General features: G+C 39.1%; 2 long non-coding RNA genes across 3 annotated transcripts; one reads left to right on the forward strand and one right to left on the reverse strand.

Moving 5' to 3' along the window:
- Window positions 1-26,375: 26,375 nt before the first annotated feature.
- On the forward strand, window positions 26,376-31,017 carry LOC130456432 (uncharacterized). Its single transcript, XR_008915279.1, has 2 exons — window positions 26,376-26,792; window positions 30,700-31,017. It is a non-coding gene; the product is annotated as an uncharacterized LOC130456432 (long non-coding RNA).
- Window positions 31,018-31,371: 354 nt separating this feature from the next.
- On the reverse strand, window positions 31,372-57,680 carry LOC103095877 (uncharacterized). Of its 2 annotated transcripts, XR_008915277.1 has the most exons (6): window positions 57,358-57,680; window positions 53,927-54,075; window positions 45,668-45,794; window positions 42,259-42,312; window positions 41,211-41,348; window positions 31,372-31,495 (listed from the first exon to the last, which is right to left on the reverse strand). It is a non-coding gene; the product is annotated as an uncharacterized LOC103095877 (long non-coding RNA). The 2 variants fall into 2 exon arrangements; XR_008915278.1 differs by lacking the exon at window positions 42,259-42,312.
- Window positions 57,681-72,089: the final 14,409 nt, after the last annotated feature.

A 72,089-nucleotide genomic window follows, 5' to 3' on the forward strand; every position in this document is an offset into this window, starting at 1 on the left:
TGTTTTGCATGATAATACATGTATAACCCAGACTGAATTGCTTGTCAGCTCCAGGAGGGGAGAGGGAAGAAAGGAGGGAGACAATAGAACTTTGGAAAACTTTAAAAAAATTTTTTTAATTAAAAAAATTAAAAATCTATACCTAAAGATTTCTATAGGTTACATATTGACTTAGTCTTAAAAATATAGTATTATCTATGCCTTATTGTATTGTATTAAAAAATTTTCCTAATTACATTTCAATCTGGTTCAGGCTGCACTGGAGAGGGTTGTCATGAGACTTGCAACTCATGTGTTTGACTCCTCTGCTGTAGGATATGAGGTTAGAACACAGAATCAAAGGTAAGGCCAGAGATATACATCTTGAGAACTGGCAGAGTTGGGATTAGTACTCTTGGCTCCCTGACACTGCTCTTTTCTACTACATAACATTTCCTATATCATACCACCTACACCATTCTCCCACTCAACAAAGGATCTTACTATGTACTTCTCGTCATAAATTGAGGCTATCAGTCAAGAGTTCTCTCTCTTCACATGTCATATCACTTCAATATCATCCCTCCATTCTCTTTCCTTCCAGTCTTAGAGAAACGGTTGTCCCTTCTCTTGACAATGCTGATCTTACTACTTGTGTGCCGGATCTCAATCCTTCCCATTTCCTCCAGGAGCTTGTCCCTTCACTTGTCTACTTTATCACCCTAATTTTCAACCTTTCCTTAATCTACTTTCTTCCTTATTTCCTAAAAATCTCTCCATCCTTAAAAAAAAAAACCCAAACCCTTATTTGATCTTAAAATAGTTCCTTCAAGCTATCAAGCTGTGTCTTTCCTGAAATGCCTTGCAAAAACTACCTATACTGGTAGCTTCTTTCTTACATCCCACACCTTATACCCCATTGCAATCTGGATTCTGTTCCTACAATTCTCCTGAAATTTCTCCCTTCCAAGGTCACTACTAATCATTTTATTGCTTAATCTAATGGCCTTTTGCCAATCCTCATTCTCTGCAGCATTGGATACCGATGACCATTTTGGGCTATTGTCCTCCTGAGTTTCCATGGCATTCTTTTTCCTGGGTTTCTTCCTACACATTGACCTGACTCTGTAAAGACTTATTTTTAGAGAACCATCATGTAGAATTTGCCCCCAATAACAGAGTAGGGGTGGGAGTGAGGGTGGAGTAGGCTCTGTTCTGAGTTCTGTTTCAATATACACTTTGTCTTTTAGTGGTCTCATCAGCACTTTGTGGATTTAGTGGATTAAACAACCATCTCCCTGTAGATGATCCTCTGATGTATGCATCTATCCTCCTGTACCTTCTTCCTGAGCTATAGTCCTTATTGGACTCCAGCTACCTTCTAGACATTCCAAACTGGATGTCCTATAGATGCTTCCAAATCAACAAGCCCAAACCAGAACTCACTATCTTTCCCCCCAAAACCCACATTCTCCTAACTTCTTTTGTCTTTTGAGGTCCGCACCATTCTTCTCAGATACTAAGATTTGCAATCTCAGAAATGTCTTCATACATTCAACCTCCCTTCATGGTCACACCAGATGAAATCAGTTGAGTTGTGAAATCTTGTCAATTGTACCTTTTTCTAGAGAACATCTCTTGAATCTTAAATCCATTCTCTTTTCTCCACTCAGAACCCTAGTGTCCAAGTCCTTATCACCTCTCAACTAGATTGTTGCAACAACCTTCTAACTGTCCTTCTTACCTCAGGTCTCATTGCTTGTTCATTCTCCACATAACTATCAAATTGATATTCCTAAAACAAAGGTCTGACGGTATCACTACCTTGCTCAAAAGCCTGATTGGCTCCCTATTACTTCTTGAATAAAACACCAACTTCACTGTTTGTTTTTAAAACTCTTGATCCTCCAGCAATCTTTCCAGGTTTATTCCACATCACTCCTCCTCACACACTCTTCATTCCAGACAAACTGACATATTTCCTATGCATGGCATTCCATCTCCTGCTTCCATGCCAAAATGAAAAACAAAAAGATTTTACAAAGGAATATTTACTTCAAAGGCATATCAAGAACAGAAATACACATTCATGAGTCTCCTCCTCTCCCTCCAAAACCTTGGAGCATACTCTCCCTTATACCCACCTTCACCTCTGGAAAAGGTTCTGTATAAAAGTAACCACAATGCTCTCCCCTCTCACCTCTGCCTCTTGGAACTGCTAGCTTCCCTCAAGTCTTTGTCCTAGGACCACTTCCTTCAAAGGTCCTTTCATGATTCTTCCAACTGTTTGTTCATGTCCCATCCTCTGACCAAAATCACCTTTATTTCATTTCATTTTAAATAGAGAGCATCTGGCACTTATTGGTGAACATATCTCCCCAGTAGAATGTTTGTCCCTTGAGGTCAATGACTGTCTCCCTCTGCCTTTGTATCCCTGGCACCTAACAAAGTTCCTGGCCTATATTAAGAACTTAAGGAATATTTCTTAATTGATTGATTGGTTGCCTTGACCAGGGAGTTGGCTACTTATTCTTCCCGAGACCTACTAGCCCAATGAATTATGCCAGGTTTGTGACACTGGTTGGAAAGGAGACTTTGTGACTTTGTTTGTGACTTTGGGATCCAGAGACTATGAGTAGTGATTCCTCTCCTTTGCCTAGGTCTTCCTCTTCTTTTTCCCTGAAGGAGACATTATCTCTTCCCCTCCCCCCCCCATCTTCCCTTGCCACACACACACATAGGTACACACATTTTGAAGGCTGTCTTATAACCATAGTCATTGTTGGAAGTCCAATATCGCTCAGCCCAAGAACAGCCAGTTCATCTTCCTCTAGTTTTCCCAGGGTATAGATTGTTTGGGGACCAGATTTAGAGCTATTAAGGAACCTTAGAGATAATCTACCACAACCTCCACATTTTATAGGGAAGAAAACTTACCTATAGGTAGAGAAAGGAAGCCCTAATAGCCAAAGTGACTCACCAAAGGTCATATATGTGGAAAGTAACAAAATGAGAGATTTGAACCCAAATCCTCTGACTTTAAAAACCAGAGCAATTTTCCACTACACAACATGATACATGCGTCTTTGTGTGACAATGTCCATGCATAATTTAATGTCTGGACAAAGATGTATTTTCCTATGTGCATGTGTATGTTTGCTTGTGCACAAACGTGTGTATGTTTTCTCTGTTTGTTCATATATGCTTACACCTATGTGTGGGCATATTTTGACCCTCCTAGCTCTGACATTCTAAGACTAAGCTCCAAGACTGCAAGCCAGTGTTTCCAGAAAAAGAGATAAGCCTTAGTTCTCCTGCTTACCCTTGGGGCTGCTTGTCATTCCCAGGATCTGGGCGCCCCCTCTTGATAACTTGTAACTAACTCTAGCCCAACTGAGACCTCAAGCTCTGGGACTTTGGTCTGAAGGGGTGGAGCTGAGGCTGAGGCTTCAAAATGCAAGTCCTAGAACCATTCTTCTTACCACTGCCATCCCCCTCTGTCCTTACCACCCCACCCACCCAATCCTTAGCCCTGGCTAAAAGTGACCATGACATATCTGTTCTTTCTTTCAGGTCTAACTCCATATGGAATTTTCTTGGCAAAGATATTCAAGAGGTTTGCCATTTCCTTGCCAGCCCACTTTACAGATGAGGAAACTGAGGCAAACAAGGTTAAGTGACTTGTGCAGGTCATACAGCTAGTAAGTGTGTGAGACCAACCCAATAAACTATCCACCCCCAAGGAATTCTCATCCTTTTCTCCTGTTTCTAAACTCTAAGGTTTGCTCTTCTCCCCACTGCTTCTTTTTTCCTATTATTAGAATTCAGTTCTGGAGGTGACTCTCAAGTCCTGCAGAATCTGTTCACACCTTTGATTGTAGGATTTGAAGCTAAATAGGAATTTAGGGATCATCTAGTCTGTGCCCTTTACCTTGCAACTGAGGAAACAAATGCCCTGAGGGATCAAGTGATTTTGTTAGGATCACAGCAGAGGGAAAGCAGCAGAGCCAAATACTTCTTTCCAGTACAACCTGCTGCTTTGTTCTCTTTTCTGAACCCCATTTGTGAATTCTTGAATGTAGGGAATTACTCATAAGGCAACTCCCTCTACTATTGGATATCTGCAAAAGTTCTGCAACTTGCCATCTAAGAGAGACTGCTTGCTTCTCAAAGGCACTGAGAGGTTAAGTGACTTACTCAGGGTCATATAGTTAGCCTGTGCCAGTCTTTTTTTTTTAACCCTTACTTTCTGTTCTAGTGACTACTTAGGACCAAAAGGCAAGCATGAGGCACTGGGTGGGGTTGAGTAGCTTGCCTGGGTCACATAGCAAGGGAGTGTCTGAGGTCAGATTTGAACTCAGGTCCTCCCAACTCCAGGTCTGGCTCTCTATCTACTGTGCTACCTAACTACCTAACCACCTCTATGTGTTGGTCTTGGAACAGGTCTTCTTGATTTTAGGAAACATGCTGCTCCTTGTCTTTTAGTCATCATAAATAACTTTAACCACTGGGACAGACTCTATGTCTCTACAGGACAGGTAATCCCAGTATAATTGCATATGTCTACTCTCAATCCCTCCTCAGAGATTTAATCTCTAGCTCCCAGCTGGATATCTCCACTTGGTTGCTATATTAAGTCAAAAGTCCAATGCTGAACTCATTCTTCTTTCACCAAATTCTGCCCCTCTTCCAGGACCAACTTTCAGCAAGCCCCTTCCCCTCTTCTGTCTTCAGTTTCCTAATTTACAAAATGAGGAAGCAGGACTAGATGGCCTCCAAGTTTCTTTACTGCCCAAGAGCTGTAATACAGGATCCTATGTTGAAGACATCATCAGCTTCCCTCCCACTTGCCTAAGTTCAAAACTTTAGCATCTTTTCCTGTAAACCTCATAGTCAAGCTTATTGCTTATTGCCAAATCCTACCAACTTTATCTCCACAGTATCTTTTACATCATTTCACACAGCAGCCACCTTGGAACTGAGATTCCTTATTAGGACTTTTGCAATTGTCTTTTTAATTGGTCTTCCAGATTTCATTATTTCTCCTTATCCAATTTCTCCATAGTATTTCCCTTTCTACAGTCTGCTTTCTAACCAAACTTAATGATACACTGTTTTTCAGTGGTGAATCCCATTCTCTGTGGATCTGGAACACATTTTCTCTGCCTTGCCACCTAGTAAAATCCTCTTCCTTTAAGACACAATTCAGGAACCTACCATCTTCTTTAAAAAATCAGACTTAATCCACTCTTTTGTCTAGAATTTCTTTCTCTCTCTCCCCAAATTTCCCAGGCTTTTCTGTTTAACTTCTCTGTTAATTGATTAATGATTTGATTAATCATTATTAATCTGATTAATTATATTCTGATTTAGTTATTTGTTTATATCCCCTTTTCTCTCAAATATGTGAATAGCTCCCATTTTCTCAGGGTGGGTAGGTAGTGAAGTAGATAGAGTTCCAGGCCACGAATCAGGAAGACTCATCTTCCTAAGTTCAAATCTGGCCTCACACACTTAATACCTGTGTGACCCTGGGCAAATCATTTAAGCCCATTTGCCTCAGTTTCCTAATTTTAAAATGATGTGGAGAAGGAAATGGCAAACCATTCTAGTATAGTTACCAAGAAACAGTCAGAAATGATTGAAAATGAGCTCATTCTTTCATCCTCATTAGACTGTAGGCTCCTTGAAGGCAAACATTACATTATAGTTATCTTTGTTATTCTATCATCCCCACAGAGTCCTGCACAGATTAGTTGATTAATCAATATTTTTGAATATAAAAGAATTTAATCAAATAAACATTTTCATTGCCACTGGTTCCTGGAAACCTCAGGGCAAAGCAGGGAGGCTTCAATTTGGTAGAGGGAAAGGTTCTAAATCTTCTAGCATGGCATGAATTTGCCACCAACTTGTGCCAGAACCGTGGGCTTATTATTTCTGCTAATTGTACATCAATTTCCGTCTCTGTACAGTGAGGGGGCCCGTCTAGATCATCTCTATGGTCTCTACCAAATAGAACCTTTAGGAATTTGTAATTTGGGGTAAGACTAAACCTGCAGCTACCCATTGTGACCACCAGATGGCGAATATTACCAATAAGTCAAATTGCTGGCTTTGTCCAGCTATTTAGATAAGTTAAGGCAGGTGTTCTTAACATTTGTGTGTGTGTGTGTGTGTGTGTGTGTGTGTGTGTGTGTGTGTGTGTGTGTGTGTGTGTGTGTTATGGACCCCTTTGGCAGTCTAGTGAAATCCATGAACTCTTTCTCAGAAAAATGTTTTAAATATATAAACCAAAACAAGTTCATGCATTCAAGGTGAAGAGGATGGAAAACTAGCATTTCTTTTTTTTTAAGTCTTATTTTCTGTTCTAATAACAACTCTAAGATAGAAGAGCAGCAAAGGCTAAGCAGTAGGGGTTAAGTGACTTGCCAACATTACTCAGCTAAGTTTTATGTGTAACATAACAAAGGAAACCAATTATATTAACGTAGTTTATCTGTCTTTCAGTCTATCATCGTATCTATCTACATACTCTTTCTGTCCATCTATCTTTCTATCTATCTGTCTCTGTATGTCTATTGATCTATTTATCAAAACAAATTCATGCACCCAAGCAAGATTTAGAGGATGGAAAACTAACATTTCTTTTATTTAACCCTTATTTTCTGTGCTAGTAACAACTTTAAGTCAGAAGAGCAGTAAGGGCTAAGCAGTGGGGGTTAAATGATTTGCCTAGGGTTGCTCAGCTAAGATCAAGGCCAGATTTGAACCCAGGTACTCTCAACTTCAGGCCTGGCCTTTATTCACTGTGCTACCCAGCTGCCCCAAGAAGCTACTGTACATAAGCACTGGAGGGGAGAATTGAACCTAGTTCCACTAACTCTATAGTCAGTTCTCCTCCTACTGCCTTTTATCCATAAATTCAGACTCAGTCAATTCCTTGACTGCACATCTTTGCCTGCCCTGTTTCACTCACCTAGACTATTCTTCTATTCAGGGCCCATCCATTCATTAAGTACTACCCCACTGTGGTGAAATGAACTTGTTTAAGTTTTTTTGTTTTGTTTTGCTTTTAAATAGGGGAAGGGAGGGAAGAGCATCATAACATGCTCTTGTATACCCAGAAAAATGTTTATTATTTTAGATAGATAGAGAAAGAGAGAGAGAGAGAGAGAGAGAGAGAGAGAGAGAGAGAGAGAGAGAGAGAGAGAGAGAGAGAGAGAGATAGGAGAAAGGTAAATAGTATAGATAGAAAGATAGATGGAGAGAGAGAGAGAGATAGGAGAAAGGTAAATAGTATAGATAGAGATGATAGATAGAAAGGTAGATGGATAGATAGATAGATAGATAGATAGATAGATATCTTTACTATTTGTTTTAGTAACAACTCTAAGACAAAAGGACAAGGGCTAGACAAATAGAGTTAAGTGACTTGCCCAGAGTCACAAAGCTATGAAGTATTTGATGCTAGATTTGAACCTGGGTCCTCCCAACTCCAGACTTGGTACTCTGTCCACTCTGCCCCCTAACTGCCCCCATTATTTTAAATGAACAATCAGCAATCATTTATTGGCACCTATAATGTGCCAATTACTGTGTTAGGCATTAAAGATAAAAGTACAAAGAAGGAAACAATGCTTATCACAAGGAATTTATATCCTTTGAAGGGAGACAACATATAGACACATAAGCACATGCAGAATAAATACAAGGTGACTTGGGAAGGAGGGCACTAGTGTTTGAAGGGACCAGGAGAGGCTTGTGTAGAAAATGTTGCTTCAACTGCATTTTGAAGGAAGAGATATATTCCATGAGTTGGCAATGAGAAAGAAGGACAAACAAGGTATGGGACAAAGCCATTCAAAGCCACACAAGTGAATGCTAGTGTGTTGAGGCTGAGGAGGAGAGAGAAGTCTAGTTTGGATGGCTCACAGGGTGAAGGAAGAGAAATAATAGATAATTCAAATGGAAAGATAGATTTGGTACAGGTTGTAAAGGGCTTTAAAAGCCAACAGGCTAGTTTTGGTTGGATCCTAAAAGTAATTTGGAGCTAGCTAGAATTTGTTAAGTAGAGGAGTGACATGGTTACAGCTACAATCAAGGAAAACAGATTTGGCACCTATACAGCGTAGGAACTGGAATGAAGAAGAGACTTGAGACAGATGTATCAATCAGGAGGCCATTGCAATAATTTAGACAAGAAGTAACAAGAGCCCAAATGAACATAGACCTCAGTTTGAGATTCTCTAGTCCTGCTAATGCCTTCAGGCTCTTTTAAAAAAAAAACTTACTTATTCCCAGCTTAGTGCCATTTCCTCGTTCTTTTTTGCTTTTTAAAATAATATTTTATTTTCCCCAGTCACATAGAAAAACAATTTCTAACATTCATTCCTCCAAACTTTGAGTTCCAAATTCTTTCCTGTCTCCCTTCTCTAAATCTACCCTCTCCTCGAGACAGCAAATAATTGAATATGGATTATACATGTGTGATTATGCAAAATTCTTTTTTTTCATTTTTAAGAAAAATGTTTATTAATCACCCAAACACAAACTTTTTTAATATACAAAGATGAACACATTGTATATAAAACCATGGACTTCTACTATATAATGATTACTTGGTCAATAACTACCAAATAACCATGGAATTTAAGATTCTAAACCCCAAAATTTCATCAACTCTCTAATGTAGATGACTGGGCAAAGAAAAGGCACAAAGACAAGCTGAATCCCAAAGTCAATGTTGTTATTTCTTCTCCTTTAGCCACATTCCTGGCCCTTTCATTTGCAGATACCACCAATCCAAAACCTTTTAGGAACTACAAGACACAGTCTTAAATGGAATTTGTAACCAAATAATATCCCTGGAAGCATCTTGGTGTTGGGAGGGGTATGTGGAATAAATAGGTTTTTATGGAATCAAACAGTTTGGAATCACTAGAAACACAATAGTTTTCCCAGTTCAATTCAGCCTACTCCCACCCCCCTATTCAGTTTTACCTGGCTTATTGAGCCTCTACAGTCTAAAAGTTGTTAGTCTAGGTAAATGGTGGAGTCTCAGCAATACCTGTTTTTTTTATCCACTTTGGAGTTTTTTTGTAGGGATGATTAGATGACTGACTCTTTTTCAAAAGCATAAAGGTTTAATGGACAATTACATTTATAAATGCATATACTGATAAGTGTAAATTAATGCTCCTTTAAGGTATTGTCCTTTCATGTGGAACAGATTATCACTGAATTAAGTCTTTTCACAGATCACACATCTGAGTGACAGATTTGCTTGGAAATAGGTACTAAAGTATACTCTAATTCAAAGTTCCATGATTGCTCTTTTAAAATATGAATAGTTATAGTATACCAAAGCAATACAGACACCAGAACAACTGTTCTATGATATAAGATGAATGTAATTTACTCTGATCATAGACAAAAAATGAAAATTTGATTGTTAATAAATTTAAGTGGGGATCATTTGAATAAAGGACCCAAAATCTGAATCCAGGGATAAAAGATGAGGGGGGGGACAGGGAGGGAGAGGGAAAAAGAGGAGAGGAAGGGAAGGGGAGGGAGAGGGAGAGAGAGAGAAGAAGAAGAAGAAGAAGAAGAAGAAGAAGAAGAAGAAGAAGAAGAAGAAGAAGAAGAAGAAGAAGAAGAAGAAGAAGAAGAAGAAGAAGAAGAAGAAGAAGAAGAAGAAGAAGAAGAAGAAGAAGAAGAAGAAGAAGAAGAAGAAGAAGAAGAAGAAGAAGAAGAAGAAGAAAGAAGAAGAAGGAGAAGGAGAAGGAGAAGGAGAAGGAGAAGGAGAAGGAGAAGGAGAAGGAGAAGGAGAAGGAGAAGGAGAAGGAGAAGGAGAAGGAGAAGGAGAAGGAGAAGAAGAAAGAAGAAGAAAGAAGAAGAAAGAAGAAGAAAGAAGAAGAAGGAGGAAGAGAGGGAGAGAGAGAAGGAGAGAGAGAGGGAGGTAGGGAGGGGGAGGGGAGAGAGGAGAGTTTTCAGAACTTCATCAGCCAAGGTTTGAATCAGAGAATAATGAATGCAATACTTTCTGTAGAAAAGTAAGTCCAACTGAGTGGAGGAACCACTTGGAAGCAGAGAATCAGGTAAGTCATTCAGCATATCCACTAAGTTGGGCTGAGACATTGTGATTAATGGGGATGATCAACTCATTTTAGCAGCGAAGCATCTGCTCAACATAGAAGCTATGTTGCTGAAGTAACTTTTATGGACAGTTCCTGAAGCAGAAAAAGGATCCTGAGGTTTCTAGTTTCTGAGTTTTAAATTACCCCAGGCACATGGGTTTTTCTTCATGTATAAGCTGCCCTGTCAGAGCTGTCTGTGCCCATTCTCTCCCACAGATACTGACTGCACTGGTTGGAGAAAGACTATGGTTTATGTATTATAAGATTGTGATGTATTTATTATTTTGGCATTTGCATTATATGTGGGAACCTGTGATGCTATTGTTATTTCTTTTGTCTTTATTGTTAAATAAATTGTTATGTTTAAGGTCTAAAAGTATCATTATTGTGGGTAGGTGGGCTGTAGCCCTAAAGTGGTATTGTATTTCCTCCTAGGACTGTATGGTGGTGGTTCTTCTTTGAGAACCTAGATATGAAGGTATATGGGCAGATTTAAATGAGTACTCCAGCCCAGAGAATGAGTAGGTTTCTCTATATCCAGGTGGTAGACTGGTGGTGCTCTGGCCAGTGTCCATAAATCATGTATCTGTTACATAGGCAACTAGGGCTTTAGCAACCCTTTGCCAAAGAATAGCAGATGAATGAACAAATGAATGAATGAAAAAACACGTTTGTTTTACTATATGCCAGGCATTGTACTAGGTACTAGAGATACATATACCAAATAAAGACAGGATTTTTCCCCCTCTCAAGAGGACTAGATTCTAATCAGAGGAAACAATCTTTAGAAGGAAATGGTAGCCAAGGAAGTGAGTTTTATTCTAGAGAAGTATAGGGACTGTGAGCGGAGCTACGGGCAGTCAATTATGCTCTTTGCAATAAGACAAGACAAATAGTAAGATATTTACCCCAACTCTTATTTGTGTAGTTTTAAAAACCTCAATATAAGGTTTTATATTTATTTCTATTTAACTTAACTTGATTAGATTCAGCCCATTGATCTAGCCCCTTGAAATCCCTTTTAATCCTGACTGTGTTATCCATTGTATTGGATGATACCCAATGCCTTCCCAGCTTCAGGTCATCTGTGAATTTTACAAACATACCATCTCTGCCCCCATCTGAGTCATTGATTAAAATGTTGAACAACACTGGGCCAGGGAGAGCTCCCTGGAAGCTGACATTGACTCATTAGTAACTATTCTTTGGGGCTGGTCATACAACCAGTTTCACATTTGCCCAAATGCATTGCTGTCTAGCTCACGTCTCCATCTCCTCTACAAGGAGAGCTTGAGAATTTTTTTCAAAAATCTAAATTAATTATGTTTATGGCAAACCTCTGAACTCTCAGACTAGTAATGCTGAAAAAATAGGTAAAGAAGTTTGTTTGAAATGACCAGCTCTTGCTGTATTCCACTGATCATTGTTCTATTTCTAAGGGCTCACAAATAATCCTCTTAATAATAGGCTCTAGAATGTTTGCCAGAAACATCAATATCTTGGGTCCCTGGTTTGAAGGTTTTATCGTTTTTGAAAATCAGTTCATTTGTTTATCCTTCACCATACTATGTTCCTTCTATAAATCTTAAAAAACATTTTAAAGTCAGTGTACTAAACTGATTTGCTGTAATTTCTAAGTTCTCAATGTTAAAAAAAAAAGTTACATCCCAGGTTCAGAATTACAGGTTCAGAGAACTGTGTTGGCACCATAAGATTGAGTGACGTGCAGAGTCACACAGGTAGAATATGTCAGAAGCAGAATTTGAACCCCCAGATCCTCCTGACTCTAAGGCTGACCCTCTATCCATTATACTTTGCTATTCTACTGTCTTTTTGTTTATTTATCTCTGTTTTCAAGTTCGCTTCTTCTAATATATCTGACGCCCTTCTTCTTTGAGATCTTGTCCCTGGAGTGAGTTAAGTTAATACTACCTGGCCCCAGAGGTTAGAATCATCTTTAGTTTCAAATTCAGGGAGTTGTTGGCAAATTATCTATAACTATCTCAGCCCTTTAAAAACCCATTGACCCCAAATCTTAGCTCCAGGTATGAAAACCCCAAGACTTGGCAGGGACCTCCTTTCCACCTCCTTCCCCCCATTTTATCCTCCACATTCTCCCAATGGATCTTGGAATTATCCATGTACCTTTCTTTGCCTTAGCTTCTTGGAGGAGAAAGACTCTCCCTTCTCTAACTTTTCAAAGTTGACTACTCCCTCAACCCACCCAAGGCTTCAAGAAGGAAATGTTTACAATCTGTTCCTTTGCCCCTTTCTCTAGCGATCTGGAGCTCTGGCCTTGGGGGCTCCCATCTTCAGCCTAGCTTGGTAGAAATCTGCAGCTGCTTATGATGGTTGGTCTTATCTTTATTCATGAAGTCATTTTCTCAGTCTTTCCCTTCCTTCTTCCCCCTCTCAAGCTGACAGTTGGGAACCTTCTTAGTATCATAGGATTTTAGAGCTGGATAGAACCTTAGAGATAATCTAAATCTAATACTCTTAACCAAGGCCCAGAGAGACACAGTAACTTGGCCACAATATGCCACTAGTTCTTGGCAGAGCTGATATGAATCCTTTCTGGAGGGCATGTGGCCTCAAGAAAAGGTGATGTAACTTCCTGCAGATTCCTTTTCCTAGACCTCCCTTACTCAAGTTCATTGGTGGGGCTAATATAACATTATCCCACGAGACAATGGGAACATTTTCTTGTCCATTGCTTTTTCCTCCATTCACCTCTAAACCCCAGATGACTGTGACATGGTTTTAGTCCCTTCCGGTGAGAATTGGTTAGAAGGGTAGTATTAATGTTTTCTAAACTCTAGGCTTCAAAACAGGAAAAAAACAGATTCACACATTATCATATGAATTAATCTCTCCAATTTCCCCCACTCCAACCTTATATCTTAAAATGAGGGTAGGGTCATGAAAATATCAAAGAACCTCAGCACTACAAGGGATCTTAGGGATTGAGTCCAACAACATTAAATTAATAGATATCCTCTCTTTGACAAATGGCCCTTCAACAACATTGTGACCCCTTACGGCGACTAGGAATATACATTATCATGAGGCAACCCAGTCAACTTTTGGAGTTCTCTAAACTATTTTCCCCCAAAAGATCGAATTTACATTTTATTGCCACTTATAGTCAAATGTTATTTGCAGATATACTCTTATTACATTTGATCTTTTGGGGAAAACAGAAAAACTTAGGCACTCTCCTTCTGAACAGCTGACAGTTGTTCACACTGTTCACCGGGCCCAGAATAACTGCAAGTCATTAATGGTGGATTTAAGCTTTTCCTTATCGTCTCTAGAAAATTCACCCACCTTTTCTCCATTTTTATAAGACCGAAATTTTGGCATGCATCTCACTTCACATGCTGAAGCAGCATCATGATGGCCATCTACATACACTATGAAGATCCTATCTGGGCCTTTTTTCAGCAAGTAAATGAAGGAAAAGCTCTGTCAGTTTGCATGGTCTATACCAGGGAGCTAAGAAAGTGATTATTTACTGTTCATTTTCCTCCAGCTTTTTTCAATTTGGAATCAAAGTTTTCCTCTCCCTCTCTCTTTCCTCTCTTTTGCCATTTTTGCTTATGACAGAGCCATGTGTATCTGGTTGGGAGAAGAGGGGGAGGATCGAATGGGGAGTGTATGACTAGTGAGACAGAAATCTCTCCAGATTCAGTTCTGCCCTAACTGAAGGGAATGCCTTTTGAAGAAGGAGAGGCAAGGCTAGACCAAGCAGACAAGGAAGAGGAACTCAAACTTGAAAACAACAATCATGTTCCCTCCTAAGACTTTCCCTAATCAAGATAAACACCAATCAACCAAGCAAAACAGAGTCAACAAGTACAGGTATCCCTTCCACATCTTGACTTTCCCATTGCAGGTTCAACATATATCAGGTTGGCATAAGAAATTAAATGGGAATTTGGGGGGAGTTTTGTAGAAGCTGCAGATGGCATGCAAAGACCAGCAAATGAAACAAAAGAGATTTAGAAATTATTTAGCCTATGACCAAATACTCAATCCAAATTTTACAATAAGGTGCTGTGAACACCCTAAATAAGAAAAAAATTTAAAATTCAGACTTCTGTGTTATAGATTTTCCAGATTGCAGGGGTGCTGTACCTCTAACTCCCCCTAATGTGGAAAGGATACCTGTATTTCCATTTAGCACCTCCATATGCCATGCTCTGGGCCAGGTGCTTTAGATACAAAGACAAAAAGTTAAATAATACCTGCCCTTTAGTTGCTAACAATCTGGGAAAGAGAACACATAAATATAGGGATATGCAAAATAGATACAACACTATGGGGAGACACTAATGACTTGATCAGAAAAAGATTCACATTGAACATGGCATTTGAGCCAAGCCTTGGGGGGAAAAAACAGGGATTCTTGTCAGTGGAGGTGAGGAAGACTTAATAATAGGTGTTAGGAAGAACGTAAAGCAACAGAGATAGGAGACAGAGAGCTGGGCATGAGAAATGGAAGTCAGTTTGACAGGATGGAAGTGAACATAAAGAAGAATGATGCCTTCAACCAGTCCTTGTTGTTCAGTTGTTTAATCATGTCAGCTCTTTGTGACCCTACGAACCATAGCAGTCCATAAGATTTTCTTGGCAAAGATACTAGAGTGATTTGCCATTTCCTTCTTCAGTGGATCCTTTGGTCAGGCAATTGGAGGTTAAGTGTAATGGCCAGGCTTACACAGCTAGGAAGTATCTGAGGTTGAATTTGAACTCAGTTATTCCTGACTCCAAGCCCAATGCTCTAGTCACTGAGCCTTACAACCAAAACTTAAATACTTGTCTCTTGACTATCTGAGTTTCCTCCTGTGGATTACCACTTGCCCAATATTCTTATTAAAACATGGTACCTAGGAATAAAAACAAAGCTCCAGATATGATTTGATCAAGGCAGAGATGACACATGATGACAACTTCCCTCATTCTGCACAACATGTCTCTATTAATGAAGAGAATATTATTGTGGGCAGCTAGGTGGCTCAGTGAATTGAGAGCCAGGTCTAGAAATGGGAGGTCCTAGGTTCAAATCTGGCCTCAGACACTTCCCAGCTGTGTGACCCTGGGCAAGTTACTTAACTCTCATTGCCTAGCCCTTACCACTCTTCTGCCTTGGAACCAACTCATAGTATTGATTCTAAGATAGAAGGTAAGGATTTATAAAAAAGATATTATTGAATAAGTATCAGAGTATATTAATGAAGATAATTACATAATATGAGACAACTTTTTTGACTACCATGTCACATTATTGAATCATATTGTCTTGAGTACATTAATTACTACCACTCTGAAATGTTTTGTCTAACCACCCTATTACCATCCTACAATTATACAGTAATATTCTGAAACCAATTGTAAGACTTTACATCTATCCTAATTAAATTTCAGTTTAATTTGTTTTTTTCATCCTATCCTGACCAGATCTTTTTGGATCCCAGTTTCATTATCCAACATGTTAATTATTCCTGACAGCTTCGCCCCATCTGCTAATATGATAAACATTCTAGGTTCCCCAGAAAAAAGACAACTGTTCCAAGCTGGGTCTCCAAGGGATGTTCCTGGATAAGCAAGATTACTTGGAAGGATTTGGTTGAACTGTCAATGTTCTGTGAAGAGGGAGCCAGGGATCAGGATATGGTTGCTGCTCCCCAGTGTGGAAGGATGTTAGGGGGTTTCCCTGAAAATATAGCCCAAACAAAGCCCTCACCTCCAGGGCCATGATGGCAAAAACCAGGGCTGGCAAGAGCTTTGACCGGTAAGCTTGTATAACAACAGCAACAGCAATAGTAATCATTCACTCCCATTTTCCTTGTGCTTTAATGTTTATGAAGGATGACTATTGTCTTTGTGCGTTTGGTTACTGAGAGACAATTACTACTAATGTTTATGAAACACTTTCCTTATAACAACCATGTGAGGTACATGGAGAAATTATCATCCTATCTGTTTTACAGATGAAAAATGGAGGCTTAGAGAGGTGGTTTGATGTAGGAGGAAGAGCTCAGAACTTGGAACCAGAGACCTACATTCTCTAGCTCTCATCCTCACCAGCAATGCCACGTTGGAAGAGCCCCTCTGAGGCAGCATGTTGTACTGGAAAGAGAACATGATTTGGAATCCAGTGTAAGGTTGGAGTCCAAGCTTAGATACTCATACCTGTCTGGCCTTGGGCAAATCACTCAGACTGCCTGGGACCCAGACCTCTTTAAAAATGGCAAGTTTTTTCACCCTGAGACTCAGTTTCCACATCTGTAAAATTAGGAGTTGGATGAGATGACTTTTAAAATCCTTTCCAGACCTAAATCTCTGATCCTACATCAATGGTGAGGTTAAACTAAGTAATCTTTATGGTCTTTTTCCAGCTCTAAATATATGATAAAATGATTCAATCAACAGTTGGTCAATAAATAGTATCTACTAGATGCCAGACAACTGTTCTAGGCACTAGAGCTATAAAGTATAAAGAATGGAACAATCCCTGCTTTATATCATCTTATATTCTAATTAGGGAGACAAGAAGTATACATAATATTTATATTTATATATTATATACACATATATAGCTTAAACATAAAGTTAAAAAATAAAAAGTAGTCAAAATACAAGGGAGTTTGGGAGGGATGATACTAGCAGTTGGGGGATCAGGAAAGGTTTCCTGCAAAAGGCGGCGCTTGCACTAAATTTAAAAAAATATTTTTATTATATTAAATATTTCCTAATTACATGTAAAAAAGTATTAAACCTTTGCATTATCTCCCTTTTCCCCTCTCTCCCACTCCTCCCCCATCCTTGGGAAGGCAAGCATTTTCATTTTGATTAAACATGTGAAGTCATGCAAAACATATTTCCATATTAGCCATGTTGCAAAAGGAAACACAAGCAAAATAATTATAAGAAAAATTTTAAACGTATGTTTTGATCTGCATTCAGTATTCATAAGTTCTCTCTCTGGACATGGATAGTATTTTTCATCATGGGTCCTTTGAAATTGTCTTCATAAGAGTCGCTAAATCTATCATAGTTGATCATCTTTATAATGTTGTTACTAGTGTGTAATATTGTGTTCTTTTGGTTCTGCTTATTTTGCTCTGTATCAGTTTATATAAATCTTTCAAGTTTTTTCTGAAACTATCCTGCTTGTCATTTCTGATTGCACAATAGTATTCCATCACAATTGTATGCCATACTTGTACCATATCTTAAAGGAAAAGGATTCCATGTAGTCGAGGAAAGAAGGAAGTGCATTTATTCTGGCCTGAGTGATAGCTGGCATAAAGACCCAGAGAGGAGAGATGAGTGAGGAATGGAGATGGGCCAGTTTGGCAGAATGGCAGGGATGAGGAAAGGGAGGAATGTCCAGTGTGGCTAAAAAGAGAGGTTGGGCCCAGGTGGTATAGGGCTTTAAAGGTTAAACTGAGAAGGCAATAGGAAACCCCTAGACTGGGTCAAGGTCTCATAGCTTGCAAAATGCTCAAACATGGGTCTTCAGACTCCAAGTCTATTGCTCTTTGCATTGTTCTGCACTATTTCTCATAAGAGGAAAACATAAGTGGCTGTGGAGAGGCAGTGAAGAAACAGGGGAGGCTAAAATGCCTCCATGTACTACATTAACATCACGGTTCCCAAAAATGTACGTGGGTTTTATGAGAGAACCTGTTCTAATCCAAATATAGAGAAATCCAGAAGCACAAAAATAAATAAATAAATCAAGGATCCTGGCTTCTTTGTACTGACACTATTTCAAGCGAGCTGTTTCCATGACAACAGATCAAACCTCAGGTCACAGGAAGGAGCTAAGTCAAATGTTCTTGAATTTTTATTTGATGTTTTTGAATCCTTTTCAGAGTTTTTGTTTATGTAAATTATATCTATTGATATTTGCCATGTTATAAATGAAAGTCATTTAAACATATTTACTAATTCATTAAAACTAACAACAAATCCATTATATGTTAATATACATTTTAATGAAAACATTTTAATGAAAAATAACTATTTTCCAAAATAAAAATTGGTGAAAAGGATTAGTGAAAAAGGCAATGTTTTGTATGTTTCTACAAGTCTTTTAATATCTGACTTAATAAAAGATAGATTTTCCTATTGACTTCTATATTCAGTATGTTGCTTTATGTTGTTTTGGCTGAAGCACATAAAGAAAACCTATCTTTACACATATAGGTTGTTGGAAATAGGAGAAATGCTTTAACAGGCATACTTAACATATGGAAATTATTTTGACTCTTGGACCTTCTGAAAGGGTCTCAGGGACCCCTAGGGGTCCAAGGACCACATTTTGAGAACTTCTGCTCTAAGCTCTTCCAGTTTGGTAGTACTTACCAAAGTTTGGACTCTGGTGACATAACCTTGGCCAAGTGATTTACTGTCCCTGAGCCTCATTTATCATAATAGTGCCTATCTTACAGACTTATTGTGAGGCTCAAATGAGATGCTATTGGTAAAGCTCTTAGAACAATATAGCATTGGCACATAGTGTGCTTGTTTCACTCCATTTCCATGTCATTCTATTCCCTTATCTCTTTTTCTGTTTAGTTATTTTCAGTCATCTATGACCCTTTGTGACCTCATTTATCTTAGCAGGGATACTGGATTGGTTTGCCATTTTCCTCTCCAGCTCATTTTATACATGGGGAAACTGAGGCAAACAGGGTAAAGTGACTTGCCCACAGTCACACAGCTAATAAGTGTCTGAGGAAAGATTTGAATTTAGGTCTTCCTAACTCTAGTCCTGGCATTCTAGCCACTATGCCACCCAGTTAGCTGCATTTCCTTATCTAAAATGTGAATTCAGAAGGTGTAGGAATGAAATGAAATCATGTCTGTGAAATGCTTTGTGAATCTTAAGTAATATTGTCAAAGTCAAAAATATTGTCCACTAAGTCTGGGCATTCTACTTAACTAAAAAATTCCAATTACCAGGCATTTTAAAACTCATTGCCTCCACCTCCTCACCTTATTTCTCAACCCTTTGCAATCTTGTTTCCCACCCAATAAGCTGACTGAAATTGCTCTCACCAAGGTTACCAATGATGTCTTTTTTTAAGTTTTAATTTATTTTTTTTTGTTACAGTTTAAGTTCCATCAGTCTCCCTCCCTTTCTCCCCACACTGCACTTGAGAAGGGCTGCATAGCAATGAGCTCTTAATTGCTAAATTCAAGGACTGTTTTGGTTTTATTTTATTTTATCTTATTTTACAAATTGATGTAAAAGAATTAGAAGAGTATATGCATTGACTTTTATATTAGAAAACAATGATCATAGAATTTGATATGAATGCAGATGGAAAAAGACAAATAGATGAGAAGAGAAATATGAAAATATTTTTTAAATATTTATAGGAAAATGCAATTTTTATTGTATGATTATATTGGGTAAGGGTTTGGGTTTGTTTGTTTTTATTATGACTTGTAAAGGTTGGAAGGTAACTTAAGAGATCCTGTCCATTGAGTTTCCTTTGTCAGAGAAGGGGATGAAGGCCTAGGAAGAGGAAGCAACTTGCCAACAATCACATTGCAAGATAACAAAAGCAGACCTTGACCAAAGGTTTCTGATTTAATCTAATGATTTCCCTATCACCTGGATTTCCTTTTGTAGTCCCAGCACTGAGGAACAAGCACAAATTAATCACTTTAAAAACCGAAATCCTCTTCCTTCAAAGCCTAATTCAGGTGCTTCCCCCTCCTGGAAGCCTACTCTGAGTTTCAGATCTACCTTCCACAATTACCTTCTTTTCAAGTCCCTCCCATTCTGTAAAGGTCAGATTGTATGATACTTCCTCCAGGAAACCTTTCTTTGCAAACTACCTCTCCCACAAAACTCCTCATCCTTCCCCCCAAATACCCATTTTGAAAAGAGATCTTTCTCGATTCAAATTTGTTTTTTGCCAGGACTCTCCTTTGTCCTCAGTACATTCAGTTTCATTTCAGTTATTTACCTATATGTCTTGTGCCCCTTTGGATAATGTAAGATCCTTATGATGGCTGGGATTCCATCTTCCTTTATTCCTGTTTACCCATTTCCTGGAACAGGACCTGCCTTGAACATAAGAGCCAAAGCAATAGCTAGGAATTTTTTACCTGGGGGGCAATTGTCACAAAAGGCCCTTTGGTGAGCGTGTGTGTAGGTGTATGCAGAATTGAGGGAGACAAACACTTCAGCAAACCAGAAGAAATCTCAAGAGGTGGCTGCTTCCAGTAATATACACTCTGTGTTTGGCAACTGACTCTCTGGAAGGAAAAAAAAAAAAACTATACATGTAACACACTTTTAAATTAAATCTACACCTTTTAGCTTTTTCTTTAGTCCTTTCTTGAGTTTAGACAATCAACAAAATAATAAATCAAGCCTTGATTTGAAGTGTTTGTTGATTTCCAAGGTGTAGATGCTCACGCTGAAAATTTAACTGGACTCTCATGAGCTTATAGGAGCCAGCTCTAGCACAGATCCCTGATATGTTAGAAGAAGAGTGAGCACTGGACTGTTTGGGGGGTGGGGGCATGACTTCTTGGCTGTTGTTCCATGTCTAACCCCTCTTCTCGCAGCTGTTCTGATAATTTGCTACACACCTCTCCAATCTGTGATTTCAGTGCTCTTGAGATTTTGACTGCTGGCCCTGTAGTGTATATCTGTATCCCTCTGTAAAAGGGTTCCACTGAGAAGGGTCACTTTCTCAAGTTAATATGAATTGGCTCTGGCCCACTCCTGATTCTCTCTCTCCTCCTACCCCAACCAGAGAAAGAGGGCCACTAGACAACTTCCCACTTTAACTGACTTTATTGCCTAATTTTCAAAAATAATCATTGTTTCTTCACAGTTCACATCCAAGAACCCTGATTAGTAGGGAACTGGAAGTGATTCTTACAGAAAACAGATGGATGCTTTTGGGGGGGGGGTAGGAGATGAAGAAAACTTGAAGTCTCAAGGGATCATGTTAGAACTAGAAAAGATTTTAGGATTCACTTATTTTAACTCCATGATTTTACAAGGGAGGAAACTGAGGTACTTCATGGATCACAAAGGCTCGTTCAACATTTACTGAAACTAAGGCTGCGCTGAAGAGTGGAGCCCCAATTTCCTAGACTCACAATGTCAGTGCTTATCCAATACCATTTCATAGAGGAGGAGCCAAGTTTGGGCCCAAAATGATTGTCAAACTAGGATCTAGACTCTTGGGCTCTTGACTCTAGGTCAAAGCTCTTTCAGCCAGGAGACTGGAATTTTGCATCCCCTTAGAAGCACAGCAAGTAAGTACTTGATGGATGGAGTCAGGCAGACTTTGGTTCGCATTATGCCTCTGATTCATAATGGCTTCAGAATTTGGCAAAAATCACTTAATCTTTCAGTGTCCTCAAGCTCCTTTCCCCAAGACTAAAAGATTTAGAGCAGGTCCTAATCTTTATCTATAGAGGAAATTTCATCACCAGGTGGATCCTACACTAATTTGAGTTATTGATCCGGACCCATCCCACCCCCAAATAAATGGCCATGAGGATACTGGGGAGCAAAGAAGGAACTAGAATAAAGGAAGTCCTTACAATCTTCTCTTGGAGGAATTATGCTAGGGAAAAAGAGTACTGACTCAGGAGACTGGGGTTCATCTGTAAAATAGGATAATAACAGCATCTATTTTCCCAAGGTTGTTGCATTGATCAAATTTAATCATAATTATGAAGGGATTTGTAGACCTTAAAGCATTATATAAATGCTAGCTATCCTTATTTATTAACTTCTCTGTGTCTTAGGCTCCTCATCTGTAAAATGAAAAGGTTAGGCTAGATGAATCTTTGAGGTGCCTCCAAATCTATGATACTACAATCTGATCTCTTCATGAGGTCTAAAGGAAGCTAGGAGCAGTGGGGGCAGTTTGATAAGTAAAAGAAGCATCAGTAAGTCTAAATCTTTTGTAAATAATAATGATATTTCTACTTTTCTCACAACAACCTTGTGAAAGTGAATAATGTAACTATTATCATTTCTATTTTGCAGATGAGGATACTGAGGCTCAGCAAGAGAAGGTGATTTCTTCAAGTTAAAGTTAGGATTTGGACCTCAATTTCCCAACTTCAAATCAAGTGCTCTTCCTATGTGATATTCCTGTCACACAGGATAACCAAAACTGTGGTTATGGGGTGTAGAAGGCCGGCTGTCCCACAATAGCAAATTTATCAAATTTACATGTGACAATCACCCTAGGAAAGCAATTTATTATGAAGGATACCAGAATTTAAATCCAGGTAGATTTCAGCAGACTAGAACAGTGGGATGCATTTAAATAAGTCAAATTTAATGGAGGTAAAGATGAAGACCTGATCTCAGGAAAAAGAGGCAACGGTCAACAGTTTTCCTGAAAAATATTTGAGGATTTTGCTGGAGCAATGGGCACAGAAAAGACAAGAATAGGGAATAGAGTGGGACTACAGAGATAATGGTTTTTATTTTTGTAGTAAGAACTTTTTAAAAATTAGAACCATTCAATAATAAGATGGGCTGCCCTGAGCACCCCATCACTGGTGGTGTCTAAGCAGGGACTGGATGATTATTTGTTGATGATGTTAAAAAGAGGATTTCCTCATTGATTGACCAAGTTGGATGTTTTCTAAGTTCCTCTCCAATTCTAAGATGCTATGACTTTAGGTCACAGACTATAGTTTTTCTAGTTAGGCCATGTGGTTTGGAAACAGAACTAAATTCAGTCTGGAGGACTGGGTTAGACTGTGACATAGCAGCTGTGTGAACTTTGTAAGCCATCCATCAAGTAGGACTAGGGTTAGGCTGGACTACCATTTCTTAGGAATAGTAGATAAGGTTTTCTAAGTCAGGTACAGATTGAACTATAGGGCATCTAAGGTCCCTTTCAGAGGTTGGATTCTATAATTGTATGGCTTTTTGGTATAGTAGAGAAAAGTGGGTAAACCCCCCTCCTCTTACCTAAGGCTGAGATTAAGGTATCCCTGATTTCTGTTCATACACATTCAGGCCCTTCTAGGTCCAATAATGTGAACATGTGAACCATCATTTGTTAGGTAATGAGACAGAAACTGTGGGAGATAGTTGTGAACTAATGGTTGAATTAACTACTGGATGAGCAAATGACAGTGGCACCTAATTGCTATAGGAATTAAAGGATTTAGGAACTAATGACGAAGGTAACATGGCTTTGAGAGCTATAGAATATGGGAGCAATAGACTGCTAAAGTTAATGGCTAAGTGAGTGTAGGCACTAAAGGCTTTGGAAGCTAATGACTATAAGAACTAATGGCTATAGGAGCTAATAATTATGAGTCTGATGAACCAGAGTGGCTACTAGAGTTGGATACCACAGGTTTTCCATCTCAGAGATCAGGAGAGTGAGAGTCCAGGGAGCCAATCCTCCCTAGCAACTCAAACAATATCAGAGAAAGAAGAGGTTAGTGTCTCTCTCCAGTTTTAAGATTACTTAGGTGGGTACAGTAGGAACTTGTTTTTAGTAACCAATACAATCTAAGATCCTTTGTGGAAGTTGAAAATTGCACATGATAGGTGGCAAAGAACTGGAAATTGAAGTGATATCAATCAATTAGAGAATAGCTGAACAAATTGGGGTATATGATGGTGATGGAATACCATCATTCTATAAGAAACTATGAGCAAGATGATTTCAGAAAAAAAGCTGGAAAGACCTATGTAAACTGATACGAAGCAAAATAAGCAGAACCAAGAGAACATTGTACACAGGAGCAGCAATACTGTATAATGATCAGTTGTGAAAGACTTAGCTACTCTCAGTAATACCATGATCCAGGGCATTTCTGAAGGCTTTATGACAAAGAATGATATCCATCTCTGGAGTAAGAATTGTTGAAGTCGGAATGCAGATCAAAGCATACCATTTTTCACAATAGTTTATGTTTTCACTTGGGGGTTTTGGTTTTATACAAGTATTCTCTTAAAACAATGACCAACATGGAAGTTTGTTTTACATGATAATACATATATAATCCAGATCAAATTGTTTATCATCTCTGGGAGAGGGCAGGGAAGGGAGAGAGGGAGACAATTTGGATTTTATAATTTTGGAAAACATATGCTGAAAGTTATTACATGTAACTAAGAAAATAAAATATCTTTACAAAAAAAGAAAAGAAAATCACACATAATAGTAAACCCCATTATTTATTAAGTATTTCTTCTATGAATATACCTATGCATTTTACTACCTTTTAGGCTTATCAGAGCTATCAGCATCATTACTCTTGTACTTTGGGGCCATTTTTAATAACTAAATTGCATTAATGAAACAAAGAGAAACACTACTTTGACATGGACATGACTTGTTACAAGTGAGAACTCTGGATAAAGACTGATGTAGGAGCTAATGTTTGGTGCAAAATAATGTAATGACTAACAAATGTTTTCACAGCAACAATGAACGTGATTGGACTAGCTGCTGTAAAACTTTAAACAGTCTAGGAAAATGATGTGGATTTTGCACATGATTTAAAATGTTTATTTTCTGTATTTTTTTTGCTTTTATGTTTTTTAATTGCCAATTATGTATGTTTGAATTTGTGCATGTTGAATTCCAGTAAAATGAGATCCTACTGCATTTGTAGACATGATCAATAATAAGGTCTGTTCACTTTATGGAACCTATATCCTGGATGTGACTGAAGATACATCAAACTTGACAACCATTTCACCTAGCTGGTGATTCACATTGAAACAAATTGAACCTTCAGAAGGGAATTAGAAAACACTATTAGGAACTAAGAAATGTGGGCAAGAAAATGAACTTAGGGGCATAGGTGATATTATTATTGCTAACAACTGAAGGTAGGAGCATCAAAAGAGAAAAGTGGTTTAGGGAAATGAATACTGGAGGAAATTTTATACCATCCACTCTACCTCACCACCAGCCCCATAAAGGAAGAGGGTGAAATCTTGCAATTAGAGAACCTTAAATGAACATTTAGAAAAAGAAGCCACAATAACTAATAGTTTGCAAGGCTCCATGAATAACCGATCACAGCATCCATGACATATATATATATATATTTTTTTTTTGGACAGTATTTCTGATTGGTCTTATGAAATCTCCTGGTCCAAGAATTTATGACTTCATCAAAGATGAACTTCTCCATACTTTAGTAGTTTAGCCCTTAGATGAGCCAATCTACCACTAGAATCCATATTCAAATCTTTTCTAGGTTAGTAGAATCTGTTGAACTCTGCTGACCTGGCCTCTGAGTACTCAGTACCATGTCTGAGGAGAGACATCAGAGGATCTTTGCATCTCTTACATGTAGGGCAGAGCCTGCATAAATGATTTATGAGAGGACATAGACAAGAATCACACATAACAAATTAAATGTTGTCAAGCAAAACAATCAAAACATTGAGCATGTCTGAAAATGTATGTCTCATTGTGCATCTCAGTCCATCACACCTCTTTGAGGAAGTAAGAGGCAGGTTTCATCATAAGTCTTCTGAAGTCATGACTGGTCACAGTATTGACCAGAGTTCATAGGCTAAAGAAGTCATTTTCCTTTATGTTATTGCCCTCATTACATAAACTGATTTCCTGATTCCTGATTCCTGATTTCATATCAGTGTATAAAAGTGTTCCTAGGTTTTGCTGGTTCCTTCATAATTGCCACTTTTCTGAGGAAGGAGAGGAAATAAGCATTTATATGGTCATCTACTATGTGTTAGGTACTGTACTAAATAATTTTTTTACAAATATTTTGTTTGATATCACAAAACCTACCTTTTTTTTTAATCCTTACCTTCCATCTTGGAGTCAATACTGTGTATTGGCTCCAAGGCAGAAGAGTGGTAAGGGCTAGGCAATGGGGGTCAAGTGACTTGCCCAGGGTCACACAGCTAGGAAGTGTCTGAGGCCAGATTTGAACCTAGGACATCCCATCTCTAGGCCTGGCTCTCAAGCCACTGAGACACCCAGTTGCCCCTAGAATATACACTTTAAAGGAAAAAAAATCCTTATCTTATCTTATAATCAATACTGTATATTGGTTCCAAGACAGAAGAATGGTAAGGGCCGGACAGTGGAGATTAAGTGACTCACCCAGGGTCATGGGAAGTGTCTGAGGTCTGATTTGAACCCAGGACCTTCCTCTCTAGGCCTGGCTCTCAATCCAGTAACCCTAACCCAGCTGCCCCCTGGAATATGTACCTAATCGTCCATGTGGCACACCTGCTGCCTGAACAAGAATCTCATTTACAACACTCCTAACGTTTGGAGAGCAACCCGACCTCATTCACTAAGTCCCAAGCCAGCCTGTTCTACGGATATGCATTCTGCCCCCTACCTTAGCCCATTGCTCTTGGCAACATCCTCCATGGCCAAATGAAACAAAGGAATGTTGGCTCTAACGTTCGAGGTCAAGGACAGAAACTTGTGACTCCAATAAAAACCGTTATACAGGTTGACATTAATCCATGAATCACTCCTGATTGGGGGATGGTGAAAGGTTTGAATGAGATCTCGTGTGAGGGAAGTACAGTTTGATCTAGAACACGAATGATTTGTGGGAGAATGGAAGTAACTCGGATCGTGAGGAGGAGAAAGGTCGATCGAGCTAGAGCGGAATGATCTGAAAGACGTGAACTAAGAGGAGGTGAGACTAACTCGAGAAATGGTCGATGAAACAAAAGAAGTGAGATATGCTATGGGGCAGGGATGGGGCCTGGAGCAGACAGAAGGATGCCACCTAGGCTAAACGTAAGAAGGCTGCCCAGTTCGGGTCCCAGTGAGAACTTACCGGGGTTAAAAGCTGCCGCCAACTCCTTCCCATCCCCGCCCTAAGACCTGGCACTTAGCCTGGAGGCACCAAGTGGGGGAGGGAGCTGTCTCCCACCTTCCAATAACCCCAAAGGACTGTGCCCCACGGAAGAACACACAGACTAGGGGTTAAAGCCTCCAGCCAGAAGGTACTTCAGAGTCCTCCCTCCCTCTCTCCAGTTATACCCCTGCAGCCCTTCCCAGCCCAGCCCTGCCCGCCGGCTTCCTGGCTGAGGAGGCGGGCGCAGGCCGCTGGCCAAGGGCAGTAAAATTTAAAGACGTGCGAGAGAAACTTCCCAGAGCAAACTAGCATTGCAGAGAAATGATATAAGGCTTCCCTTCTGGGCACCGCCCTCCCCTCCTCTTCTCCCGTACCTCCGCTGCCACAGCCTGAGCCCCAAGGGGGAAGTGAGGGTAGTCGGAAACAGCCTTCTCTCCCCAGTGACCCCTCACAATCCCCGACCCAAGCCATAGCCCAGTAGCAGAGCCTTGCCTCGCTCTTCAAAGAGGCAAGTGGGAAACCCAGGAATCCAGGGCTGGTTGTTTTTTGGTTTTGTTTTTGTTTTTGTTTTCCTTTAGGGGAGGAAGTATTGACCTTCTTTTCTTTCGAAGGTACTTTCAGGACCCATGAGCACTCCCCCCTCCTCTGGACCTTTACATCCTTCTAAGAAGAAAAAAAGCACCCCTCCCCCATTGTCCGTTCTCTATCGCTCACCCCCCTCCAGGCAACGCAGGGATGATGGATGGAGTCATCAGGGAGCAGGCACATCTCTGGGAAGGGGAGGAAATGAAGAGGATAAGATCAGGGCGCTGGGGTGATGCTATGATATCCGCTCTGAGCTCTGAGCCACCCCCACTGATTGATAGTAGGATATATGGCCTCCCAAGTGTTCTGAGGTCGTAAGCTTCAGCTCAGGCCTCCCAGAGTCATACAGTGACAGAGTTAGAAGGGTCCTTAGAAAATAGAATGTTAGGACTAGAAGAGACCTTAGATAATAAAATATTAGATCATAAAATATCAGAACTATATAAGAGACTTTCTAATATAGAATGTTAAACTATGGAACATGGAATATCACAACATAGAATATTAGAACTAAAAAAGACTATTGGATAAAAAATGTCACAACATGGAATACTTTACTTGAAAAGAGATCACCAGTCCACCCACTTTCTTACTTACAGGTGAGTAAATAGGCTTAAAGAGGAGGAATGACTTGTCTATGTGGTTACAGTTAGATGAGGCAGAACGGTATAATGAAGTGTTAAGACCTAGGTTCAAATCCCCCCCAATTGTTAGGATGCTAAAATGAGATAATGTATTATAATGTCAACAAGAACAGTGATTAACAAAGTATATGGGTAAGACACTTTTTGAATTTTAAATTAATATATAAATGTGAGCTATTATTAAATTATTCTTCCTTCTGAGTTTTCATAACACTATTCTCTCCTGGTTCTCCTATCTGTCTAAATATTCTTTCTCAGTCTCTACTCATTCATTTAAAAATAATTGATACCTTATTTTCATTTTTATAAATTTTTATTGATTTCTTGTTATTAATTCTTCAGTATCATGGTGGTTGTTTTAATTTACATTGTTATAGTTACTATGGACATTGTTTTCTTGACTCTGCTTACTTAATTCTGCATCAGTTCATATAGATCTTCCCATTCTTTGTATTCATCACAAACACACACATCATTTCTTATAGCACAGTATTTCATTACATTCATGTACCACTATTTGCTTATTCATTCCCCATTAAATGGGCATCTACTTTGTTTCCAAATTCTTTGCTATCACGAAAAGTGCTGTAATAAATATTTTAGTGTATGTGGAACTTTCTTATCAATAATTTTCTTGGAGTATAAACCCTATAATAAAGTTGTTAAATTCACTTTTGATTTTTTGGGGGAGGGGATATGTGGTTGTTCTTTCCACTTACATTGTTGTTGTTGTTATGTGTGCTGTTTTCTTGGCTCTGCTTTTTCTCTTCTTAGGTCTTTCTGCTACTTTCTCGAGATACCAAATATTGTAGTATTACAAACTCTCAAGGACAGCTCAGGTTGGGGACCTATAAACTTTATGCGTTCCCAAAGTGGTCCCATCCAGGGAAAAGCATGATCATTGCCCTCTTGGTCTGAATTTTACAAATTCCCGAATTGACTTGGAATCCATGCAACATTCCTGTTGATTTGCCCCTGGTTGGAGGTTCCAGTAGACTGCTACTAGATTCAAACATTATCAGCCAGATGGAAATTTTTACAAGTTCAGAGTGTCAGAACTGCAGACTTCCCTTAGGTATGGGATTCCTGTCCTGGAGGATTCCAAGTCTGAAATGCCCTCCTTCCTCACCCTAGCCTCCTAGAATCTTTGGTTTTCTTCGAGACAAAGATCATATGCCATCTTCCCAAAAGAAACCATTTCTTATTCCTGCCCTCTCTCAGAACCTAGTGCACTCCTTCCCCTAAGCCATCTTGTATGCGTTTTGTATATACCATGCATATACTTAATATGTACATATTGTCTACAACATTAGAATATAAATTCCTTGAGAAGAGGGTCTGTTCATCTTTTGACTTTATATTATCAGTGCCTAACACCATATCTGATATCTAGTAGGCAATGAACAAGTGATTCTTGTTCAGCCAAGGCTTCTGATTCTCTGACTAGAATACTTTTCAGTACATACACAATTCTTTTCAGTTCATATAGTCTAAATTGAGTAACCGATCCAAAAAATCAACTTCATTCCCAAGGAGATGGACAAGTGTTGGTACCTGCTTAGATATTATTTTATATTACTATTTTATATTATATATTATTGTTGTTCAGATATTTTTCATTCTTGTCCATCTCTTCGTGATTCTCTTTGGGCTTTTTCTTGGCAAAGATACTAGAATGATTTGCCATTCTTTCTCTAGTTGATTTTATAGCAAATAAAGAAGCAGAAACAAAGCAGACTTAAGTGACTTGCCCAGGGTCACAGAGAAAGTAAGTGTCTGAGGCCAAATTTGAACTCACAAAGATGAGTATTCCTAATTCCAGGCTGGATACTCTATCTCCTGTGCCATCTAGTTGCCCAATATTATATCCTATCAATATGTTACATTTAATATAATCTTAATATTAAGTTTCACATTTCATATAATACACTATTGCAATTTAATATATATATATATGAAATGAGGGACTTGTGAGCATGCATGCTTGGCTGATGCAATCCCCCCACATGGAAAAAGCTGAGGAGTCTGCAGAGGCATGATGGCGTATAATGGAAATACCTTGGAGAGATGTGGAGCATGTGCAGAAATTCTGAAACTGGTTCCAGGCTGTTTGACACATGATAAAGAAAAGCTTTTTTGACTGGCTTCAGAGACAGAACTGGGGTACATTCAAAAAGCACTAGTAAACCAGAGCAGGGTCTTTCTGGTCAGTTTCCTTCCTTCCTAGCTGTGTTTTGATGAAAGAAGAGAGAGGTTGTAAGCAGGCAGAGCTTGTGCCCTCCCCATCGAAGACCAGCAAGGGACTTTGGACATAGGCCACTATTGTTTACTTTGGCATTTGGTTGGTTGTTTTTTTTTTTAACATACTTTTAAAAAAAAAGTTGAGTTCCAAGTTCTCTCCTCCCTTTCTCCTCTCTTTCCTTCTCCCCCTTCACCCCAACCCCCGAGACAGTACTCATTTTGATATAGATTTTACATGTGCAATCAAAGCATTTGCTTTTTTTCTGTCTTAGGTGAAGGATATTGGAGGTGACAATGACCTTGTGACTTTCAAAAGGGCAAGAGAGGAAACCACTGGGAAGCCTGGAAGCAGAGTTCATGCTGGATTTTGCAGAGAGCCAGTCCAGCATCTTAGGTCCTGAGAAGCAGCTGAGATGTGGCCTCATCTAAGAGTGGGACCAAAGCTATGTAGAGATTTGAACTGAGCCCACCCTTCTCAGGCATCAAGATGTTATTGGGGAGAGCAAACTCCCTAACTGGTAGAGAAGAGAAATGCTGATACTCTTGTACTTGCTATATCTTTTAAGTAAATATTACTTTGTAAGAACTAATCAATGTTAATTAGTTAAATGAAACTAGAGGGCTACCCATTGTCAGTTTGGTAGGGTTAATACAGCTGAAAGGGATTTTGATGATAGCATTAGAGAAAGTCAACCCTTAACTCCATTATTGGCATCCTAGAGTCCTGAGGGAAAGATGTAGATGGCCTTGTTCTGCAAAGAGGTCAGAACAATACCCACACAATTTTTTCTGAAAAAGCTACTTGCTGACAGATTCTCCTTTTTCATATGTAATCCTTTTCTTTTTGTTCTTCTTTAGAAAGCTTTATATTTGTTAAGGAGAAAAAAAATTTAATTAAAAATTAACTTTATAAATACAAGGTAGGAGAGACTTAACTAGATGACAGTTCATATGAAAATAAATCTTACTTTAAATTTTTTTTATTTTCATAACAAATTTTCCACATAAGTTTTCTGAAGTTATGTAATCCATATTGTCTCTCCCTCCTTTCTTCCCTTCTTCCTGGAACTGAAAAGCAATTCAATCTGGGTTATTATGCATGTATTATTACCAAAACATGTTTCACATTATTCATTTTTGTAAGTGAGTAATCTTATAAAACTAGAACCTCAAATCATATCCTCAAATAAACAAGTGATAAATCATATGTTTTCATCTGTACTCCTACTATAATAGTTCTTTCCCTGGAGGTGGATAGCATTCTTTATCATAAGTTCCTCAGAATTGTCCTGGATCATTGTGTTGCTGTTGGTAGCTGTCTATCACAGTTGATCGTTCCACAATATTACTGTTATTGTGTATAATGTTCTCCTGGATCTGCTTATTTTGCTCCACATCAGTTCACTTAGATCTTTCCAGTTTTTTCCTGAAATCATCCTGTTCATCATTCCTTATAGCACAATAGTATTCCATCACCAGAATATACCACAATTTGTTCAGCTATTCCCCAATTGAGGGACATCCCTTTTGTTTCCAGTTCTTTGCCACCACAAAAAGAACAGCTGTAGATATTCAATCTTAACATTTTAATGGACTGCAAGCTCGATATGAATCAACATTGTAATGACAATCAAGAATGCTAATGTAATCTTTCAATCTTAAGAGAAGCACAATGTCTAGAAGTAAGGAGGTCACAGTCCTGATCTAGCCTGCCCTGGTCAGGCCACATCTGTAGGACTGAATTCAGTTCTGGACACCACATTTTATTTTATTCAAACTCTTAGCTTTTGTCTTAGAATTAATGCTGAGTATTGGATTCAAGGCAGAAGAGAACAAGGGCTAGACATTTGGGGTTAAGTGACTTGCCCAGGGTCACATGGCTAGGAAGTGTCTGAGGCCACATTAGAACTCAGGAATTCCTGACTCCAGACCTGGTTCTCTAACCACTGTGCAACCTCATTGCCCCATGGGTACCACATTTTAGAAAGAAATCACAGAAGCACAGAATTTTGGAACGTTGAAAGAGACCTCAATTGTCATTTGATCTAACTTTTACCATAACCACACTATAACATACTTGGTAAGTGGTGATACAGCTTCTGATTAAACATTACCAAAGAAGTGGAACCCACCCAATCCCTCTGGGGACAGCTTTTCAATAGCTCTAGCTGTTAGGAAGCATTTCCTGATATCAAGCATAAATTCACCTTTTAGAGTTCTTACCCATTGTATTTGGTTCTGCCCTTTGAGGCAAAACAGAATAATCTAATCCCTCCTCCACATGAAAGTCTTCTAATTACTTATAGACAACTACCATTGCACCTAAATCTTTTCTTCTCCAAGCTAAATGTGCCCAGTTCCTTCAACCAATTTTTGTATGGCATGGACTCAAGATCCCCCCACTATCTTAGTTGTCTTCCTCTAGATGTTCTCCAGCTTGTCAATATCCTTCTTGAATTATGGTGACATTGATAAGCTGGAAAGTGTTCAAATATGAGCAATTAAAGTAGGTTGAAGGAACTAATCCTGTTTAACCTAGAGAAGAAATAATAGCCAGCATCCAAGGTTTTCAAAGTGCTTTGAAAATATTATCTCATTTTAACATAACTCTGGGAGGTAAGTGCTATTATTATTTCCATTTTACAGTTAAGGAAACGGAGGCAGACAAAAGCCAAGTAACTTGTTTCACAGCAACTAAGTGTCTGAGATGGGATTTGAGCTCAGGTCTTCCTGACTCCAGGTGCAGTGCTCTATTGCACATCCCTATTGCCTCTTGGCACTCTGGTAGTATGACTTCAGGGCATTATGCTCATTTTCTTCACATATTTAGAGGACTAACATATTGAACAGTAGACCTGTTCTACTTTGCCTGAGAGATCAGAGAGATCAGAGCTAAGAATAGAGGTAAAAAGTGGCAAAGAAGCAGAAGACTGCGATACCAAAAGTGGAACTTGCTATCTTGGGGTTCAGTTGGTTTATCCTCACTGTAAGTCTTCAAGCACTGCACTGGTTGATTGCCACTGACCAGATGTGTTGTAGGGAGGAATCTCATTGAGGTGTGGGTAGAATTATATGGCCTCTGACATCTCTGCCAATTCTAGGATTCTCTAGTTTTCAAGCAAGAGAAATGAGTGGGAAATGAACCTTCACTGGACTCTAGACTCCCATCCATTTCCTGTAGCAGTGTCTCTGGAGATCTGGGAAGGGAAAAGGGAACAAGTTCCTTCTACTCTCTAGACCTCACTTTCCTGACCTATAAAACAAAAGAGATGAGATTAGCTGGAAGGTCTTGAAGATCTTTGTAAGCTTCCATCTCTACTAAGCCAGAAAGCTACCAATGTTCTCTTGATTTGAAATCCAGCTCTAAACCTTCTTAGTTTCTCTGGGCCTCTGTGCTTCTCTCCTGTGACTTCTATCTTGCTAGACTCAACTAGAGAAAATTGTAGGAGAGAGAATACCATCTGGTCTAGGACTGAATGTGAGGTCTGGTGTTTCCTCTTGGAACCTCAGTTTCCTTATCTGTAAAGTGTAGACAAGAATACCTCACTCATAGGTCTGCAGTAAAGAATGTATTCCATATACCTTTAAGTCTCTGGCTGATCTGTCCCATTTGAGACCCAGGTCTGTGTGCAAGGCTAGATGTCCTTCCCAGGAGACCAGGCCATAGAGAGGAGCTTCTGGAGATTTAGATCTCTGCCTCCTTAATTATTTACTAATAGGACAGGTTTTCTTAACAGGTTTATCTTCAAGCTGTCCTATAGGTATTCTCTTCCTCTCCTGGACAGCATTAGGAAACAAACCCCATTGTCTTTTGGGTGATTTTATTCTTGGTCTTCAAGACCTCCAGAATTTCACACTAAAACATTCTTCCCTTGATCCTGTGGTCCCTAAAAGAGTTGGGTATCTTTTGCCCTTGGTTCTAGAAACCCCTGGGTAAAGAGGACAGAAGATCAGAATGGAGAAAACAAAGAAATAAGGGGAGAGAAATAAAGACAGAAGTTTGTGGTGCTGGGAAATAAAAAAACGCCTAGATTTTGTGTCAGAAGAGTGGAAGTCAAGGTCAGACTCTGCAATTACTAGCTGTGCCAACACTCATCACATCCTGTCTCCTTTCCAGAACTTGGGTACTTCGTCTTTGAAATAAATAGATCAAACTAGTTGACCTCTAGGGTCCTTTCCAGTGGACTGCTAACATTCTAGTTCTAGGTTCCCTACTAGTTCAAAGATTCTACATCTACAAGTTCCTTCCAATTCTAACATGCTGTGCTGTGGTCTCTTCCAGTTCTGACACGATATTATCTAAGATTGGTTCCAACTATAAAACTCAATACTGTAAGATCCTTTCTAGTTCTAATATCTTCTGACATTTTATGCTCCAAAACCTCTTTCAACTCTGACATTTTGTTTTCCAGCATTCTATGTTTAAAGATTTCTTCTAGCTTAAAAATTCTAGATTGTAAGGTCTTTTCTGGTTCTGACATACTGCCAAGATCTAATATTCTGTGTTCATTAGACCCTAGATTTATATTTAGAAAAGTCCTAACAATTCAGCTAGTCCAATCCTCAATTCACAGATGACCAAAATAAGCCTACAAAGGTTAAGGACTTGCCAAAGGTGAGCTGTTGACCCACCATCTAACATCTTCCAATATGCTATGTTCTTAGGTTTCTTCAGCTCTCTCTGTGTTCTACCTTCTACATTCTTTTTCCCCCTTCATTAATATTTTGTTTTTTTCCCCAATTACACGTAAAAGCAATTTTTGGTATTCATTTTCTATCATTTGAGTACCATATTCTCTCACTCCCTCTCTCATTTCCTCTCTTCCTGAGATAGTAATGAATTTGATATTGGTTATACATATGTCATCATACAAAGCATATTTCCATACTTATGTTAAAGAAGAAGATATATGAGAAAAATTAAGAAAATAAAGTGAAAATAGTCTGTTTCTCACATCCAAAATACATAAAGAGCCTTGACAAATTTATAAAAATAAGAGCCATCTCCCAATTAATAAATGGGTAAAAGATCTGAACAGACAATTTTCAGATGAAGAAATCAAAGCCATTTATAGGTATATGAAAAATGTTCTAAATCACTACTGATTAAAGAAATGCAAGGCAAAACAATTCTGAGATATCATCTCGCATCCATCAGATTAGCTAAAATGACAAATATTGGAGAGGATATGGGAAAATGGAGATACCAATACACCATTGGTGGAGCTGTAAACTGATCCAACTATTTTGGTGAACAATTTGGAATTACACCCAGAGAGTTATAAAACCATGTATATATACCCTTAGGCCCAGAAATACAGTTTCTGGGTCTGTTTCCCAAGGAAATAAGAGAAAAAGGAAATTAACCTATATATTCCAAAATATTTATAGCAGTTCTCTTTGTAGTGGCAAAGAACTAGAAATTGAAGGGATACCCATCAATTGGGAATGGTTAAACAAATTGTGGTATATGATTATGAGAAAATACTACTGTGCCATAAGAAATGATGAGCAGGCTAAAAAACTTGGAAAGAACAACATAGAATAATGAGCAGCAAAATGAGTGGAACTAAGAGAACATCATACACAGATATGGATTTTAAACCTAAAGAATAAATTGTGAATATTGCCTCTAGAGAATGAACTCAAAATAGAAACATGAAAGCCTTAATTTATGTACATATAAAAAGAAAAGAAAATGGGGTAACATGGAAAGATAAAAAGACGGCAATAAAAATGGTCTGCTTTAATCTGCATTCAGACTCCATCAGTTCTTTCTCTGAAGATGGATAGCATTTTTTCATCATGAGTCCTTTAGGTTTGTCTTAGATCATGTATGATTGAGAGTAGCTCTGCCACTCACATTTGTACATTGTACAATATTACTCTTACTGTATATAATGTTCTAGTTCTGCTCACTTTATTCTGCATCAGTTCATATATCTTTCCAGGTTTTTCTGAAATCTTCTTGGTCACTATTTTTATAGCCCATTAGTATTCCATTGCAATCATAAACTTGTTCGGCCCTTCCCAAGTTACCCTCTATGTTCTAAGTGCCCTTCCAGCTCATCCATTTTGTTTTAAAGTATCTTCTACAATACAAAAAAACCCAGATCAACTTTTTTACCTTCTCCAGAAGGGGTGGGTTAGGGTTAGGGAAGGGAAGGAGGGAAACAATTTAGCTCTTATAATTTTGGAAGATGTATGTTAAAAATTGTTATTCCATGTAATTGTGAAAATAAAATATATTAATAAAAAATTTTAAATAAAGTATCTTCTGGCTCTAATTGTAGTTTTTAAGTTCTTCAACTTTTAATTTCTATTCAATGCTTCCAGGTCTCATCCTGCTAAGGCATTTTAGAACTGTGATTTTTGTAAAGGGAAGGAAGAGACAAGGAAAGGAACTGGGCCTCCTGAGAGAGACAGGGGCAGGGGATTGGATAGAACCTTAAGATGGGGAATAGGTTGAACTGAAGAGGGGGCAGATAGACAGATATTTCTAGCTACTCCTCTCCCTTGGAGCAGAGACCCTCATCCAGCCTTGGTGACTGAGGAGTGGTTAGCATTTATATATTGCTGGCAGCTAAATTTATACAGAGCATGTTTGAAAAAGGGGCATAAAAATGCAATGAACTGTCTGAACTGTGGCTAGTCTGGAAATTAAAACAAGGCTGGATGCTTGCCGCAGCCTCTGTTGTGGACAGAAGACTTCCTTGGTATAGGGATTCCCACCACTCTAGCCCTGGTCTTCCTCATAAAACTCCCCTGCTAATGGGTCCCCTGGGAGCTCTGAAAATAACAAGATCTGTAATAAAAAAATTAATAATCTGGAGAGCAAGCTGGGGTTAGCAAGCCTGTTTAGAATGCATTAAAGGGGCTCCTTTGAAAGAGAAATATTTGCACCAAAAAATTATCCCTGTTTGATTTTCTTCTTAGTTCAGTGTGCAGGGACTTCTCCCAGAGGGTGAGAGGAAACTTAGAAGTGGGGAGGAGGAAGGGAGAGGCCCCTCCCTATGCAAAGGAGACATTGGAAAAATCACTCTTAAGGAATAACTTGTATCCTGTTTGAGGGAAAGGGTCTGCATCACCCATGGGAGGGAAATCTGTTTCACCTGTAAGAGAGGAGCTGTGAGGAAAGGGGCCCCGTCTGGCTAGCAGTTGAGCTTATGTTACTTGTGAAGGAAGGAAGGAAGGAACTGAGTCATTTATGATGCAATGCCTACCATTTAAGATGCTGAATTAACCTGAATGAAGGGGACTCTTTCACCTGTGAAGAAGATGCCCCTGGCACCTATAAGAGAGTGATTTGTTACCTCTATGAGAGAAATGGTTCCATTATTACTTATAAGTGAGAGCAAAGTCACTTGTGAGAGGAGACATTGTATTCTCTGTCAGGGATGGGTCTTTGTTATCTGTGAGGGTAGGAGAAGCCCATGTCATCAGTGAGACGAAGGACTTCTCAGTTATTGCTTCATCTCCTTTCATCTAGGTCCTCTCTCCAAGCTTCCTCAGGCATGAAGGCCATTTCCTCTCTTGGCTTCTTTCATCTCACCCCAGATGCAGCATATTTCCCACATATTTCCCACATTATTTCCCTGACCACTAAGTGAGGGTTTTGCTTCCAGATCTCATACTGATCCCCAATCTATTCCTTTCCCCTCCCTAGAAGAAGGTAAAATAAACACAGACCCTCTTTAACCACAATAGCTCTTGTCCTTAAACTCATTTTAAAAGAATAGCCATATTTTAAAAAACTTTAATTTTCTTGTTTTCATTAGTTTAATTTATGAGAAATGCATAAAGGAAGACTACCATTTTGTTAAATAGGACAGGAACCTGTGTCACACCACTGGGCATCAGTGTTAACATGCACATCAACCTATTAATCACCAATTTGGAGTCAAAAGATGAAAGGATTTGGAATTGGAAGAGACTTTAGATCCTTATATATCAACCAGCTCAGAATTCACTTTTCACTGTAATGCGATCTAGCCCATTTCTGTTCATTTTAGAATCAAGGAAGATCATAACTAGAAGGTATATTAGTACTCATCTAGTCCAAGTTATCTCTGGATGTGAATCCTCTCTAAAATATCCTCAACATTCATCAAATGGACCATCCACTTGAAGACCCCTAGTAATGGGGAACTCCCTCCCTCAGGGGGAAGCTCTAATTGTTAGGAAGGACTTCCATACATCAAGCCAAAATGTACCTTTCTGCACCTTCCATCTACTTCTGCTTCTGCCTTCAAAGTCTAAGCAAAACAAGTTTAGTTCCTCTCGGATACAACAGTGCTTCAAACACTTAAAGTTAATGAACACAGTCATCTCCTCTGCTTCCAAGACCTTCTCATCCAATACACCCATTGGCAATAGCAGAGACTAAGCTAAATAGACTTGAAGAAGCTAAATGGCCGAGCCCAGCTGATGAAAGCAGCTCATCAACCATGAGAAGAGTGGATATGGAAAGGTAGCCCAGGAGAAAAGTGAATTGGGAGACCCCAAATCCTAGCAGAAAGTATCAGAATGCCTTTAGCATCTCTGCCATGTTGGAGTTACTCTGGCCATGTGTGTATCTCTGATACACAGATTCCTATAGGTATGTCCTCTACAACATGCCCCAGCCACAGAGGTTACTGGCAAGGATCTACGCATGTTCCCTTACCATGTGTTTCCTCTATTTATGCCCTTCATGTATATTTTCTGGCCACACTTGCTATTCTCAGCACCTGCATTCCTCCCATATGCTTATACTTCCTGGTCATAAATGTTCCCTCCATGTGTACCCTTCATGTATGTTCTCTATATGTGATGCCACTGGGGTATTGGAATCGATGGGAAATCCTTTGTGTGTATCTTTTCTCATGACCTTATTTTCTCTTATACTTGATCCCCCCCCCCTCGCTTTGGACTAATGTATTTTCTGCTTGGATGGCAAAAAGTTCACATCAGTTTCTGAGCTTTTGCTTGACATATGTGCTTATTGACAAAATACCTGAAACATGGGATGCTTCTGTGTGTGAGTGCGTGTATGCAAGGAGACCCTTAGATGCTACACAAAAGAATTTTCACCAAGACACTGTTAAACTTATCCTATTTTTATATGTTCCTGTTATCCTTTTTTATATATATTTTCATAATTTTGTTACTATACACATAACCATAAACACTATATATTACTCTTTTTATTTTACTTTCTGCAAAACTTTACTTGCTTTTCTTTGTTTCCATATAGTCCAAGAATTTATTTCTTAGGGCATAGTAATATTTCATTACATTCATATATGATCATTTTTTAACCACTGGATAAGTGGGTTACTACCAATTGTTTTCATTGCAATGCTACTAGAAATATTTTTGTGCAAATCATTTTATTAATAAAATTATTAGGATATAGTTTCAATAATGGGATAACTAGACTAAAACATAAACAGATTATGAAAACCAGAACTATAAACATTATATATTTGCCCAAAGTACATACTCCAATAGCTGTATGGTTGCATGCCTATTTTCCCATAGCACACAACTGAATTTTTAAAAGTATTTCTGTCATTTCAATTTTAATCTCTGTCAATTTAATATTTCAGAGTTTTTTTGATGTGCATTTCTCTACAAATACTTTCTCATGTAGTTATTTGTAACTAAAATTTCTCCATTTGAAGACTTCTGCTCTCGTCCTTTAACCTCTTATCTATTGGGGCATGGATTTGCTCTCCAAATACAATATGAATTCCTTATAGATTATGGTTATCAAACTTTTAACAAAGACATTCATCTCAAAGATTCTCTCCAATCTACTTGTTTATTTTCTATTTTAGATGGGTTATTTTTTGTTGTACAAAATACATACAGTGTACAAAAATGCAGCTTCCTTCCCTCTCTACAATATCAAATTCATCTATTTTGTCAACTATGATTTCTTCTATTTCCCGAATAACTAAAAATGCCACTTTTCCCTGTGATATGCATAGCATTCCATATTCATTTTGTTTTAGTAATTGGGGAGATTTAAATCAATGATCCATTTAGAACTTATTTTAGTATATGATATAAGATATAGTTCTCCCTTTATGGTCTAACATGTTACTAATCAATTTTTCCAACAACTTTTATTAAATATTATATCTTCCCCAATATTTTATATTATTATATTTATTAAACACTTGTTTATTGCATGTCCTTGGTTCCAGGTCTTGATTACCTATTTGTTCTTTTCCATTTTTTCTATTTTTTTATTGTACATTAGATAGTTTGATAATTGCTGCTTTATAATATAATTTAAGATCTGGAATTCTTCCTCGTGTTTTCGCTCATTTATTCTTCCATATAAATTGTTATTATTCAACTGAATTTTGTGAAGTATCCCATTGCTATTTTAATTGGATTTGTGTTAAATGTGTAGATTAATTTAGATAATATTGCCATATGACTCCTTTTTTATGAAGCCATTATGGCTTCTTAGTGATCACCAGTTCTTTCGTCTATAAAATTCATAAACAATCTCCTTAATAATAGATTATTTTATTTTAATGCTTGCCTTCCATCTTAGAATCAATAGAGTGTATTGGTTCCAAGGCAGAAGAGCAATAAAGGTTAGGCAAGGGGCTGCAGGGGGTGTCAAGTGACTTGCCCAAGGTCACACAGCTAGGAAGTTTCTGAGGTTAAATTTGAACCCAGGACCTCCCACCTCTGGGCCTGACTCTTAATCCACTGAGACACCTAGCTGCCCCACCCCCAAAAAGCATTCTTGAATTTTTCCAGGAATTAAAGTCAAACTCACTGGCATGTAGTTGAAGAATCTTCCTCTTCCTTTTTTTTTTAAAGGGACATTTTTCTTTCTCATATTCTGACACCTCTCCCATTTTCTGATATTTCAAACATCACTGATGGTAACAGCAACCACATCCACCAATTCTGTCTACATCATAAGGTGTAGATCATATAGGCCAAGAAACAAAAATTCATTGAAATCATTAAGTGGTCTCTTTCTATTGCCCTATTTTAGGCTTTAATTTTCTCTTAGCTTTATTTGTTGTTTTTCTAAAATTCAATTTAATTTTTTATAATTAAAATAAATCTATTTTCTTTCCCTCCTGCCTTCCAACTCCCATCCCATGGGGGGGGGTCAAGGGAAAAAATAAATTCCTTGCAATAAATATGCATAGTCAAGTGAAACTTTTCCTCATTTGTGTGTGTGTGTGTGTATCTTGTAACCATGGAAAATACACACACACACACACACACACACACACACACACACACATATATATCTTGTAACCATGGAAAATATTCTAAATTAACTAATTAAATCAAATTATAAAAATTTAAAAAATAAAAAAATTATCACTTTAAGAATCTATTAAATTGCATTCAAGGAGAGTTAAATGAAGAAATAAATAAGAGCATGGTAACCTTAATCTCACCCTCAATTATTTCTGTCTCTGACCCCAAATCCACCCATACTCTAAAATCACATATCCACACTAATAATTAGATAAGTGCAAATTAAAGCAACTCTGAGATTCTCCCTCACAGCCATCAGACTGACAAAACTGACAAAAAATGAAAATTACAAATGCTAGAAGGGCTTTGGAAAAACCTCCCTCAATAGAGGTTTCTGCCTCCTGAAGCAGCCCGTTCCATTTTTGGATAGATCTGATTGTGAAGGAGATACATTGGGGAAAGGTTTCACTTTCCCATTCCACCTCCCATTCCTCCACTGCTGCTGCAGCTTCCTCCTTCCAGCTGCCAATCATCATCAAAAGACGAAAGAAACCTTCCAGGAAGGGTCCAGTAGGTTAGGCTGAAGAAACCATCCCTCAGATTACCCTTCTCCCCAGGAATCCTCTCCTTAGCGCTCCTGACAAGTGGTTATCCAGACTCTGGAAGGGGGAAGAAAAAGTGAGAGAAAAATGGGCTGAGAAAGAAATGTCAGAAAGGGGAGAGAGAGTGAGATAGAGAAGAGGATGAGAGGAAGGAGACAAGCATTTATTAAGTGCCAGGCACTATTATGTTAAGCACTTTTACACATATTGTCTCATTTGATCCTCACAATACCCTAGGAGGTAAGTGCTATTATGACAGCCATTTTACAGTTGAGGAAACCAAGGCACACAGAAATTAAATGACTTGCCCAGTCATCCAGAGGATATCTGAGGACACATTTGAAATGAGGTGTTCCTGATTCTCAGATTCAGTGCTCTGAGGTAGTCTCAGACACTGAGGCATCTCATTGCCTCCAAGAAGAGAAGGAAAATAATGGGAAGGAAAAATGGAAGAGAAGAAACGAAAGAGAAAGAAGGAAGGAGAGGAAGGGAAACAAGTAAAAAAGAGAATGAAATGAGTAGTCGGAGACATTTTGGAGGGGATTCTTGCTAAGATACAAATGGACTACATTTCTGCTAACATTTCTTCCAACTGAGATTCTATAAGTCTGTAAATGGGAAAGAGAAGAGAATGGGAGGGACAAAGAAGGAAGAAATAAGGAAGAAAAAGAAGAAAGACAAGAGAGAAAATAGGAAGCTTTAGTTAAGCTATATTCCTTACACTATTTCTGATGGCTTGGGGCTAGACAGCATGCTGTCTGGGCCAGTGGGATGGACTTTCCAAAGATAATCTATCTAGCTCTTTGGTTGTACGAACTGGAAATCCTTTTTTATATTTTATTTAAGAGAAGAACAGAGTTGGTTAATTCTTCCAAAATAAAGCTTAGTGATCTGAGCTAGAATTTCTGGACCCCTACCTCAATTTCATTAAATTCAGAAAGCACTCAGACAGGATATGTGAGCTGAACATAAATGATCACACTTGGGAAAAAAATCACCTGAGAACAAGATCAGGTGTCTTTCATGGCTAGCACTAGGAGAAGAAATGAGAATTCTTTTCTAAAAAGCAAATAGAGGAAATTCAAAAGAAAATATATTACTTTGTTTACATGAAATTGAGAAACTTTTGTATGCAAGAACCACTGCAACTAAGATGAGCAAGGAAAACATCTGCTGGGAAAATCTTTGCATCAAATATTTCTTATGAGAGTGTGATATCCAAGTTATATGGGGAATTAATACAGCTACCTACAACCAAAAGTCATTCCCCTTTGGAAAAAGTGTTCCGAGAATGTGGTCATGTTGTTGTGTGTTCAGTCGTTTCAGAAGTGTCTAACCCTTTGTGACCCTATTTGGAGTTTTCCTACCAAAGATACTGGAGTGGTTTGCCATTTCCTTCTCCAGCTCATTTTACAGATGAGGAAACTGAGGCAGAGTGAAATAACTTGTCCAGGGTCACACAGCAAATAAGTGTCTGAGGTCAGATTTGAATTCAGGAAGATGAATCTTCCTAACTCCCAACCCAGCACTCTATATCTATTGTACCATCTAGCTTCCCCAAGGATTTGGTCAAACAGTTCTCAAAAGAAGAACTGCAAAAGGATGAACATCATATGAAAGATTGTTCCAAATCATTAATAATAAAAAAAATGTGCATAAAAGCTCTAAAGTTTAACTTCGAGCTCAATAAATTGGCAAAGATGGCAAAAAGTGGGAACAGGCAATATCCGAAGTGCTGCAAAAATATACTGTTTGTGAAGCTATGAATTGGTCCAAACATTTTAGAAAGCAATTTTTGGAATTATGCTAAAAGAGACTCAAATATCCATACTGTTCACCAAGATATCCCACTGCTGGACTCTCAGAAGATAAGAAAAATTAGAAAGATTCAATGTACACCAAAATAATCATATTAACACCATTTATAATAACAAAGAACTAGAAACAAAGTATATGTCTATCAATTGTAGAATCATGGTATAAGAATGTAAGAGCATATTTCTTTGCAATTAATAAATGTGGGAAGACATCTGAACTGATGCAAAGTGAAGTAAGAATAGCCAAGAAAAGAATATGTACAATGAGCATAATTTAAATGGAAAGACCAACAAAAAAAGAAAACTCAGCACTGCTGAACTATAACAACCAAACTTATATCTTGAGAAAATTTTGGAGAAATATCATCTTCCTTTCATTGCCAAAGTCAGGGGGTAGGGATGGGTGGGGGAGAAAGATTATGGATATGTAATATTTCATGTACTATAAGGTATGATTAATGATTTGGTTTTATTTAAATGCTTTTAAAAACATTCTTTTCTATTCTTTTGTAGCAAGGGATAGCTTGATGAGTAGTAGATGGAGAAGGAAATATATTTCCAAATAAAGATAATATCAGGGGAAGCCAGATGGCTTGATGGATTGAAAGCCAATTCTGGAGATGGGCAATAGTAGGTTCAAATCTGGCTCAGACACATCCTAGCTGCATGATTCTGGGTAAGTCATTTAACTCCCATGGCCTAGCCCCTATCACTCTTCTGCCTTGGAACCAATACACGGTATTGATACTAAGACAGAAGGTAAGGGTTAAAATAAATAAATAAATAAATGTTTTTATTTTTAAAACTAAAATAGCAATATTTATATGTTCAATAAGTATCAATAAGTATTTATCAAACATCTACTCTCCACGGGACCTTGTACCCCAAAGTGGGATTCTAAAGATGAAATTGGTACACTCCCCAACTCAAGGAGCTTCCAACCTAATAGGTACATAAGATATGAATACAAATTTGTATGGCAAAAAGTAGCATTTTATGGGAGTGATTCCTGAAGGAGACAGCAGGACAAAGGGCTTAAGGAAAATTTGAGGAGGGATCATTTCAGAGAAGGAGTAAGTGTAAGACCTTAAGGAATCAGGGAAGACTGAACTAGGTCTTGAAGAGAGAAAAGCATTTTTACAGAGGAAAATGAGGAGGGAGTACATTCCAGGAATATGGACCAGTATGCTCAAATGCACAGTGGTGGGAGAGGGTAGCTTGAAGTAGTTGATAGAATCTTGGACTGGTAGTCAGGAAGATCCAGTTTCAAATTCCATCTTGGACATATACTATTTGTGCGACCCTTGGCAAGTCAATTAACTTCTCTGTGCCTCGGTTTCTTTATCTGCAAAAGAAGGAGATTATATTTTATGGAAGCTCTATGGCTTCCAATGTCCTCTCTAGTCCTATGAGCTTATAAAGTATATAAAGTAAATAAGTATATGCATATAATCCAAGATCAAGGAATGATTAGTGTTCTGATTAGGATAGAACATAGACTGTGAAAATGAGGAAAGAGTGATAGACCTAGAAAAGAGAGTTGTGATCTGATTGTGGAGGACTTGGAATGCCAGCTTAAGAATTTCATTCTTTACCTTGTAGGCAAAAGTGATCCCCGATATTTTGTTGAGCTGGAGTATGATAGTGTCAGAGCTTTGCATTAGGATGATGATTTGGTGGATGTAGAAGTCCAAGGATGAGTTTCAGAAGGAACCTGGCTACCTATTTAAAATTACAAAGGAAACAGATCTTCAGGTCTGCACTGAGAGGCAGTTTGTCTGAACAAGGTGCTATAGTTTCCCTAAGTTAAGAATTTCAGGGGGCAGCTGGATGGCTCAAATGGATTGAGAGCCAGGTCCAGAGACAGGAGGTCTTGGGTTCAAATTTGAACTCAGACTCTTTCTAGCTGTGTGGCTCTGGGCAAGTCACCTACCTCCCCCCCCCCATTACCTAGCCCTTACTGTTCTTCAGTCTTAGAACCAGTATATAGTATTGATTTTAAGATGGAAGGTAAAGGTTTAAAAGCGAAAAAAGAATCTCAGAGGTCTTAGTCTCTTTCAGACAATCTGGTCCATCTGTGTTACATGTAAATGTGGAAGACCCTATGTGCTGTTTATGAATCTAACGGTAGGGATTTCTGATATTTTACAGACTCTGTTACTCTGTTAAGTAGGAGGCATTGCCATATTCTCAAGCCAAAATCACATGGGTGATTGTATTCATTGAACCCCCTTCTCTCTCATTGCTATCTTCTTGGAAGGAAGTCTAGCCCTTGGTTCCCCACCAAAATGGCTCTCTTCCAGGCCATTCAACTTCAACTCATTGGTTATATGGTAGAATATAGACTCCTTTCTCTCTGCCTGGAGGAATCCTGCTTAGTGGCTGCCTTGCTAATTTGCTATCATCACTTGATCTCCTCCTTTTCTGGCTACAACTTGCATCAATAATTTTTTAAAAAAATGTTTGTGTAATTTTAAGAGCTTTTAGATGTAGATATTTTAGTGGTAGGGTAGAGAAATGGCTTTAATAATCTTTCTTTCCTATATCCCATACTCTTTTATTACCAAGTTATCTTCAACATTTTCTAACTTTCAGTGTTAAAAGTGCAATTAAAATATCTCCAAATTGACCTATTCCAGTGAGGTATGGAAACCAAAAAATTAGGAATTAAAAAAACTATTGATATAGACAATTACTATTTCCTTTAAAAAATTTAAATCCAAATTAATCACCAAAATGAAGAAGAAACCAAAAAGCCTAAAACGTGCCATTAATAGCAAAAGTTTGATATCCTTGCCAAAGATATGACAGCAGCCAAGGGCAGCACCAACTTAGAATATCAATTCACTTATAAAATCTTACAGAGGGTGGTAAGCAGTTTCAGCCCACTCGTGAGGCACTGAGAAACAGTGGAGAGAAAAATGAGTTTATAGAAAGCTTGAGAGAATCTCAATTAAGCCAGACCATCTCAAGGGAATTAGGGATGAAACTAGAAGGACAATAGATATGAAATATCTGTCAAGATTTCTCCAACAAACTATTTTCTCCACCAATGACAATGGAACCATTGCATTTGGACTTTAATGTCATAGTCCCTGAAGAACTGAATAATTAGAAGCAATAACACTAAAGAATAAATAAATAAATAAATGGGATTGACCAAAACATCAGAGGAGGCCTGTACTGGAAGGCACACGATTTTGAAGGCATTGTGGAGTTGATTCCTATGATATCTGGAAGCGGGCTAGATTCTTGAGGGAAAAAAATTCTAGATGGTATAAGTTCCACAGGAAAAAAAGGCAATCAGAAAAACATCAGTAACTACTAATCCACAAGTCTACTGTCCCATCACCAAAAAGCCTTTATAAAAATATTATAGACACATATATAAAGTTAGTGAAGATACCAGAAAGTTGCAAGGAGCTTTTGCAAATAATATTCACCTGAGTACTGCTTTAAGAAAACACCATTTTCAGTATTTATTGGCCAGGCCAGGCCAATGATTCACAGTTGGGGATTAAAATGGACCTGGGCACTTGCAGACTGTAAAGTACAATAACAATAACTTGCCTAATAACAAGAAATTAAAAGAATACTACTCCTAAAAGTTAAAATTATATAAAACACCTTTTCTCTACTTCTATAGCTACCATAGTAACCAAGAAAGTATTTCCTAGCATGTTTTGCATGATTTTGTAGGAATGATGGATATGGTATTTCTTGTCTCCTCAATAGGTGGGGAAGGGGGTCCAGAGAGGAGAAGAAGTTGGAATTGAAAAGAAAAATTAAAAACAAAAAAGAAAGTATTCTCTATAGGCAGTAAGATTTCTGATGAGGCTTCTAATACCAATTCTTCCCCATAAACTGGGTCCTTTATATTTCAAGCAGCAAGGAAACCTAAAGACCTCCTGCCCTCTTAAAGGACCAGGTCAGAACTTACTGCCAAACATGGCTCCTGGTATGCCAGATGCCAGATGTGGCTGCCGAGGAGGAAGAAGAAGGGAGAATGATGGGGCAGTCAAAAGTAACAGGAGGAAGAAATATCTCTGATCACTGTAGTATAGCATGCCCAGAAGCATGGAGGGCTAGTCACTCTTCCTAAAAACTGCCTCAGTGCCCACCAAAGCCCACCTTCCCATCATGGTCAAGGTAACAAGTAGCAATAGTGCAAAGATGGCAAAAATGGGGCAAAACAAATATTTGCTCCTACCATAGTGATTGTTTTTTTTTAAAAATTGATTTAATAGAATGAAATATTACCTTAAAGACTCTCGTTCAATAAAGTATCTCTCATGTATATGTTAGAAATCAACATCATCCTTTGAAAGATGCAATAGCAAAGGTAACTATCAATCTTCTAATGATAATTTTTTAATCATAAAATAGGAAGACAGATGCTTGGCAAAGCTATTTGTCATTATCATTAGGGATTCTAGTAGAGTCCAAATGGAAAAGATTTCTTATAGATGGAGGAAACTTCTAGATGCCTCCATTTATTTATTTTAAAATTTTTTAACATTATTTTATTTGGTCATTTTCACACATTATTCATTGGAAACAAAGATGATTTTCTTTTCCTCCCCACCTCCCACCATCCCTCCCATAGCCAACGCATGATTCCACTGGGTATCACATGTGTCCTTGATTCAAACCCATTTCCATGTTGTTGGTATTTGCATTAGAGTGTTCATTTAGAGTCTCTTCTCAGACATGTCCCCTCAACCCCGTAGTCAAGCAATTGTTTTTCCTCAGTGTTTTTACTCCCACAATTTGTCCTCTGCTTGTGGCTAGTGTTTTTTCTTCTAGATCGCTGCAGATTGTTCAGGGACGTTGTATTGGCACTAATGGAGAAGTCCATTACGTTCGATTGTACCACAGTGTATTAGTCTCTGTGTACAATGTTCTCCTGGTTCTGCTCCTCTCGCTCTGCATCACTTCCTGGAGGTTGTTCCAGTCTCCATGGAACTCCTCCACTTTATTATTCCTTTTAGCACAATAGTATTCCATCACCAACATATACCACAATTTGTTCAGCCATTCCCCAGTTAAAGGGCATCCCCTCATTTTCCAGTTTTTTGCCACCACAAAGAGTTCAGCTATAAATATTCTTGTACAAGTCTTTTTCCTTATTATCTCTTTGGGCTATATACCCAGCAGTGCTATGGCTGGATCAAAGGGCAGACAGTCTTTTATCGCCCTTTGGGCATAGTTCCAAATTGCCCTCCAGAATGGTTGGATGAATTCACAACTCCACCAGCAATGAAGATGCCTCTATTTATTAATAATATCATGCTGACAGCATCATGCCCTTCAGTATTACAAAACCTCTTAAATGACATCCCTAATCACTCAAAAGAATATATAATAATTAGCATAGTGCAGCAGAAAGAGCAATGGAGTTAGAGTAAGATAACCTGGATTCAAATCCTACCTCTGATATTTATTCTGTGTGACTTTAGGTCACAATTTCTTTACCTGTAAAATGAGGGGGTTGAACTAGATGGTTTATAACTTTTATTTCTAAATCCATCACCGACTAATCCACACAGATAAAAAGAAGTGAACGAAGCGTGCCCATTGTCCAGACAATGCTATGCAGTTCTATGGACACTCCATGGGACTGGTATCTTGAACAAGCAATGAACTGGGCCCAGAATTGAAAAGGAGGAAACAAATGGGTTGGATCATGTTTTGGAAATTGTGTAGCACTTTCAATGACCCCAAGCTTCTCCCTGAGACAAAGGCATCTTTTTCATACTCATTTTCTTTCAGTTGCTGCAAACCATGGAATGTCACAGTGCCCACAGAATTAAAATTGCAGGTCACCCAAAAGGCAATAGGGAGACACATAGTGGATGTGAGTCAATTGCAGCAAATTACCAACCAAGAAGTGTATGGGAGTAGTGGCACAAGAGGCACAATTTGAGAAAATTCAGTTCTGTTCTTGGAAAAAGAAAAAGAGGAAAGGTGACCGGGTACTGCATAGCAGCCACACTTTATGTTAGAAACAGCACTGGCCCTGGAGTCAGAAAAACTGCATTCAAATTCCAGCTCTGCTTCTTATCAACTGTGTGACCACAGGCAAATCACTTAACCTGCTTGGACATCTTTTTCCTCAAAAAAAAAAAAAGAGATATTTGGACTAGATCTTCAAACTTCTTTCAACTCTAAAGCCGCGAAGCATGTGGAGATGGAGAAGCAGGCCAATCACTGTGTCTAGAGTGAGGGATAACAGAAGAATGGCCTCTCTATTCTACTGGTCAAGAGATACAGAGACAAGTTCATAATATTTTGTAAGGACACTCCCCCACCCCCACCCCACCCCCAGAGAATCAGTGAGAGGGAGCCACGTCGGATGAGAGGGTTGTGATGCCTTTGGAGTCTTTACAACCACATTAATATGTTGAACACTTGAAATACCTTTGTATACAGCAAAGCAGGGGATGATGGCACAGTCTACAATAATCTAGTGAAGGTGTTTTTGGCATAGCACCCACTATAGCCAAAGAGCTTATTTACTCCCAGAGTTTCAACCATTCCCTTTTCTAAGCCAGTAACTCCCAAATGTCCATATTTGGCTTCAACCTTTTAGCTGTACTTGAACTATTATAATATTCTTTTATAGCATATCTTTCCCTATCCAATCCTTTGTGCACATCCTTGCTAGAGCAGGCCCCCCAAATAAAACTGATCACATTATCTACTAAGCCAAATGTAAATTCTTCTGCTCTCTTCAGAAGCCCTTTACAATTGAATACCCTTCCATGCATTTGACCTATCTAATCCCTCAGGAACTACCATTCAATTCTATTCTATACTTACTAAATTCTTTTTATGTATATAGCTATCTATCTAAATCTATCTATCCAGCCCACTCACCTATCTATTTATTTATCTAGCATCAATCTTCTATCTCTTGAATGTTAGCTCACAATTAATTTATATGGGACTTTTAAAGTTTATGCAGAATTTTCTCTGCATTATCACATTTGATTCTCACAGTAATTCAGTTATCCCCATTTTACAGATGAAGAAATTGAGATTTAGAGAGGTGAAGTCATTTTCTTGAGAAGGCATAATTCATAAGTGTCTAATGCTTGATTTGAAGGCATGTTTCCTGATTCCTGACTTCCATTCTGTCTAATACATAGCTTTGCAATGAAGAACTAGGATTGTTTAGTCTAGTTCTCAAAGTATGATTCCCAAACCCAAGACCCCTTCCAATATCTGCAAGATCAAAACTGTGTTCATAATGATACTGGCATTATTTACCTTTTTAAATTTTCATCCTTTTGTGAATGCCCAATGGAGTTTTCCAGAAGCTACATGACTTGTAAATTAAAATTTTGGCTGAAATAATGAAGACTATATTAATATTTTTTCTGGAGAATTGTATTTTTACTTCATGAATGGGTGAATCTACAGACATGATTGAATTTACTATTTTGCTTGTATTTGTCCAGTATTGACCCTAGTTCAATCATTGAAGATCTTTTATGTGAATGCTTGGCAGTGAGTGGAAGTGGTGCTGAAATATTCTGAGTGATGAATAATTTTTTGGAATCTTGTAGTTTATGCTAGAACAACTATGTTGACAGTTACTCTGATAATGTAGAAGCAATTGTGGATAAAATTTCTAGTTCCTTAGAACAGATCAAGGCAGTGGTCTAGTGGTACTAACTGTGCTAATGGTCGTTATATTCTTTGCTGCCATACATCTTCAGTAAAAAAAAGAAGAAAGGAAGAAAGGAAGGAAGAAAGAAAGAAAGAAAGAAAGAAAGAAAGAAAGAAAGAAAGAAAGAAAGAAAGAAAGAAAGAAAGAAAGAAAGAAAGAAAGAAAGAAAGAAAGAAAGAAAGAAAGAAAGAAAGAAAGAAAGAAAGAAAGAAAGAAAGAAAGAAAGAAAGAAAGAAAGAAAGAAAGAAAGGAAGGAAGGAAGAAAGGAAGAAAGAAAGAAAGGAAGGAAGGAAGGAAGAAAGGAAGAAAGAAAGAAAGAAATAAGAAGAAGAGAGGGAGAGAGGGAGGGAGGAATGAAGGAAGGAAAAAAGGAAGAAAGAGTGAGATAAAGAAAGAGAAAGAAAGAGAAAAGGGTCCAGTTTCACTTTAAAATGTCCTTGATGAAATGATAAAATTATTAATTTTATTAAATCTTAATGCTCTAGTATGCATCTTTTTAAATATTCTGTGGGGCAGAGGAGAAGAATGCACAAATCACTTCTACTGCATATTACAGTATAGTTATATTTAGGGAGGGCACTTTGGTGATTGAGTTGTGAATTGAACTAGTCACTTTTTTCATGGAACATTGTTTTTCCTTGAAATAATAACTAACAAACTTTGGTTACTTAGTCTTGGGTATTTGGCAGACATCTCTCAAAAATGAATGAAGTGAGACTGTCACATCAAGGAAAACAACTGATGGTATTTGTTGCCAATAAAAAAAATTGAGCTTTCAAATGAAAATTAGAATTTTGGAAAACTGTATCTGTCACTGTGAGCTTGACAGCTTCCTCAAAAAAAGACTTTTTCTGATGAGATCAGGGGTGATATTAATGAACGTGATTTTGTATGATGAAATGTGTTAACATTTGGAAGATCTGCATAAATGAACCAACATTTTCCAAGTGACCAATGTGTGATGTTATAAAATCATACATGGGTAAAAGAGACATTCAAATTATATAAAAAAAACCCAATGGATTTTTAATGTAACAAAGAGTTCATTGATATGATTTCAGATTTCACATTGCAGCTAACCTTTAAGAAATTAACACTTGTCAAGTTTTGGTGTAGTATCAAAGAAGAATATCCACAATTATCTGAAAATGCTATCAAAATACTCTTCCCTTTTCCAACTACATATCACTTTGAGACCAGATTTTCTTCATATACTTCAATGAAAACAACATATCACAACAGATTGAATGCAGAGCAGATATGAGAATCCAGCTGCCTTCTATTAAGTCAGAAATTAACAAGAGTAGCAAAAATGTAAAACAATGCTACTTTTCTCACTACTTTTTGGAAAACAGTTGTTTTTCATAAAAATATGCTATGTTAACATGTAATAGGTTTATTAGTTATTTGAAATAAATTAATGAATATTCAAAATATCTGTCCATCTTCATTTCTAAAAGGGAAAATATTGGTAGATTTAAACATGAAAATAACATTTCTTTGGACTCCTTAATAACTTACAAGAGTTTAAAGGGTCCTGAAACCAAAAAGGTTGAGAACCAGAGACCTAGAGAAAAGATGACTGAGAAGGGGATAGAAAAAGAGAGAAATAGTCCCTGTATTCAAATATTTGAAGAGATGTTGTGTAAAAGAGGAGTTAGACTTTTCTGCTTTGTCCCAAAGGGCAGAACTAGGAGCAGTAGAGGGAAACTGCACAAAAACAGATTTGGCTTAATGTAAAGAAAAATTTCATCTCACACGGAGCTGTCCAAAAGTGGAACTGGTTGTTTTGAATGGTAATGAGCTCCCCCCTCCTTGAAAGTCCTCGAGTGTAGTCTGGATGAGTACTTGCCAGGAATAATGGAGAAGATATTATGTTTTCCTCTTAGGTTTCTATCCCAGAAGAGTCTGGGCTGGGTGCTGGGAAGCCACTGATGAATAAAGTAATTCCTGCCCTCATGGAGCAGTCATGCAATGGAAGAAAAAGTGTTGGACATACATGCAACCCTAGTTTTGAATCTTGCCTCTAATACTTAGTAGGTATATGCCTTTGGACAAGTCATCTCTCTTCCCCTGTTGGAGTCTCAACTTCTTCATCTGTAAATGGTGTTATACTTGTTTCACGAGGCTGATGTGAGGGAAATAGTTTGTGAACCTTAAAGTACTACAGAAATATTACCTTTTAGAATAGTGATCAGGGAATGCCTCTGATCTTAACAAGAGGTCTCTAGGGACATTTCCACATCCCACAATAATGAGGCGAAGGAACTGCTGCTATTCTTCAGAGAAAACACCATTTGTTAGACTCCTCTGGATCCTTGTACCTGCCTAAGTGAAACCATCAAGTGGAGTAGAGTTGGGAAAGGAACAAGAGAAAAAGAGGCTGTGTGGTCCAAGGGAAATCATCCTGGATTTGGAGTCAGAATATCTGGGTTTGAATCCTTATTCTGTCACTTATCAACTATGTGACTTTGAGTAATCACTCCACCTTAATAGGTTGTTTCCTTAGCTGTATGGACTAAATGATCTTTAAGCTATGATCTAAAACTATGATCCTTTGGAACATGCAGACATGGAGAGATGACTGGGTTCCGAATCTGAGGATTCTGTGCTGTTCCTGAGTAGAGATAAGTACAGGGAGTCAAATTGGGATGAGGGTGCTGGAAGGACCTGCAAGAGAAGAGAAAATGATATAGGCAAACTAAGGGCTTTAGTCAGAGAAGAGAGCAGGATTGGGGTGGAAAGGGGTGGGGAGAAGGGTGGAGTGGAATTCCAGTGACCCTAGAGCCAAGATGAGGATTCCAAATTGCCCCAAAGAGATTTCTAGATCTCCATGCTGGCCAGTTTAAGGAATACAGATTATCTACTCATCAACTGAGGGACATTTTCCTTTGCCCCCATGTATTGTTTAAGTCCTTGTATTTCTATCCCATCTCTGACCTAGAGAGATTCTATGGGTAGACAATAAATCCATTATTTTATTTCACTTTGCTATTTAAACTTATATCAGTTAAATAATTGTCATTAATTTGTGATTCTTGCATATTCTGGTAATGATCAGGGCTAGGCTAATGATTTGCGTAATTGATTACACAAAAGGACCACATAAAACATAAGAAATGAGGAAAAGTCTTCAACATCAGAATTCTGAGATTTCAGAGACCCTGGATTATAATGAGCTCATTAGGACTAGCAGAGAGATTACAACCCAAGAACAAATGTACATTACTAGAGAATATTTGTAGCTCAAGAAAGAATAAGACAAGCTCCCTTTCCTCCCTGTCTACCAATTCTTAAGGTTCATTTTGAGGTTTAAATCTCCTAGGAAGTCTTCCCTAGCTACATTCACCTTCCATGAATGCTCTCTTTTCTTCTGAATTCCTATGACACTATTTTTTGTGATATAGCAGATGAGTGATGGGGGTAGCTTTCATTCATCCTTTGTTTTTGAAAAGGATTGATGACATCGTAGGATGATGTCTTGACTTGCCTGTGAATGAGATTTAAGTGAGGCAAAGTTACACAAAGTTGTAACCTCATTTTCTCTTCTGGTCATCAAAGTCCAGTGACAAGACAAAACTCAGGATGACTTGATGGTTGAACAAACTCTAGGCATTCCATAGCACCTGATTCAGCCATTTTAATGGCCATTGGAACAAATTATTCTCTTTCAAGGATGTCTTAGGATGCTTGGGGTTGACATTTCCCTAATTCATTGATAGATTTGAGATCTGTTGGTCACCCTCAAACAAGTTTAGCCTGTTTGTCAATATAATTTTATGACTGTGACTGCTGAGTGTGCTACAGCTTCTTGGAGCCTCAGATGAGAATTGCGTGAAAGGTGGACACTGAAGGTAGATAAACATCCCTGAAAAGGGCTTGGCAAGCTCTCACACTAGAGTTGCTAGGCCTCCCTGAGCACCCCATACACCCTCTATGAAGAAGGTTTGAGCCTTGAGAGAAAGGACAAGGCAGAATTCCCTCCTGAGACAGACACAAAGCATGCATATCATAGCATCAGAGAAGGTTAGACTAGGAGATCTTAGATATCTTAGAGATCATCCAGTCCATTCCCCTCATATAACAGATATGAACACTGAGACATCACCAGGGTTAAGTGACTTGCCCAAAGTTAATACCAATGGTAAGACACAGGTTCATAGATCTAGATATGGAAGGAACTTCAGCAGCCATATAATTGCACCCCCTCACTTTATAGATAAAGAAACTTAGTTCCAAGGAGGTTCATGCTTGAACTCGAGCTCACAGAAGTAGGAAGTGTTTGGGTGGGATCTGAACCCAAGTGCTCTGCACTACTCCACACTGCCTTACGAGTCCCCTCCCCCAGCCCTTCTTATCCCTTCCGGAAGGCTGAGGAGAGGGAGAAGATGACTCTCCAACAAATTCAGTTTTGGGGAAGCAATACACTCAAGTATCATGAAGCAGGGCAAGGGTTGAGGAAGGAGATCTGCGCCATCAAGAAAGGGGTTATGAGTGAGGAAAGGAGGGGGAAAGATGAGGATGATAGGAGGAAGGGGCTTTGGGCGCCAGGGAGAAAGGCAGAGTTGGGGAGTAAGCGTGGTGGAGGGACCAGGGAGGGGGGAGCAGTGGAATTGCAGCTGGCCCTTCCTGCTTCATTGGGGTGGAGAGAAGGGAAACCCTGCTGGGATTATCTCACATGTCACAGCCGCTGCCCCCATCATTTAGCACCAGCTCGGGGCAATTCTCTAAAATATGGGCGATAATAGCAGGTCTGTCAGTCACTGTGGGGCTCCCTGAGCCCCCTTAACTGCCTGAAACTGGACCCCGCGCTGCTGCAAAGCTGCCGAGAACACATTGACAAAACGGCCAATTTTCTGTCATTTCCCTGCCTGTCTGTCAGCGCTGGAGGCCGCAGATAAGAACCAAACTGACCCTGGGCCGCCCAGGGCTCCCCACCCAGGTGCCCAACAGAGGGGCTTTTCAGCCCTCCCACCCCACCCCCAGTTCCTTGAGGAATCAGAAATGGAACTGAGAGCCTAAGAGGCTCAGTCCCCCAGGCCTAGGTCAGGGGAGGGGAAGGGGGCACCCCGATGACAGAGTGAGGGCCCTACCCCAGAGGGGGAAGGGAAAGGTTGGCCCTGAGCTCCTCCATCTGTCTGTGTGGGGTGAACAAGCAGACTCCCCTCCTCCCAAATTCAGTTTATTTTTCTGTATGTGTATTCGTGTATGTGTGTGTGTGTGGGGGGGTATATGTCTTCCCCTTTGTGAGCTCTTGTATCCCCTTCCAGCATTATCATCGAGCTGACTACCCAGTGGCACTGAGTTCAAGGGGAGCTCCATTGAGGAGAGAGAGGAAAGGACAGAGCAGGGCATGTGCATTAGGGTGGACAAGAGTCTGGGGCAGGCCTAGCAGGGATGAATACCAGCCCTGACCCAGACAAAGATCTGATATTTCCAAGAACCCATACAGCTTTGTTTATGCAGGCATATACCAAGGATCTAGGGGTTACTTATTTCTTGGGGACAGTCAGGATATGGGCTAGAGTTGTTATGACAGCCAGAGCAATTTTGAAAAGGTATTTAAGGTCTGTGACAAACACCAATTGAGGTTCCAAGTTCAGGAGTTACCTTTCCCAGAGTACCACAGTTCCAGGTGGGCTAGACCAAGACATCCTAGGACTCTGGGAGCAGCAAAGATCCTTCTCTGTGGGGTTGAAGATCTTTTCTGTTGGGTCAGGTCTTCTTTGTGAGGTCAGGATTCTCTCTCTAGGTCAAAGAATTTCCAGAGGGTTAAGATCCCATTCTGGGTGTCAAGGTCTCTTTGTAGTGTCAAAGTCTCTATGAGGTTAAGGTCTTTCAGCAGGGTCAGAGCCTCTTTTTAAGGCCAAAGTACCTCTGTGAGGTCAAGTTCTGTCTGTGGAGACATAGCACCCACCCTCATCTCCATTCTCGCTCCTCTTCCACACAGAGAAACTCTGAACCCAAAGAGAGAAATTTCACCTCACAGAAAGTCCCTGAAATTTAATGTGAATTACAGAGAAGCATAGTGACCGGAATGAAGTGACCAGCACTCTAATTCCCCTGGTCAGATCACAATTGGAATATAATATTTCTTTTGGAGTGCTCAGTTTCAGGATGGACATTGACAAGATGGAGAAAAGGGGCACCAGGATAATAATAGGACTAGAAACCATGTTATAGGAGGAGCACCTATAAAAGAAGCCAGGCTGGTTAGCCTAGTAAAGAAAAGACTTAAAGGAAAGCTGATCACTGTCACGTGGCAAAAAGATTAGATTTAATCTACTTGATCCCCAAAAGCAGAACTAGAATCAGGTTATGGAAGATTCAGAGAAGCAGATTTTGTCTCAGTGGAAAGGAAATTTACTAACAATTAGAGCTAACCCAAAATGTAATGGGTTTCCTCTGAAGGTAGTGAGTTCTCTTTCGCTGGAAGTCTTCAAAGGCGGCTGGATGCCTACATACATGAGATGAATTAGATGCTCTATGGGGGTCCTTTCAGCTCTGAGATTCTATGATTACTGTGACTCCAGAGAAAGGACCATGTCTATACCAAGAGACTGTGACCCCACAGAGAGGTCCCTGAGTACAGAGATCCTTTGATCCCATGGAGAATATCTTTGCTGTCCATGGAGTGGGTTCTGAGCTGTTTCTGCTCTGCCCAGTCCCAGTTCCAGATTGGAAGGGCCTTCATCCTCCCCTGCCCTGTCCCCAGTCTTGGCTGGCCCTTGCTCTAGGGCAAGGAGGGAAGGGGGGAGGTGAGAAGGAGGGAGATGCCTGACCCAGCCATTGCCCCGGGGCTGTCCCATGATCACTGATTCCCCTTTCATGCAGGATTTTTACGATCGATCTCATATCCAGCACAATTAGATTTATTGCTCCTGCATCTTATGAAATTACCCAGATGTTGCTGTTCGGCTCCCTCCGCTCCTCTCCAGGACAGTAAAAAGCAATAAGGTTCTTGCAGATTTCGACAGCAGGCAATTCAATAAAAAGCCATGTATATTTTATAAGCACAATAAAGACAAGTCTGTGGCTGCCTCGTAAATGTTTGTTTGCCCCCCCCCCCCGCCCTACCCCCTTTCCCCATTCTACATCCCTTCCCTTTCCCCCTTTCTTGCCCTCCCTCTTTGTTTCCCCCCTGCTTCCCCACTCCCATCCTCAGTGTACATCCCCCTCCCAAGCCCAACCCCAGACTTCCCCCTCTGTTTCCTGCCTCTTCAGTTCAGGGCAGGACAGAGTAGGGCAGGACAGAGTAGGGGCTATGTTGATCAGACTTGTCTCCCCCATCTTCCACCTACCATGTCACACACTCTGGGGAGTGACAATGAGATTTATCCCTTTTCTGATCCATTATTTAAGTTTGACTCCAGGGACCTTGCAGTGGGGACTGTTTAAAATTTAAAGGTGTTGGCGGAACTCAATACTTCCTTGCTCTTGATTTGAACTATAAAATTTTATATGTATTTTTCTTACCCTGTAAAAACTTTTCTATCTTATCATTGTGACTTTTCTTTTTATAGGCAAACCATCAATATCTGATGGGGGGGAGTAAAATCCCCACATTTTCCCTTCCATCAGGATGAAGGGGCCAGCTAAGCTCTCCCACTCTGTCACCCCACTCCTGACCAATTCTGTTAGGAATGGCTCCTCAATTATCCTGGTCCCAAACCCAGATGAGACAGTCATCCTCTTCAAAATCATGTAATGGGAAATTCAGAAGGGAGAACAGAATAGAGAATGCTGGAGACAAAAGGGACCTTAAAACATAAAGAATGATAACTAAGAAGGACCTTAGGATATAGAATATGAGAGCTAAAAAGGACTTTACAATATAGAATGCTAGAGGTGAAAGGGAAATCCCAACATAGAATGTGAGAGCTCTAGAAGGAACCTTAGAACCTAAAATCATGAGAAAGTTAGGAGGGATTTTAAAGCATAAAATGTCACAGTTAGAAGGGAGACCAGAATATTGAATGTGAGAGCTAGAAGGAATCTTAGAACATAGAATGCTAAAGTTATAAGGGAAATCAGAACATGGGATGTGAAGGAGCTGGAAAGAACCTTAGGACCTAGAATGTGAGAGAGCTAAAGGAGACCTTAAAGCATAAAATGTTAGTTATAAAAGAGATCAGAATATAGAGTGAGTGCTAGAAGGAGCTTTGGGATTGAGAATGTAAAAGTTAGAAGAGATCTTAGAATATAGAATGAGAGAGCTGGAAGCAACCTTAAAACATTGAATGTTAGAGCTGTAAGGGAAATCAGGACATAGAATATGAAAGAGTTACAAGAAACCTTAGAACCTAGATTGTGAGAGAGTTAGAAGGGACCTTAAAGCATAAAATGCTTAAGTTAGACGGGAAGTCCAACTATAGAATAAGAGAACTGACAGAACCTTCAAACCTAATTGTATTAAAGCTGTAAGGGGGATCAAAACATGGAAGATGAGGGTTAGAAGAGACCTTAAAGCATAAAATATTAGAAACAGAAAGGACTTTAGAAAGTTAGTCCTGGAAGGGTCATTAGAGATCATTTATTTAATCCTGCTCTGAATATTTTTCAGATAATGAAAGTGAGGCTCAAGGAGGTCAGGTCACATGCCAAGAGGTACACAGAGAGTCAAGAGCAGGGGCAGAATTCACACCTGGTTCATATGACCCTAAATCCCTCTGAGTGCAATATGCTATAGGTCCAAAGTTACCTAACATTTTCTAAGCTGAACTTCTGGTCCCCAGTATAGAAACCAAACCATCAGCAAAAATAAGAGGCTTTGCCCACTATCCACATAATCTTCTCTCTCCAGTTCCAATTCTTAGTATTTAGGGACTCTCTTGGGCTTGTTTTTTTTCCTTAAGTTCAAATGAAGAAAACATATAAAAGTCCTACTGTGTGTGGAGCATGGTACTCAGTTTATATCATACATGATCCCTATCTAGAGGGACAATAAGGTAAATGCATAGATAATACATGATATTATATGAAAATTTATTATAGGCATTCAGACAAAGTTTTGGTGAGGTCCAAAGAGCAAGGTTATTACTGACTAAGGAGATTAGGAAAGGCTTCCTGGAGGAGGTGGTATTTGAACTGAACTGATCTTTAAAGAATTGAGAGGAATACAGGTGGCAAACAAAGGAGAGGAAGGAATTCCGGGCAAAGGGAACAAACAGTAGGAATGACTCATGGAGACTGGAGAGCAAATTACATGGTTGGAGGAGAGAGATTAGTCTAGCTAGGTAGACCATTTTGAGTAACATTAGATAAGTCTGGGAAGTGCACAGTGGAAGGACTGGAATGCCAAATCAAGGAGTTTACATTTTCCTCAATAGTAGCAGTGAGCATCAAATGAAATCATGTATGTGAAATTACCATTTAAAGTTATAAATACTAAGATTTATCTAGTAGTTTTAGTCTCATTTGACTCTGTGACTCCATTTGGGGTTTTCTTATCAGAAATACTAGAGTGGTTTGCCATTTCCTTTTCTAGCTCATTTGACAGATGAGGAAACTAAGGCAAACAGGGTTAGGTGACTTGCCCAGGGCCACACGGCTAATAATTATCTGGGGCCAGAGTTGAACTCAGGGAGAGGAGTCTTCCTGACTCAAGCCCTAGCCACCTAACTGCCCTAAACACTCAGATCTCAAAAATTTTAATGTTAATATCAAAAATGTTTTAAATAGTATTTGACATTCTTTTGACAGTCTTTGACATTCCTGACAGAGGAGTGACAAGAGCAGATCTTTCATGATTGTAGCTTTTAGAGCTAGGAGGAACCTTAGAAGTCATATAGTCCAACACTCTTATTTTTCAGATCAGGAAACTGAGGCCCAGCAGGGTTAAGTGGCTTGCCTATGGCCACACAGAGTTGGAGGTGAGAGTTCACCTCAGGTTCTGTGACTCTAAGCTTAGTGCCCTTTCCATTTCTCTTCCAGAGTTCATGGAGGACAACCTCCTGTATTTCCAGCATTTAGCATAGTTCCTAGCACTTAGTAGGCACATAACAAATCTTCACTGATTGATTGACTTTTCTTTCCTGTCTCTTATTACAGTGTCACACACAGACTGTCAGGAATTTTTTCCCTCCCGCTATAATTTCTCTTGTTCTCTTACTTATTTCTGGTGGACTGAGTTGGTAAGTTGTCCCCCAGCCTAGAACTGCCCATGGCCTCCAGGAGTATGGTTTTACCCTGCCACCCAGAAGAATTGGTATTGAAAAAGAAATGGGTGACAGCCAGGACCATCTCTAGACTTTCCCTCCCCAATGTCTGCCAAGCTCTCAATTTAGTCAATGCCCAGTCATATTCCCTGAACTCAGATAAGATAAGGAGCCACCTGCAGGCTGGTTGGCCCCCCACTACAGGCATCATCAGCTGCAGTCTTTTATCTGGACTGACTGAGCTGCCTCCCCCTAGGGAGCCAAGCTCCCAGCCCAGGCCTCCTTATTGTCCGGGTGACAATGGTTCAGCTCCAGCTGCCTCCTTCCCATCCCCATCCCCCATTAAGCTGACAAGCAGCACAGGTGGCTGGGACAAGAGGACTGCCAAACCTCACCCTTCCAATGAAAGACTATTTGGGGGAGGGGGTGATGGAAGGACTCTCCCTAATTTTTTCCCCTCTGGTCTGAGCTGAAGTTCCTGCTTGATTTGGGGCTGGGGCTGAGGAGAGAGCAAAGACTGGGACTGGAGAAGTGGAAAGAAATGGAGAAGTTCTAGGGTTTTTGTGTGGCAAATATGAAGGAGGAACTAGTAAGACAGAGTCTCCTCTTCATCTTTCTTGGTAAAGATTAGTTCTGGTCTACTACAGCCCACAAGGCTGAGTTCTCTCCTTGAGTCTCAGCCTCCAAGTTACTTAGCCCTTCAGGACCCTCAGCTACCCACAACCCCTGGATTCTTTAGTCCTTGTTCCCTCAATCTCTTTAGGCTTTCAACCCCTTATTTCCTCAGCCCTACCCCCAGTTTCTTAGCCTCCTCCAGCCCCAGCCCCAGCCTCATCAGCTCCCTCAAGCCTCTCACTTCCTCCGGTCCAGTTGCTAAGCCCAATCATCTCATCCTCTTCCTCAGCTCCTCAGCTACTTCACTATCTCAGGCCTCTCTGCCCTTTAGAACCCTCAGCTCTTTGACCTTTTTGGCTTCAGTCTGTCTCCTCAGATCCTCCAGATGAAAAGGGAATAGGGTAGCAGCTAGGCAGCTCGGAGGACAGAGCCAGGCTTGGAGATGGGAGGTCCTGGGTTCAAATTTGAACTCAGACACTTCCTGGGAAAGTCACTTAACCCCCATTGCCTAGTCCTTGCCACTCTTCTGCCTTGGAACCAGTACCTAATATCAATTCTAAGACAGAAGGTAAGGGTTAAAAAAAAAGGAAAGGAACAGAAATGGGTCTCTTCCCATGTAACTCCTAATAAATGCTTATTATTTCATTCCTACATTTATTCCTACATTCATTCATTCTCTTCCTCAAAGAAGAATGGGGAGAGAAAAAGAGGTGAGGCTCTCTCTGATGGAACCAGAAGAAAGCAAGACAGAAGGTGAATTTAGTTCATTAGAAATGGAGGCACGAAAAGTCCTGTTTGGTTGGCCATGCTCTCCTCCACGGTTTGGAGTTGTGAGCAGGTGACCATGCTACCAGAAAACTAAACTTGGGGAATTAAACACCTCCATCCCCCACCCCCCACCCCCACCTCTAAACATACGCACAGTACAACCTTCAGCAAAGTGAATCTGACATATTTCATAATTCAAAGAATCCTCCTTAGGCTGCTTGGGAATTGGGTATATATGGAGACAGTTCCTTCTTGACAGTGACAAGAATCATCGTGACTGTCAGATTCCAACCAAGGTTTTAAAAAGCCTCTATTCTCACTTGGAATGTTCTCCAGTATTTGCTAATGTCCACTGAAGTTTAATTTTTCTTACCCCACTCTCCCACCACACACATATACACACATTCACTCACCCTCACACGCATTCACAATTACATGTTCACTCTCATATATTCCCAAACATGCCCTTACACAGTGACAAAAACATACCCAATCCTATACAGACTCTTGCTCCCTTTCATACTGAGAATATGAATCAAAAGAGTTCTCCAAGTCCAGTCCTTCCTGATTAAGGTTTCCTTCCTCTACCTACCAAGCAAATGTCAATTAGGTCTTTCCCTTTCCCTTTCCCTTTCCCTTTCCCTTTCCCTTTCCTTTCCTTTCCTTTCCTTTCCTTTCCTTTCCTTTCCTTTCCTTTCCTTTCCTTTCCTTTCCTTTCCTTTCCTTTCCTTTCCTTTCCTTTCCTTTCCTTTCCTTTCCTTTCCTTTCCTCTCCTCTTTTAAAAACCCTTACCTTCCATTTTAGACTCAATCCTCTGTATTGGTTCCAAGATAGAGAGTGGTAAGGGTTAGGCAATAGGGATTAATGGACTTGCCCAGGGTCACACAGTTAGGAAGTGTCTGAGTCCAAATTTGAACCCAGGACCTCAGTCTCTAGGCCTGGCTCTCAATCAACTGAGTTACCCAGCTGCCCTCTGGTTGCTCCCTTTTAGACAAAATCTATTTCTTTCCTTAAAGGTGTCCCCAAGCTTAAAAGAGTATTCCCTGTGTGTCCTGACCAGGTTAGAGAACAGCAACTAATACTGGAAAACATGCAATGTTATACTAATGAAATTTAAGATTACTTTAGGGTCGGTTTTTTTTAAATTTTGGCTGCCACATTCCAGGGTGAGTGTCCCCCAAGGCTTTGTCTTGGGCCTTCTTTTGTTCTCTCCTGAAACTCTGTCTCTGGGATCTCATTAGTTCCCTTGAATTGAATTAGCATCTTTAAGCAGATAGATACTGCATCTTTATAATTAACTGGGTGACAGAATAGATAAAGCACTGGACCTAGGGTCAAGATGAGCTCTAAGCTTGAACCCATTTCCCCCTGGATTCTTGTATATACTTGTGAGAAAATGTGTGCTAAGTTTGGGGAATGTTTAAACCAATTGTTCTTCATAGATAGCTGTTCTAAAAGCTAACTAAGTCTGGTTGACCACTTGATATTAACTAATAATGGGTGGGTGGGGGACTATATGGTATGTTAGAGCCAGCTTGAACAAGTTTGTGAAAGCTACTTGTTGAATCTTCAGTGTGAACATTGTCAAACAAATTAAGACTTGGCTTTTTTTTTTTTGGTTGACTCAACTTAAGAAAGGTATTCAAGCAATGATAGTACTGATTAAAATTTAAAAAAAAAAGATGACATGAGTTTAAGGAACAGTTAGGTGGCTCAGAGGATTGAGAGCCAGTCCTAAAGATGGGAGGTCCTAGGTTCAAATCTTGCCTCAGACACTTCCTAGCTGTGTGACCCTGGACAAGTCACTTAACCCCCATTGCCTAGCCCTTACTGCTCTTCTGCTTTAGTACCAATACATAGGTTAGTGACAGGACTTGGTGAACTGGTGATAAAGACTATCTATAAAACAATGCAGATGCTAAGCCTACTTTTCCCCATTTCTTTTTCTCTTTTTCAAGCTGCAGAAGTCAGTAAAGGGCAAGACAAGCAAACCTCAGAGATTTCCCTTCTCTCAGGCTATAAATGGTGTTAAAGGGCAAAAAGCCAAATCAGCTCTTTACACAGGAAGAGGACCCTACTATCCTCCAAATGGCTTCCAGAAGCTAAATGGCTTTGCTCTAAGAATAGTAGCTACAGTCAATCTAAAAACAATTATTAGATGCCTCCCACATATTTCAATAAGTATTGGAGATAAAAAAGAAAGGCCAAAACAGTCCCTGCTCCCCAAAGAGCTCCCCATCTGATAGGGGAGACAATATGAAAATAACTATGTACGTATGAGATATATACAGTGTAAAAGGTTGGTAATCTCAGAGGAAAAAAAGTCAAAACAGTGAGGAGGGAGGGAAGACCGTGATAGGAAAGATGCTTGCAGAAGGTTGAGTTTGAGCTGAGTACTGAAGGAAAACAAGGAATCCATAAGGCAGTCTCAAAGAGAGGCAATGGAAGAGTCAGTGGAAAGGGATATCCAGAAATGGAGTGCCACCTGTGAGGAGTAGCCAATATGTCTGAATTGTAGAGAATGTGGTGGGGAGTAAAGTATGAGAAAACCAGAATGGTAGAGAGGACTAAATTGTGAAGGTATTAAAGCCCAAACAAAGGGGTTTTATATTTGACCCTGGAGGTAATAGGAATCCAGTGGAGTTTATTGAATGAGGAAATGGTCACACCTGTGCCTTAGGAAGATCATCCTGGTAGCTGAGTGAAGGATGGATTGTAGTGAGAGTTTTGAAGCAGAGAAACCAGTCAACAGGTGGTTATAATAGTCTAGGCACAAAGTTAAGAAGGCCTGGTAGCTGTGTGAGTGGAGAGAAGGGGGCATATACCATAGATATTTCCAGTGTAGAATCAATAAGTTTAGGCAATGGAGTAGATATGTGAAGTGAGTTAAGATATGGGAGTTGAGGATGACATCAAGGCTGGGAGCTTGCACAACTGAGAAGATAATGATGCCCTTAATGGGATTAGGGAAGTTCAGAATATAGGAGGTGTAGGTGTGGAGCAAGATAACAACTTCTGTCATAGAAAATTTTGGATTTGACATTCCTATGAGACATCCAGTTCAAAATGTCCACTAGATGATTGATAATGTGAAACTACAAGTCAGGAAAGAGATTAATTTGAGATAAATTAGACCTGAAAATCATCTGGTCAAAGATGATAATTGAACCTTTGGGAGGTCACTAAGTGAAATAGTATAGAGGGAGAAGAGAAGAGGGCCTAGTGGAGAATCCTGGAGAGATACCCCAATTAATGGACTTGGCCTGAAGGATGAGTCATCCAAGAATATTCAAGAGTAGTTAGACATCTAGGAGAACAGGAAAGGACAATTTCCCAAAACCCTAGAAAGGAGAGTATCTAGCAGAGTGATGAAGAATGTTAATATCTGTAAAGAGGTCTAGAAGGATAAGGATTGTTCAAATAACATTAGATTTGTCAATTAAGAGATGAGTTTGGTTGAGTAATAAAGTTAGAAGACATACTACAGAGGGTTCAGAAGAGTGAGAAGAAGGGTTGTGGAAGCCCAATTGTAGATGGCTTTCTCAGACTGTCCACAAAAGGGAGATGAAATATGATAGCTAGCAGCCATGTTTAAATCAAGTGAGAGTGTTTTTAAGGATGGAAATCGTGAATGTGTTTGTATATAGCAGAGAAACAGCCAGAAATTAAGGAGACACTGAAGATTAGTGTGTGTTGGGAATGATCAATATATGTTGGAGAAGAAAGTGTGGAATGGGATTGAGCTTTTAGGAGAACTTGGCAAGAAGGGTCATCTCTTCTTGCAAGGCAAAAGTGTAGGAAGAGATGGTAAGGAAAGACATTTGAGTGATGAGAAATAATAGTAAGAAAGGAAGCTCTCAATGAATGATTTGGTGAAATTATTTGGTGAAAAATGTAAGGCAAGATCCTTTAGCTGAGAGAGTAAGGGAGGTGGTGTCATAAGGGCATTAAGCCCTAAACAACTTCTGTTGTTTTCTAATTCTCCACTGTTTTACTTCTTCCCCCCCCCCCCCCCCCCCCCGCCCCTCGCCCCCCGCCCCCAGCAGTGGGGGTTTGGTGACTTTCCCAGGGTCACACATCTAGGAAGTGTCTGAGGCTAGATTTGAACCTAGGACCTTCTGTGTTTCTAGGCCTGGCTCTCAATCCACTGAGCCACCCAGATGCCCCCACTGTTTTACTTCTTTCAAGTAGTAAAGGGAAATCTCTATTGCCAGTTTCTTTCTTTAAATGGTTCCTGGATTGTTTCATTCTTCATCTGATTCCATTCAGCTTCCACCTGACTTTTCTGACTAAAAATAGAGCTCCTTTATATCTAATGACTCATCTCTAAAAGATGAGAAACTAAAAAAACTCTACCTTTCAGTCAGGTATGACCCCCAACAGTCCTTATGGACTCATTTCAGGTCCTCAAACAACTATTTGATTGTGCTATAACCTTCAAAATTCTGAACACAGTCATTACAGATTATAACAAAATGAATGAATGGTGGAATGGGAACTAAAGTACTACTTAAAAATGCAATTGAATATTTCCATCCATATGTTTATGGACCACAAGTGGAAGAGAAGTTAATTTTTACTTGAAATGGTCCGTAGGGCTTGATGTGGCTTTTTTCAAAACCAGGACATAAGTTGTAGATCAGATCTTTGCAAGGGATAACATGATCCAGAAATTCAAAGATGCAAAAGAGACTCTCCCTACTCCAGTCCATCTTCCATTCGGCTATCGACATAATCTTCTTAAAGCCCAGGTCTGGCCAGGCCACATCCCAATTCTAATAAACTCTAGTAAATTCCTGTAACCTCCAGGATCAAACAAGAAATCTTTTTAAAGCTCTTCATAACCTGGCTTTTTGTACCTTACTCCTCTCTACATATCTGTGAGTCAATGACAACCGGCTGTCCCAGCTGGAATTCTCACCCTCTCCACCTCTATAGTCTGACTTTCTTTGGGTCCTTTCTAAAAATCTCTTCTTCCAAAAAAAATTTTCAGTTCCTTTTAATACTAATTATCTTCTTTCTGAAATTATTTCCAATTTATTATGTATGTGTGTGCACACATGTAGGTATACTCACATGATAAATGTATACATGTCTATACATGTACATGTGACATGCTTATGTGCAGATATATATCTATAAATACACATTGTCTATTTGTATGCTATTATACATAGTTTTCATGATATCTCACTTTAGATTGTGAACTCCTTGAAAGCAGGGACTGGATTCTGGATTGGTGTTGTTTTGTCTTTCTTCTTTCCAGTGATAATTACAGAGCCTGGCACATAAGGGCTTAATAAAGGCTTGTGGCTCGACTTGGTGACTTGAATGCAGGCCTGAAGTATGAACTGCTTTGACATCTTCTAATATGTGAAAAAATAGGCCATTTTATTTATTTATTTATTAGAATGTACTTATTGATTTAATTAATTTAGAATATTTTTCATGGTTACATGATTCATGTTCTTCCCTCCCCCCTCCTGAAGCTGATGAGCATTTCCACTGGATGTTACATGTATCATTGTTCAAAACCAATTTCCATATTATTAATATTTGTAATAGAGTGATCATTTAGAGTCAACATCCCCAATCATATCCGCATTGAACCATGTGGTCAAGCAATTGTTTTTCTTCTGCATTTCTACTCCCACAGTTCTTTCTCTGGATGTGGATAGCATTCTTTCTCTTGAGTCCCTCAGAACTGTCCTGAATCATTGCATTGCTGCTAGTAGAGAAGTCCATTATATTCGATTGTACCACAGTGTATCAGTATCTGTGTACAATGTTCTCCTGGTTCTGCTCCTTTCAATCTGCATGAATTCCTGGAGGTTGTTCCAGTTCACATGGAATTCCTACAGTTTATTATTCATTTCAGCACAATAGTATTTCATCACCATCAGATACCACAATTTGTTCAGCCATTCCCCAATTGAAGGGCATCCCCTCATTTTTCAATTTTTGGCCACCACAAAGAGCACAGCTATGAATATTTTGTACTAATATTTTCTCCTATTATTTCTTTGGGGTACAAACACAGCAGTGCTATGGCTGGATCAAAGGGCAGACAGTCTTTTAGTGCCCTTTGGGCATAGTTCCAAATTGCCTTGCAGAATGGTTGGATCAATTCACAACTCCACCAGCAGTGTATTAGTGTCCCAATTTTGCCACATCCCCTCCAGCATTCATTACTTTCCTTTACTGTTATATTGACCACTCTGCTAAGTGTGAGGTGGTACCTCAAAGTTGTTTTGATTTGCATTTCTCTAATTATGAGATATTTAGAACACTTTTATGTGCTTATTGATAGTTTTGATTTCATTATCTGAAAACTGCCCATTCATGTCCATTGCCTCAAATGGGCCATTTTATTAATAAACTCATACATATTAAATGGTTTGAAGACAGTAAAATGCTTAACACATCTTATGAGCCCAAGAACAATGCTATGAAGTAGGTATCACGTATTTCTGAAATTTAGGTATCTAGAAATAAACAATTTTCAAAGAAATTAAGTGACTTGTTTATAGTCACACAGATATTAGGCTATTAGAAGTGGAATATGAACCTAGATGTTTACAACTCATAGTCTAGAGTGCTGTCCATGGTATCTATTTACTGCAACAACAAGAGGCAGGTTAGGCAAAAGAAGATCAGGTGCTTCACCCCATTCCTAGTCTTCTTCCTAGAGCTTCTGACCTGCCACATCACTGAACAAACTAGGTTCTTTGCCTTCAGAGACCTGCCACACCCCAATTTCTAATCACCCTGGTCCCCATCTGCTGCCACTACCATTGTCTTTGCTCATTTGTGGCCATTACTCTAAAGTGTCTGTCTAACCATTCTGCTCTTCAGTCAACATACCATTTGAGTTTAGCACTTATTTTTCTAGACCATGAGCCTCTTAAGAACAGGAATTGTTCTGTTCTTTGTATTTGCATCTCCAGCAGCCTAGCAAAGAGATCAATGCTGTAATACATACTATCTGTACATAATAGTTGTTGATTGATTGATGAGATTCATTTACAAGGAGAAAGTATACATCAGTTCAAACAAAGGCAAGGAAAATCAGCTTTTTGTGTAAAATTCTCCACCTTCAATCCATCTCTCACATTTAGAGCTGCCAAAATAATATTCCTAAAGCATACATCTGATGCTGCTGCTCCCCATTCAAAAAATTTTAGTAATCTCTTGTTGCCAACAGGATAAGTGTAAACACTGGCCATTTAAAGTCTTATTTTATACTCATCTTCACAGACTTTATGTTGTTACCCAATTTTGTTTGATTTCTTCTCCTTGGATTTTCAAAGTTTACACCTTGCTTTAATGCATTCTACCCACCTTTCTACTGACTGAAAACCTTTCCTCAAGTCTCAGATTGGGGGTCAACTCCTCCTAGAAACTCTCCCTAGTTTGCTGAAATCTGAGTTATTCAAAATTCACGTGAAAGTGACTTATCCCATCTTCATTTTGCTGGTGCACCTTGTCTGCCTCTCTTTTTTGCTCCATCATATTCTAATTTACCTCATATTTATGTATATGCCATTTTCCACCTATTGTATAAGTCCCTTCAAGGTAGGAATTGTAATTTTTGCTTCTGCATTTCCAGTGCTGAACAGTGCCCTGAACACAGTAGATACTTCATAAATGTTTGTTGAAACTACATAAATGTTTGTTGAAACTAATGTACTGTAATGGTACTGAATTGAATAGTAATGAACTGAACTGCTTTGAATTAAAAAAATTGCACAGCCCACATTGGGCAGGTGGTAGACATCTACTCTCTTTAACCTCCTAAATTCAGCCAGTCATGACCCTGGGGATACCAGGAGCTCCACATTCAGTCATCCTGCTCTGGTCCCAAATAAGAATGGTACCTTACCCTGTGCCAAGATTTATTCTTCACCCTGCAATTCTGAAGCCCATAATCTTGCTTCATATTTCACTCCAAGTCTCACACTCAGAAGTATTATAGACCAAAGAGGTGTTAATCAGTCTCCTCACTTTACTGAGACTTCTGAAGCTCAATAGACATTCCTCATCCACTCACAATGGTCAGAGAGACTAGATCTTTGAAAATTTGCTTCTCCCTAATCATTAGCTTGCTAGGTAGCTCATTCCCATGAAGAAAGCATGGGAAAAATAATTTCTACATCTGTGTTACTATAAGTAGGCTGTTCATTAGGATATATTGGAAATTGAATCTTTAGTAGCTGAGGGCCATGTCCCTGAATTTCTGGAAGGTGGGTTTAGTTCTGTGTATTCTTGTTAACAAAATTCAGTTCAGTTCAGTTCAACAAATAATCACTAAGTACTTACACCTTGCAAAACACCGGGCTGGGAATATAAAGAGGGGAAAATGACATAGTCCTTGAGCTCAAGAAACTTATAATCTATTGCTATTGGAACACCCCTCCACTCTGCTAAAGTTAGAATAGCTAATAGTTCCTTGACTTGCCTTAATGACTACTTTATCCTTCATAATGTGAAGGAAGCAATCAGGAGGGAATTGCTACTCTGGATCTGATTCTTACCAATAAACAAGAAGTAGTGACTGAAGTAGAAATGATGGTGATTTGCAGGGATAGGGGCAAGGATAACTTTCCATTTTAGCATTTGTGATAGCAAAGAAGAGAAAACGTAGGCATAGTATAATATGTGCCCTAAACTTTTGGGAAAGTAGATTTCTAGGGATCCAAAGAGAGAACTCACAGTTTAATATTTACAGAGGGCATGAATCTAGCAGTGTTTTTTTAAACCCTTACTTTTTGTCTTAGAATCAATACTAAGTATTGGTTCCAA

The sequence above is a fragment of the Monodelphis domestica genome, chromosome 1 (genome assembly GCF_027887165.1).
Source record: "Monodelphis domestica isolate mMonDom1 chromosome 1, mMonDom1.pri, whole genome shotgun sequence".
In the NCBI taxonomy this organism is placed as follows: Eukaryota; Metazoa; Chordata; class Mammalia; order Didelphimorphia; family Didelphidae; genus Monodelphis; species Monodelphis domestica.